Source organism: Loxodonta africana, chromosome 24, assembly GCF_030014295.1.
Source record: "Loxodonta africana isolate mLoxAfr1 chromosome 24, mLoxAfr1.hap2, whole genome shotgun sequence".
Lineage (NCBI taxonomy): Eukaryota > Metazoa > Chordata > Mammalia > Proboscidea > Elephantidae > Loxodonta > Loxodonta africana.
Window position 1 is genome coordinate 45,152,416 of NC_087365.1, and position 64,670 is coordinate 45,217,085.

Here is a 64,670-nt window from a genome sequence, read left to right on the forward strand (position 1 = left end):
ATTTATGCCTACCCCAAAGAAAGGCAATCCAACAGAATATGGAAATTGTCGAACAATATCATTAATCTCACACTCAAGCAAAATTTTGCTGAAAATCATTCAAAAGTAGCTGCAGCAGTACATCAACAGGGAACTGCCAGAAATCCAAGCGAGATTCAGAAGAGGACATGGAACCAGAGATATCCATGCTAATTCAGATGGATCCTGGCTGAAGGCAGAGACTACCAGAAAGATGTTTACCTGTGCTTTATTGACTATGCAAAGGCATTCGTCTGTGTGGATCATAACAAATTATGGATAACATTGTGAAAAATGGGAATCCCAGAAGACTTAATTGTGCTCATTTGGAACTTGTACATAGATCAAGAGGCAGTAGGTCAAACAGAAAAAAGGAATACTGTTCAGAAAGGTTTGAGTCAGGTTGTATCCTTTTACCATACTTATTCAGTCTGTATGCTGAACAAATAACTTGAGAAGCTGGACTATGTGAAGAAGAGAGTGGTACCAGTATTGGAGGAAGACTCATTAATGACCTGTGTTATGCAGATGACACAACCTTGCTTGCCAAAAGGGAGGGGGACTTGAAACACTTACTGATGAAGATCAAAAACTACAGCCTTCAGTATGGATTACACCTCAACACAAAGAAAACAAAAATGCTCACAACTGGACCAATAAGCAACATAATGATAAATGAATGGAGGAAAGATTGCAGTTGTGAAGGATTTCATTTTACTTGGATCCATAATCAACAACCATGGAACCAACAGTCAAGAAATCAAACAACACATTGCATTGGGCAAACCTGCTGCAAAAGACCTCTTTAAAGTGTTAAAATGCAAAGATGTCACCTTGAAGACTAAGGTGCACCTGACCAAGCCATGGTGTTTTCAGTTACCTCATACACATGCAAAAGCCAAACAATGAATAAGGGAAGACTGAAGAAGAATAGATGCCTTTGAATTATGGTGTTGGCAAAGAATATTGAATATACCATGGACTGCCAAAAGAATGAACAAACTGTCTTGGAAGAAGTACAGTCAGAATGCTCCTTAGAAGCAAGGATGGCAAGACAACATCTCACATACTTTGGACTTGGTATCAGGAGGGATCAGTCCCTGGAGAAGGACATCATGCTTGGTAAAGTAGAAGGTCATCAAAAAAGAAGACCTTCAATGATATGGATTGACACAGTGGCTGCAATAATGGGCTCAAGCATAACAACTAATGTGAGGATGGCACAGGACCGGGCAGTGTTTCGTTCTCTTGTGCATAGGGTCACTATGAGTCAGAAGTGACTCAGCCGCACTTAACAAAAACAACGATAATTCCAATTATCATATTGTCATCAATGTAATGGACTAGCGTGACATTTGTGGAAGGGAAAGGTGATCAAGGTCACTGCAGACTAAATTACGACATAGAATGGAGAAGTGATATAACCCTGAGGGAGGGAAGTGAAGGTGTGCTGACCTTGTCAGCTGAAGGTGAACTGTTTATGGCAGTCCTTCAAAACAGGTATGGAGAAAAAGGCATTAGCCAGATCGATAGCTGCATACCAGGTACCAGGAGATGTATTAATTTGCTCAAGCAATGAAACCACATCAGGAATAGCAGCTGGAATTGGAGTCACCACCTGGCTAAGTTCTCAACAATTCACTGTCATTCTCCAAGATCCATCTGTTTTTTGCATAGACCAAGTAGGCGAGTTGAATGGGGATGTGGTGGGAATCACCACCCCTGCATCCTTCAAGTCCTTGATGGTGGCAGTAATTTCTGCAATCCCTCCAGGAATGTGGTACTGCTTTCAGTTTACTATTTTCCTACACAGAGGCAGTTCTAACGGCTTCCATTTCACCTTTCCTACCATAATAGCCTTTACTCCATTTGTCAGAGATCCAGTATGGGGTTTCTGCCAGTTGCTGAGTATGTCTATTCCAATTATGCATTCTGGAACTAGGGGAATCACTACTGGATAGGTTTGGGAACACACTGGATCCACTGTGAGACAGACACGAGCTAAGACTCCATTAGTAACCTGACCTCTATATGCCCTCACTCTGACTGGTGGGCAACAGTGGCATTTTGGGTCTCATGGAATTAGCGTCAGTTCAGAGCCAGTATCCAGTAATCCCCAAAAAGTCTGATTATTTCCTTTTCCCCAGCAAACAGTCCTTCTTGTAAAAGGCGGTAGATCCCTTTGGGAAAGGCTAGGAGAAAGACTAACAGTATAAATTTTGGGAAGTGTACTGGGATCCTTCCTCAAGGGGACCTGGCCTCCCTTTCATCCAAGGAGTTGTGGGTCTGTAAGCTGTCTCAAGTCTGGGAATGGATTGAGGGGCTGCGACTCTCTATTCTGGTGATTTGAGTTAGACTGCGGTTCGTTTGACCTACAATTCTTCTGCTTGTACAGATCAAGTAAATATTTAGTACGTCTTCCAACTATTTCACTCCTAGGGACACCATGACTAAGCAGCCAACACCGTAAGGCCATATGAGTCAGATTGTTCTGATTACTGCTTTGACTCCACTCGATTACGGTAACCGTGCTCACCTTGTCTTTGTCAATTGAGTGTCTCCACTTGGCCCCTACCACCACAGGGTGGAATCAGCCCCATTGTAGTTAAAAAACAAAACCAAACCCATCACTGTTAAGTCAATTCCAACTCATAGCGACCCTATAGGACAGAGTAGAACTGCCCCATAGGGTTTCCAAGGAGCGCCTGGTGGATTCGAACTGCCAACCTTCTGGTTAGCGGCTATAGCTCTTAACCACTATGCCACCAAGGTTTCCCCATTGTAGGTAGGTGTCCTAATTCAGTTAGGTCAGTTCCCACTGCCAAATCTGACTTACATAAAATAGCAATCACAGTGGTCTTCAGGGATGCTGGGGCTCCCTTCACAAATTTGTTCCTCACCATTGTGGTAAAAGGTGTGTCCTCTGGGCACTCCATGTGTGGGTCTGTGGGTCTAACCTGATAAATCTACTCTAACATGCCAGTCTTCCTGAGCCTTTGGATACCTTCTTCTACAGTATACCAAGGCAGGTCTGGTACTTCAACTTGATTTAGTGTAGACCTCTGAGTAATCCATGCTTCAGTGAATCAACCAAGTAAACTATTCAATCCTTTCCTAACCTCTCAAGCTGAAACACTGAATGAAGAATCTGTGCTTAGTGGGCCCATATCAATAAACTCAGACAGATCCAATTTTATGTTCCTGGCACCATTATTCCACACCCTTTATAGCCATTCCCACACATATTCCCCAGGTTTCTGTTTGTACATATTAGGAAAGTCAAGCAGTTCTTTTGGAGTGCAGCATACCTCCTCACATTTTATGCTTCATCTTTTGGGGCTCATTGGGGCTTAAGTCTAGTTGTAGGTCTAGAAGCAAACATGGGTGGTGGGGATGTGTTCTGAGAACATTCATCAATGTATTACAAGGTATCTACCTCAGGCAATACCCCAGGCAACACCTCAGGTGATATTTCAGACAAAGACTCTTCAGACACAGCTGGGTTAATCTCATCAGATGAGGGTGGAAGGGATAACGGTTTTACTGGGGAGGGTGGCTTAGCAGACAAAGATGCAGTGATCTCTTCATATTGGAGTAAGAGGGCTGGTTCTGTTGCCAGGAATGATTCAATGAAATTTAGGGGCCAAGTCCCCAACTTCCTGATTATCTGCCCATATGTCCCCATTCCAAGTTTCAGGATCCCTTTTCTTCCCGATCAATGCCCATACTTTAACTTCAGACACCACTCGAGGTTTGGAGATTCAATTGGCTTAATTCAGCCACTCTTATGATAAGACTTTCGGTTTGTGTTTCAGCAATACCAACTCTGTTATTACAAGAAATAAGTCTTTTTCTTTCAGGACACAAGTGGCAACTTTGAGGCCTTTTATTCAGTGCTTGAGCTGTGACTCTGAAGCCCTGAGCTCATCTCTTTCTTCTACCACTTTGTCTAGCAAAAGGAGGTCCAACCAACCACCTTCCCTATACTTCTCACTCTGACAAAATTGTAGAAAAATATCAAATGTGTGATCACCCATAGCCTCACTTTTCTTCAATACTTGATCTATTGGTGGTGATATTTTGTGCATGAATATGGCCACCTCACTCCATGGATTAGCAGTGCTCTCTTTACTACTGGGGACAGAATTATCAGCACCTTTAAAACTAATCAGACTTGAGAACCAATTTAAAAAACTCATCCTTATGATTTTGTTTCCCTAGAACGACTTTTGGAAACCCTGGTGGTGTCGTGGTTAAGAGTTTGGCTCCTAACTAAAAGGTCAGTAGTTCAAATTCACCAGGCACTCCTTGGAAACCCTATGAGGCAGTTGTATTCTGTCCTATATGGTGACTATGAGTCAGAATTGACTCAGTGGTAATGGGTTTGGCTTTTTTGGTTTAGAAACACTTTTGGTATCAAATGTCTTAGGCTGGGTTCTGGAGAGAAGCAAAACCAATAAAGCATATATGGAGAGAGAGAGATTTCTCTCAAGAAAATGGCTCACATGATTGTAGAGGCTGGCAGGTCCCAAATCTATGGGCCAGGTGTCAAGCTGGAGGCTTTTCCTGACTCATTTAGCTGCAGTGGCTGACAAACCCAAGATTGGGAGGTCAGATGGCAGGCTGCTGGCTCAACTCGCAAAAACTGGAGGTCCGATGACAACAAGTTGGTTGCAGGATCTAGAGCAAGCAAATGAGGTTTGCCAGAATATCCATACATATATTAGATACAGGCCACTCCCTCAAGGAAACTCCCCTTACAACTGATTGGCTGATCACATCAGATCACATCATGGAGGATGACTATATTATTATATAACTCCCAAACTACATTATTACATAACGGCCAAACCACTAAGAATCATGGCCCAGCCAAGTTGACATACAACTTTAACCATCACACCCCCCTCATAGCAAAGGGGACCTGAACTCCCTTCCCCATTATTTCAGCCACATGGTAATTTATGAGTGCATCTCTGTAGTAAAGCTGCCTTGAGAAGAGAAAACAGTTGAGCTACACATAGAAGGAGAAGAGAAAAGATACAGCAGAGATCCCTTAGGGCAAGGGGAGGGGTCTGAACAAACTCCATGACCAGAAGAAGGCAGAGAGATGGTAGGATGCCCAACTTGTCCCATTTGCCCAGGAATTTTCTGGTATTAAAACTGTAAGTCCTGTGTTACGGGAACACCCTCTATACCTCAGTCCAGGGGAAACCAGGACTGTTGATCACTGTAATGATATGACAGACCAAAGGTCCATGGACAAAAACTTCACCCTCGTTTGACATAGAGGGCCAGGACAGGACTGGCATAACTGTGGATCAAAGACCCTACCTTGCTGTCTGTGAAGAGAAAAAAGAGTAGCATTTCATGATGAAGAAATTTGGAAATGGATAGGCGTGATGGTTGAAACACAAGATGGATGTGATTAATGTCACTAAATTGTACATGTAAAAAAATGTTGAAATGACAACTGTTTTGTTTTATATATATATTTACTACCAAAAAAAAAGAGTAGTATTGGAGTACCTGGAGTGAGGCAGGGTGTAATTGAATGGTGGCCCCCAAAAACCTGTGGGTGTGACCTTATTTGGAAAAAGTGTTTTTGCAGATGTAATTAAATTAAGGATCTCAATATGAGATTATCCTGGACTATCCAGGTGGGCCCTAAATCTAATGACATGTGTTCTTAGAGGAGACCAGAAGAGGAGGAAACATACAGATGGTCTTAGGCTGGGTTCTCTAGAGAAGCAAAACCAGTAAACTGTATAAATGTGCATAGAAAGAGATTTACATCAAGGAAGTGGCTCACGAAACTGTAGAGGCTGGAATGTCCCAAATCTGTAAGTCAAGCTGGCGGGTTCTCCTGATTCACACAGCAGTAGGAGCTGGTGAAGCCAAGCTTGGCAGGTCAGACAGCAGGGCTCTTGCCCACAGGCTTCGAAGACCAACAAATCCCAAGATTAGCAGGCAAGACCACAGGCGAGCTGCTAGCTGAAGTCCCAAGAACCAGAGGCCAGATGAACAGGAGCCAGCTGCAGGATCCAGAGCCAGCAAAAGCCCACAAGCCTTGCCAGAGAATTCACTTATATTTGATGCAAGCCACATCCCAAGGAACTCCTTTCAACTGATTGGCTACTCAAGAGCAGATCCCATCATGGAAGTGATCACATTATATCAAATCTCATCATGGAAGTGATCACATCATCATATGACTGCCAAACCACTGACACACAACCTAAACAATCACAGAAGGCTATGCGAAGACGGAGGCAGAGATTTAAGTAATACTAGCCAAGGAATGCCCCTAGAGCTACCAGAAGCTAGAAAAGGCAAGGAAGTATTCTCCCCTAGAGTCTTCAGAGGGAGTATGGCCCTGCAGACCCTTGGATTTCAGACTTCTACCCTCCAGAACTGTGAAAGAATAAACTTCTGTTATTGTAGGCCACCAAATTTGTGGTAACTTATTATAGCAGCTGTAGGAAAGTAATACACAGAGAAACAAAGAAGCAACTCAACTGTACACCTGAGAAGTACAGGTGAGGCAGCAGGTGAGTGCCCAGGTGAGGCTGACTTAGAGGCAAGAGAGGTAGAATCATTTCCTGCTTCAGTACCATAGGGAAGGATGCTACTCTAAGATAATCGAAACTGGCAAAGTGTGGCAAGCTTCTTCCAGGCAAGGAGGCCAGATATCGATCACTTACCTCCACAGCGCTAACACCCCTGCCCCACTTCTCCTCACTCCACACAGGTCTCTGGCACTGGACACCACAGCTCATGATGCAGGACCCACTATTCCCAACAGTCAAAGTCACTGCTGCAACCACTCAGGTATGACCTCTGAACTTGTGAGGTAGCACAAGGCATGTGCTGGAATTCTCTGGAACATGGGTGGGGGAAAGGGCTCCAGCACTGCCTTGAATCCTGGACCCAGCCTCCAGTCCCTCTCCCTCCAGGAAAGGCAACAGGGCTCTCTGGAAGGGGATGATTTCCCCGAAGGCTCCCTCAACACACCTAACGTTCCCACCATTAAAGTTACTTCTCTGGGTTGGACGACAGCGGAAGGTGGAATTCCCACTATACAAATACACACCATTTTCTCATGGACAGAAGAGAAGGTGCTGGACAGGGAAGGGAGCAGCCATAATGGGAAGGGCTCCCAGGAGGACAGGTCTGAGAGGCCAAACCCCAGATGGTAAGGAAAGGGGTCAACATCCCATTTGTCTAATTGTCTGGAGCCAGGTTGCTCTGGCTCAACGTTTTGCTCCCAGTATGGGCCTGGGCATCAATAGAGAGGGGAGCGGAGGAGGAGGAGTCCTCAGCAACTGCAGGTTGCTGGTAGACCCAGCCACAGTCTTGGCAGCAGCATTTCTGAGCTCCACAGCAGTGTTCATCCCTAAGACAGTGCACCAAACACCAGGGAAACACATTCTGCAAAGTGTGCCAGGCACACGCCCTGCTTGGCTCTGAGATGAAAGAAGGGGATGAACAGGGAAGGACAGGCCCCACCAGCCCAAGCCCCAAACAGGTCCAGGCCTAGGCTCCCCATCATGACCAAGCCATATGTGGTTGAGACTGTAATGTAGTTTGGAGAGGATACTAACCCTTTGCCATTTAACTGATTTTGACTCATTGAGACCCTACAGGACAGAGTAGAACTGCCCCATAGGGTTTCTAAGGAGGAGCTGGTGGATTCAAACTGCTGACTTTTGGTTAGCAGCCAAGGTCTTTACCACTGTTTCACCAGGGCTCTGGGTAGATACTAGATAATCATAAACCCTTCCTCCCAGGCATCTCCCCCACCCCCGCTCCAGCCTTCTCCTGTCACACACTTAGAAACCAGAAAAAACTTCAAGAAAAATCTTTTAAGAAAGACAGTTATTCCAGCCTCTAGCTGACATGGATGGAACCCCTGGGCCAGGATCTGCCATGCTTAGCTGAGTCAGATGAACTGACCCTGTTACTGCTGGTTCCTGCTGAGTTGGTTTTCAACTCATAGCAAACCCATGTGAATGAGCAGAACTGCCCCGTAGGGTTCTCTAGGCTTTAATCTTTACAGAAGCAGATCACCAGGTTTTCCTCCAACAGAGCCACTGGGTAGGTTCAAACCTCTAGCCTTTGGGTTAGCGGCCAAGCACTTAAATATTGTGCCACCATGGCTCCTTGAACTAACACTGCTGCTTGGCATAAAGTCACCTTGTGGGAAGTAGGAGACTAGACCTTACCTTTAGACCTACACTGTTCAATATGGTAGCCACTGGGCATACATCGATATTGAGCATTTGAAATGTGGCTACACCAAATTGAGATATGCTGTAAATGTAAAATATATCCTGGATTCCAAAGACTTAGCGTGAATAAAAGAACAAAGTACCTTATTAATAATGTTTACATTGATTACCTCTTGAAATCATAATGTTTTGAAAATATTGGTGTCTTCTAGTGCTGCCATAACAGATATACCACAAGTGGATGGCTTTAACAAAGAGAAATTCATTTTCTCACAGTCTAGTAGGTTACAAGTCCAAATTCAGGGCGTGGGCTCCAGGGGAAGCCTTCCTCTCTCTGTTGGCTCTGGACAAAGATTTCCTTGTCCTCAAACTTCCCCTGGTCAAGGAGCTTCTCAGGCACAGGGACTTTGTGTCCAAAGGACTCGCTCTGCTCCTGGTGCTGCTTTCTTGGTGGTATGAGGTCCCCCATTCTCTGCTTGCTTCCCTTTCCTTTTATCTCTTGAGAGATAAAAGGTGGTGCAGGCCACACCCCTTTACCTTGGATCAGGGTGGTGGCCTGAGTAAGGGTGGTGTTACAATCCCACCCTAATCCTTTCAACATAAAATTATAGTCACAAAATGGAGGACAACCACACATGGCCTAACCAAGTTCATACACACATTTTTTGGGGGGGTGGGGTAGGGACAATTCAACCCATGACAATGGGGTTAAATAAAATTATTTAATTTAACCTACTTTTCACTTTTTTTCACGTGGCTACTAGAAAATTTGAAATTAAATATGTGGCTCACATTACATTTGTATTGGAGAGCACTGCTCTAGCTGTTTCCTTCTGCCCAAGAATTCTACTCGGACTAACTTCTCATTTATGTACACCTCACTTTCTTCCAAAAAAGATTTGAGGAACTTAATATATTAAACAGGTTACCTGAAACTGAAAATCATTAAACCAAGAGTGAGACGGAGCAGAGACGACTAATATGAATGAGATGGTGGCAAGAGGACATTAATCGTGGCAGAGACACTGAATAACAATTGCTCACATTTATGAAGCACATATTTTGTGCTAGGCTCTGTGCTACTTCCTTTACATGTTGAATCTTCATGGAGATCCTTGAGATGGGTAATGTATTATCCCCGTTCTGCACACAGCTAATAAAGCAGCAAGAGTCTGGATTCAAACCCAGCCCTGACTCCAAAACCTAAGCTTCTAATCCCCAAAATATTCTGTTTACCAGAATCGAGGACAAAACTCAGCTCTTGGCTTCCTGGTAGCCAAGGCAAAGATAAAACCATAAGCTCTAGAAAGCACCTACCACAAGGGCTGGTGACACAGGAGTGCCCCAGAAGTGATTTTCCTGCCCATTCTCACATTAGCTTGTTGTAAGAGAGAATGTTTTTCCTGGCCTGGAGTTCCACAAGGAATCTGGACCTATTTACAAGAAACACTGATACAAAATGATGAACAATGTCCCCCAGACACATTTTACCAAAAATGCGGAAGCATTCCACATCATATGGAAAGGGAGGGCACAATGTTAGGTCTGAATTTATTAAGTACAGTCCTGTAGGGATCCAGAGTATCGACCTAGCTACAGAAATTCTTCTCAAAGTGGACAGAAAACGCTAAGAGAATCTCAGATAATACTGTAGATAGCAAACTTTTCCCTAAATGTTCCAGTTGGCGACCCTGTGTGTGTCAGAGTAAGAACTATGTTCCATATGGTTTTCAATGGCTGATTTTTTTTTCCCCGGGGCCTTTCTTCCAAGGCACCTCTGAATAGACACAAACCTCTAAACTTCTGGTTAGCAGCCGAGCACATTAACTGTTTCCATCACCACCTAAAGACTCCTTTCCCTAAACTGTTGTTGCTGTTGAGTCCATTCCTACTCATGGCGACCCCACGTGTGCAGTGTAGAACTGCTCCCTAAGGTTTTCAAGGCTACGAAACTAGGCTTCTGGAATGTTTCCCTTGCCTGAAAATGGCCTGTGATTTAGACCTCTGCTGCCCTCTGGTGGCACTAAGAATAAACCAAAAACCCCGACTCAGAGCAGCACCAGGCAAAGAATTTGTTCCACTCACAACTTCCTGCCTGTTGTGGTTCCCACACTCACCTCCAAAGCACAGCAAAGAATAGGATCCAAGTGGGGGACAGAATCTGAGCCCCCCACCACTCCCATTAGGTCTGGAGCCTCACTGAACATTCTCATCCCATCTCACAAACCCCATTTCACTTCCTGTCCTTGTAGGAACTGGCCTCCCGGCATAGGCTAGAGCCGGGGCGCAGGTTACTGAGAGAAGAAAACAATTCAAGGCTGTTAGCTGATGGTCAGTATGTAAGAACAGGGGGCAGAGTGACCAGGGTGTGGACGAGAAATATGAAAGGGAGAGTATAAATTGGTCAGAAAGGTTAAGGGTCAGGCTCCATATCACACCTGGGACTTACTCTACAAGAGAGAATCTTCATGCTGAAAGGGACCTTAAATCTCACAGAGATCAATGTTCTCATTTTTTTAAATGAGACGCAGCAGCCTAGAGGGGGGAAATGACTTGTCCCAGATCATACAGCCCATCTAGACCAAAACTCAGAGTTACCCCTGCCTGTCCCCCTTTTCTTTACTTTACAAACTGTTACAGTTCCTCCTAAACTACTGGCCTAATTTATAGTGACAGGAAGTAGAACATCAAAATTAGAAGAATTGTGTAGTCAAACAGACTCCAAGTTTCAGTCTCTACCCCTGTGACTTACTCTGGGACCCTGTGGGACAAGTTCTTTAAGCTTTCTGACTCTCAGTTTCCTCATCTGAAAAACATAGGGAATTCACAGGGCTTCTATGAGCATTAAATGAGACTGTACATGTAAAGTTCTTAGCTCAGTGCTGGTACTTACCTAGTGATCAATAAAGGTTAGTTGTTAAGCTAGCAAGCTGCCATCTAAGATGCATCAATTGGCCTCAACCCACCTGGAGCAAAGGAAAATGAAGAAAACCAAAGACACAAGGTAATTATGAGCCCAAGAGACAGAAAGGGCCACATAAACCAGAGACTACATCAGCCTGAGACCAGAAGAACTAGATGGTGCCTGGCTACACTTGATGACTGCCCTGACAGGGAACACAACAGAGAATCCCTGATGGAGCAGAAGAGCAGTGGGATGCAGACCTCAAATTCTTGTAAGAAGACCAGACTTAATGGTCTGACTGAGACTAGAAGGGCCCCAGAAGTCATGGTCCCCAGACCTTCTATTAGCCCAAGACAGGAACCGTTCCCAAAGCCAACTCTTCAGACAGGGATTGCACTGGACTATGGGATAGAAAATGATTCTGGTGAGGAGTGAGCTTCTTGGATCAAGTAGACACATGAGACTATGTGGGCAGCTCCTGTCTGGAGGGGAGATGAGAAGGCAGAGGGGATCAGAAGCTGGCCGGATGGACATGGAAATAGAGAGTGGAGAGAAGGAGTGTGCTGTCTCATTAGGGGGTGAGCAACCAGGAGTATATAACAAGGTATATATAAATTTTTGTATGAGAGATTGACTGATTTGTAAACTTTCACTTAAAGCACAATAAAAATTTAAAAAAGAAAAAAAATCAATTCGACGGCATCCAACAACAATAAGTACTTGCATATTGGGTTTGACATCTTAGAACACTCCCTCTTAAAACCAGCCACCATGCTGTAAAGAAGCTTGGGCTAGGCTATGGAGTGATAAGAGGCTCCCCGGAGAGAGAACCTGAAGGATGTTCCAGTGGCAGCTGAGCTCCCCCGCACGAGGGACCTCACTCTACCATGTGGATATAAGAACTGCCCAGCTGAGCCCAGTCAAGCCACACAATCTGTGGTTTTAAGCCACTACACATTGGGATGATTTGTTATGCAGCAATAGATAACTGAAACCCTTATTGATGGAGCCCCAGGTTTGTTCTGAGAGGTAATAAGTCCAGCTAAGATTATTCACTTCCCGATAGTCCCTTGAAACTAAGGGTGACCATAATCTAAGACATAAACCGGGGAAACTTTTGCATCTCTGATACAGGGAACACCCCTTTCAAACTGCCCCCTCACTTCTTTCTTCTTCAGGTCTGAAAGGTAGACATAACACTAGGGGGGTAGGGTAGTCTTCTTTCAACCAATAGGCAACTAGTATGAGGACAAGAGTCAAGGACTGCAAAGGAGAAAGAGAGGAAAAGCCTCATCCTTGTAAGCATCATGGTATCACCACACCAGCCTTGGTGCCTGGCTCGGGACTTCTTGTCATAAGAGAAAAACAAATCCTATTTTGGTTAATTTTCTGTTGTGTACAGCCAAACACATTCCTGATGTGCACTTTCATCAACCCTATGAAGATAATGAAACTCCGAGAAGAGAAGGGGCTTGCCCAGAACTACAGAATGAGTCAGTGCCAAAGCATGACAAAACTTGGCCTCTTGGTTGGCAATGAAGTACTCTTTCTACTACACCATGCTTAAAACACGCAGGCAACTGGCCAGATCCTCGGGAATAGACGCACTGAAAGAGGCCACATCATCCAACCAAACCCACTGGCCATGACTCATTCATCTCAGTGTTTATTTCAAGTTATTATAATGGAGGAAAGGGCGACAGGCAATGAAAGCTTTTGTAGAAAGCCAAAGCAGGACTGGCCCAGTGACTTGAGTAGGAACAGACTCTGGGAAGTCTGCCCGGATGGAAAAAGCAAGTGTTGAGCTCCAAAGAGAACACACCCAACTAAACAACCGAGGTATAATGCTCCTGCCTCCTACATTTCCTGAATAGCCCCTATTTCAAATATTCTATGCCATTGTCAGACTGTGTCAAAATGACGTGTCCTGATTTTCAATTCAGAAAATATGGTTACCGTAACCACCAGATGCGCCTCCCCACACTTCCCTCACCTGCTGGACAAACAGTGAAATCCATTTAACAAAGAACAAAAGCCTTTTATCCCATAGTTGAGAAGGCTGGGCCTGGTGGAAAAAACCAGCATCGTAAACTTTTCATGCAGTTGTGTCACATACCCTAGGAAGTGGGGGTGGAGATCACCATACTCCCCAGATTTCACCATTTTGCTGAGCTTGGGCCTGAAGTGACTGGTGCCAGGAGCACTCTGCTACCACCTGCCCTGGTCCCTAAGTATAGAGACCCAACCTCTACTCTCTTCTAGGCCAGGCTTCCTTGAGCGTTTAACTCTTGTGACACCAGTGCCCCTTAACTCTTTCTACCACATCATGCTTAAAACACACAGGAAAATGGCCAGGTCCTTAGGGGCACTCAGAGATTTGCCAAATTTTAGGAGGAATGAAGGGATGCTTTGGGGATAGGCTAAGGCCCCAAGGGTCAGAGTACATCCCCTTTGATCAGTGCCCAGCATCACCACCCAGTCAGTCCAACACCCCGTCTGACGCTTGAATCCCTGCCAATGCCCTCCTCTCAGCTCGAACATCTGAAGTGAATGGGGACCTCACTACCTCCACAAGCTAGACTCTGCCATCCTTTGACAACCTTAGTATAACAAAATTTCCCCATATACTCAACTGAAATCTGGTTTTCTAGGAGTCCTAGCCGTTGGTCTTTTTCCTATCCCCAAACTAGTGGCTGTCAGGTCAATTCCAACTCACCGTAATTCGATGTGTGTCAGAGTAGAATTGTTCCGCGGGGTTTTCTTAGCTAAAATTGTTACGGGAGCAGATCTCCAGGCCTTTCTTCTGCAGCGCTGCTGGGTGAGTTCAAACCACCAACCTTTCAGATAGTAGTTGAGTGCAAACCATTTGTGCCATCCAGGGAATGCTATTTCTTTGCAGATTCTTGAGCTAAGAACATAGCAGGCACTTAATTATTGTTCTTCGAAATAAATACTAACAACAAGATGGTGTGTGCATATTTGAGAAAGAAACAAGCAGCCCCATAGACCACAGTGTGTGGGGATGGGATTTCTTTTCCAGCTTCTGTTTAAGATTGGAAATGCAGAGCTCTTGTTGCAGCCAGACACACAGCATTTCTCTACATATGGACGTGTCTCATCGGAGATGCACCTTTTAAAACAGGGTTGTTTTTAAGCAACCCTGACAATCTCTTTACCTCCCTGTAGCAAAAAGGTAGACAGATACACAGAGAGGAGATAATGGCACCTGGTGACATCCACCAGCATAGCAGAAGACAAAGTCAGAGGAAGGAAGCCCTGAGCTTCATTGAAGCCTCTCTGGCCCCTGGCACTAAAGGAAAGAGACAATAAGAATTAACAATAACCATTTACTGACATTTATTACTTACCAGGAACATCGCATTTAATTCTCAAAACAATCTTTTGAGGTAACAACAATTACCCCCATTTTAGAGATGAGGAAACTATAAGGCTTAAAAAAGGCTATTTAAGGGGCTTTCAAAGGTCTGCCTAGTTATAGGATCTACCCTCTCAATTACTCTCTTAAACAGATGTTTTTACGTAACTGAAGGAAAACTGTGTCCTAGGAATCCTGAGTCCAGGGTAAAAGACACAGATAATCAGTGGTGCATTCTTTTCTGAGAGAAGGCAAAGAACTGGGACACTGACTGATTACCCCACAAAGGGGAAGAGGTACTGTAGGTAAATTAGACTTCAAGAGCCTATCTAGGAGGCAGGAAGCTCTCTGATTCTATCTACCCCAGAGGCAGGCTCAGGGTGCACACTGGGATTTTAACCCTCCTGCCAATGTACCATTAGGAATGTCTCCACGGGAGACCCAACCGCAGCCCTGCTGCAGCACTTCTGTCCAGCCATACATGACTTATCCCCCGGCACAGGTCTCTGCACAGGTTCTCATCAGGAGGGCATTCTCCCTCTTTCACTGCAAAAGATACCATATAAGGTTGAGGTAATTGGCCAGGCCTCAAGAAATGGAGAAGGGAAGCCAAATGTACTTCAAGGACTTCCAGCCACTCCAAACATTCCTATCCAAAATACATCAGCAACACCTTCCCCTCCTCCCCCTCAACCACTAACAAGAGTCTGCCACCGCTAAAGGACCAGCCATTCTGCAGATAGAGAGAGAGAGAAAAGCTGGAGTGATCTTGTTCTTACTTTAGGGAGCTCGAGGGAAAAGTTAAGGCACTCTAGTGGCGCAATAGTTAAGTGCTTGGCTGCTAAATGAAAGGTTAGAGATTCAAACCCACTAGCGGCTTCTCCGGAGAAAGATATGACGATCTGCTTCCATAATGATTACACCCTAGGAAACCCAATGGGCGGTTCTACTCTGCCACATGAGGTCACTATGAGTTGAACTCAACTCAATAGCACGTAACAATAACAATAAGGAAAAGCTGGAACTGCTGGGAACCCCAAATGGAAGTCTTAGCTCCTTGTCCAGAGATGGTAAAGACAGCCAGAGAGGCCTATGCTGGCTGTCCTGAGAATCAATTTACCCAGCCCTGTACTAGAGATGGCCATCTCCACGAATGAGGAACATCTCTGGGAGGAGGTAGGGGATGGCCTCTCCTCCAGTCTCTGTTACTGTTAGCCAGGGGTCTCAAATGACAGCTTGTCATTCTCTCCTGCTCAGTTCTGGCCAGAAGTGTGCACACCTTACCCAGGGTGCCAGGGACCCAAGAACAAGAAGTGCCTTCATAAGGAAGCAGTAGCTCAACATCCTGATGATGCTGAGAGCTGAAGTGAGAGCTCAGCTCAGGCCAGAAGTGTGCACAGAGGGTCAACTGAGGGAGGAGCAGGACTGGGGGACTTTCTTAAACCCAGCCCCAAAGTCTTCCCTTTCACAACATGCCCCAAAGTTATCTTCTCTATGCCATACCAAAAAAAAAAAAAAGTGATTGGTTGCTGGTGTGCAGGAAAATTGCTGGCATTACCACAGGGCACGTGAGATGAAGGTGATCAAACTCTGTAATGCAATACACACAATATCCGTGGGAAGCAAAGAGGAGCCTAGTGGGAGCTAGAGAAATGGAGGGATCAAAGAGAGAAAATAGCCAAAACAAATTCAACGCATTGTCTCCTGTTCATCCTAGCAATCTGGGAGACAGAATGGAATAGACCATTTGGAAACTCCAAAAAAAACTACAGACAAGCAGTATTGTTCAGGACTAATACAAACACACCAAAAACCTACATCTTGGTCCCTCTAACCCAGTGTTACGGATTGAATTGTGTCCCCAAAAACTATGTTTTGTAAATCCTAACCCCTATCGGTGGTTATAAACCCATTTGGGCATGAGTTTTCTTTGTTATGTTAATACGACAGGATTAGTATAGGTATGTCTTATTCAATTTCTTTTGAGATGTAAAAGAGATTAAACAAGCAAGAGAGAAGCAGAGATGGGGGAGGAGTGATGCCGAGCCACATGGAGATCTCCAAGGAACCAGGAAACAAGCTGAACAGACAAGGACTTTCCCCAGGGTGGACAGAGAGAAAAAGCATTCCCCTAGAGCCGGCACCCTGAATTTGGACTTCTAGGCTTCTAAACTGTAAGAAAATTAATTTATTTGTTAAAGCCATCCACTTGTGGTATTTCTGTTAAGGCACCACTAGATAACTAAGACAGAATTTGATACCAAGAAGTGGGAGTGCTGCTCTAACAAATACCTAAACGTGGAAGTCATTTTGGAATTGGGTAATGGGTGGAGGCTGAAAGAGTTTTAATGTATCTAATAGTAAAAGCCTAGAGTGCCTTGAAGAAACTGTTGGTAGGATTACGGATGCAATTCTGGCAAGGGCTCAGAAGGAAGCGAGGAGAGCCTTAGAAAAAGTCTTTATAGTCTTAGAGAATACGTACATATAGTGCCAGCGAAAGAGTGCTGCTAGACAAGTGGGTGTTAAATGTGCTTCTGATGAGGCTTTAAAAGAAAATGACGAACGTGTGATTGGACAATGGAAGAAGAGCACTGCTTTTATGCAATGGCAAAGAACTTGTGTGAATTATGTTCAAATGTTTGGTGGAAGGTAGAACTTGTGATGAACTTGGATATATAGCAGAGAAGATTTCTAAGCAAGATCTTAAAGGGGCTGTGTAGTTTCTCCTTGCCACTTACAGTAAAATGTGAGAGGAAAGAGATGAATTTAAAAATGAACAATGCAAAACTAAAACAAAGATTTGGAAAATTCTGTTGTACAAACTAAGGACACGTGCCCTAGAACATTCACCAAAGATGTGGCTACACAATCTTTTGTTAAAGAGATCAAGCCTGCAACTGATGGATCTAACAAACTACCACAGCAGAAAACACATCAGCTTCGACTGAAGGGGACAGAAAAAGAACAAAAGGAAAGACCATTGTCTACCTCTTGGAATTCTACAGGCAGGAAACAGGGCAAAGGTGCTATATCTGTTGTCCTCCAAGAAAAGAAAAGAATTAACCCTGGAGCAGCTCAGAGATAAGCAGAAATGCTAGAAGGAGGATGGGAAGCAGGGCCTTCTCAGTTTCAAAAGGTGGGGCCATGTTCTCCTGAATCTCAGAGTGGGGCCAAAGCCTCCTAGGTTTCAAAGAGTCAGATCTTCACCAACTTGGTTCTGGAGTTTGGGGCTGCTATTAATGTGTGCCAGGGGGATGGGGCCACAGCCTGAAACTGAGGGGATGGGGCTGCCATGTTCAAGAGCCAGAAGAATGGGGCTTGCCAGGGCCAAGGGAGTAGGGTCACCAATCAGATGTACTAGGAGAATGGGGCCACCCAAAGCTGAGGAAGCAGAGTTGCCATCCCATTGGACCTGGAAGACAAAGTTGAAGCTCAGAGTTGAGGGGCCTCCACACAGAATCCAGAGGGCATGGCAAACACCCAGAGACTGGAGGGCGAGGCCGTTGCCCACATGGTCCCAAAGGACGGAGGATTATTTTCAAGCCTTGAGAGCTATTGTAAATTGTTCTGCCAGATGTTGGACTTGCTGGGTGCCCATTATTCCTTCTTTCCCTCCCATTTCTCCCACCTGTAATGGAAATGTCTAATTTGTGCCTATTCTACCATCGTACTTAGGAAACAAATAACTTGCAGTCTAGATTTCACAGGTTCAGAGATGAATAGGAATTTTGCCCCAGGATGCCTAAAGTCTCACCTATATTTGATTTAGATGATTCAGAAGATGAGATTTCGGACTTGGAGTTGATTTAAGACTTTTGGGATGATGTGATGCAGTGAATGTGCTTTGCACGTGGCCAGGACATGAGTTTGGTGGGGCCAAAGGGTGGAATGTTATGGATTGAATTGTGTCCCCCCAAAATATGTGTTGTAAATCCTAACCCTTATGCCTGTGGTTGTAATCCCATTTGAGAATGGATTGTCTTGTTATGTTAATTAGACAGGATTAGTGTAGAATGCATCTGTCATGGATTGAATTATGTCCCCAAAAAAATGTGTGTATCAACTTGGTTAGGCCATGATTCCCAGTATTGTATGGTTGTCCTCCATTTTGTGATTGTAATTTTATGTTGAGGGGATTAGGGTGGGATTGTAACACCATCCTTACTCAGGTCACCTCCCTGATCCAAGGTAAAGAGAGTTTCCCTGGGATGTGGCCTGCACCACCTTTTGTCTCTGAAGAGATGAAAGGGAAGCAAGCAGAAAGTTGGGGACCTCACACCACCAAGAAAGCAGCACCAGGTGCAGAGCGTCTTTGCTCTTTGGACAAGAGGTCCCTGCCCCTGAGAAGATCCTTGAGCAGGGGAAGATTGAGGACAAGGGCCTTCTTCCAGAGGCAACAGAGAAAGCCTTCCTCTGGAGCTGACGCCCTGAATTTGGACTTGTAACCTACTAGGTGACTAATACAGTGTCTTAAATCAATCTCTTTTGAGATATAAAAGAGATTAAAAGCAAACTAGCAAGCAGAGACAGGGAAAGAGAGATGCCAAGCCACTTGAAGATTCACCCAGGAACAGAAGCTCAAAGAGACAACTTACCTTCCTCCAGGGCGGACAGAGAGAGAAAGCCTTCACCTAGAGCTGGCACCCTGAATTTGGACTTCTAAGCTCCCAAACTATGAGAAAATAAATTTCTGTTTGTTAAAGCCACCCACTTGTGGTATTTCTGTTATAGTGGCAGTAGATAACTAAGACACTCATAAAGGCCATCCTTGGATTTTATGAAAGCTAGTTGGCAGAACAGCTGCCATTACTCACATACTCTTGACCATTTATATCCCTTTCTTTCTTCTTCCTTCATTTTTATTTTTCTATTCTGCTTATGACACAACGTTGGCCTTGATGCACAATGGTGTTCATTGGCACTGCTTAACTCTGTCAGAGTTAAAGGGCAAGGGACATTCAAAGCACAACGTAAAAACCTTTTTAATAGGGCCAAAGAGTTGGGTGCCAGAAGTTGCCTGATGTTGGAGCATAGATATAATACTTGTTGATGATGCTGTTGTTGTTGTTGGGTGCTGTCCAGTTGATTTTGACTCCTAGCAACTCCATGTGACAGAGTAGAACTGACCCATAAGGTTTTCTAGGCTGTAATCTTTACGGGAGCAGATTGCCAGGTCTTTCTCCTGTGGAGCTGTTGGGGTAAGTTAGAACTGGAACATTTTGGTTAGCAGCCAAGCGCTTAACAATTACGCCACCAGGGCTCATTAATATGTGGTTTATGCACATTATTTATCTTAATCTTCACAATAATCTTGCACAGGTAAGAAAACTAGCTCAGAGAAGCTGAAAAAAAAAACTCCCAGGGTCATAAAACTAGTAAGTAATAGCACTGGAATTTAATAATAGTAACAATAGAGTTCCTGGTAGTTTAAACAGTTAATGTGCTTGGCTACTAACCAAAAGGTCCACCCAGAGGCACGTCAAAAGAAAGCCCTGGGGATCTAATTTGGAAAACTCAGCCATTTAAAACCCTATGGAACACAGTTCTATTCTGACACACATGGGGTCACCATGAGTCAGAATAGACTGGACATCAACTGGTTTGGGGTTTAACAATAGGTAGCATTGTTAGCATTGTTTGAGGGTTTATTTCTGTCACATTCTAAACACTTACATGAATTCACTTGATCCTCACTGCAGCCCTATTGGCTAGGTACTATTATCCCCATTCTACAGCTGGTGAAACTGAGGCACAGAAGGTCACACAGCTAGTAAGTTGTAGAGCAAAGGCAGGCAGTTCAATTCCATAGCCAATCTTCTCAACCACAGTACCATTTTGGATTTGAACCCAGATCTTTCTAACCGCAAAACTCACCCACTTTCCATGGTGATTTGGCAGTTTTTAGCCAATCTGTGAAAAGGTGAAGTTTTCAATGATTTTACCCATTTTGTAATGTTAATATATATTGATCATTCTGTAATATTCCTTGGACTCAAACAGACATGGCTCTGCCAGCTTGCTTGTCTGTTTTCCCACTTTTGCCTATTCTGTAATATTCCTTGGATTCAGGCAGACATGGCTCTGGCAGCATGCTTGTCCACTTTCCATGTTTGCCTCTTAGAACATACGCTAAAAAAAATCTTTCTTTTTGGTCTAAAAAAAAGACTCACCCACTTTCTACTACCCCAAATTGGGAGCAGTAAAAGGAAATTCCTCTACCACCCATGAATCAATCCAGTTCTATTGAGGGATGTCCTAGCTCTGAGGCAGATGGAATTCACACTCGACAGCTGTTAAGCCTCTCCAACCCCAACCGAGCCAGAGGCACCAGTCTCTGGGGAGAGAAGCCCAGCTTCCTGGGGCTGGGGGAGTCAATTGGACAAGACCCAAACTTCATTCCGTCATCTTCCGAGGAGAAACGGCAGCACCTGGGGTCAAGAACCTGGAGAGACCCGGTGGATGGGTGTTTCAGTTGGAATGACCCAGGTTTCCTCTTTTGGGGTTTCCCGTTCCCTGCCTCGGAAACACTGGTGGCAAAAATAGTGGTTAAGTGCTACGGCTGCCAGCCAAATGGTTGGCAGTTTGAATCCACCAGGGGCTCCTTGGAAACTCTATGGGGCAGTTCTACTCCGTCCTATAGACTATGAGTCGGAATTGACTGACGGTAACAGGTTTTTGGTTTAGTTCCCTGCATTAGTCCCCACTCTAATTCCAGGGGCTGGAGGGGGGCATGTTAAAATCCACAGTTTTCAGAGACTGAACGGCAGACGCCGCTGTATGGAACGCCCCCTCTGTTCTCTAACCCCACCCCACGGAAATCTGCTCCCTCCTCCTACACCGCGTTTGTCCCCGTGCCTTAGCCGATCCAGAGAACGGCTCTTGGCTGAACGTCCGCTTTAAGTTCGCCAAGACCCACTGTCCACCCCCGAGGCACAGCTCGGGAGGAACACCCAGGTATCCCCCATGCCCAGGGCCTTCCCGTGGCCGGGATCAGGTTAAGAAGCGGCAGTTTGGTTCCCACGGCAACTCCGCAGCTCGCCGCATCGCGCTTCCGGGCCAGCGAACGGCGCGTCCCAGTGACGTCACGGGGCCACCTTCCGGCCGGTGGCAGTGTCGGCCTGAAGTTGTGGGGCCTTGGGGCGCCATGGGGGCCACTGGTGATGCCGAGCAACCGCGGGGGCCTGGCGGGGCAGAGCGGGGCGGCCCTGAGCGGGGGGACGCGGGCGCAGCGGGGCAGCTGGTTCTCACGGTGAGGGCGCCCCCGGGGGCCAGGGCCGGGCTGGGCTCGGGCCGGCAGGGCCTCGGGCTCCCGGGTCACTGGCCCGCGGGCTAGAGAACGCGGCGGCTGGTGCTGCCGAGGGGGTTGGCGTTTTCGCAGCCAGTCGACCTGGATTCAAATTCTGTTGCCGCCTTCCTAGCTAGGTGACGTGGGCTAGCCCTGTCAACCCCCCGAGATGATTAGTTGCCTCATAAAGTTGTGGGAGTGGGATGATAAATGCAGGTGAAGCGTTCAGCACATCATCTGCCACAGAGTAGGCCCTCGGTAAACCCCTCCCCTACCGCCACAGAAAAGCTGGCGATGGGACTTTTGAGGCAGGGAACTTTTCCTCGGTTCCTCTTCCCTGGCAGAGCCTTCCAACCGCTGCCCTACCCCCATCACAAGGAGAGGCAGTGAAGAGGTCTGAGAAGCAGGGATGTCTAGGTTTAACTTCATACTCACCCTGGCACCCTCACCCCAGTGTCACGGGCCTTATTGACATCTGCTCCCCTGGTCCCCACAGAACCCTTGGAATATCATGATAAAGCACCGACAGGTGCAGCGAAGGGGCCGCCGTTCACAGATGACGACAAGGTAAGGCTGGCCTGGGTGGAACTTCCTAAGCACTGACTTGGATGGCAGCTTTAGAGTCCCTGCTGCACAAGGCCGAGATGAGATTTACAGCCAGTAGAAGGAGTTCTGGACTTGGAAAGAGAAGAGCCAGATTCTGTAACTTTGTGTGACCTTGAGCAAGTCACTTCCCCCTCTGAACTCAGCATACAAAATGAAAGAGGTGGATTAAACAATGCCTACGATCGCTGACATTGTGGTTGTGGTCTCTAAGGAGGCAGGATAGCATAGAGATTAAGAGCACAGGCTCTGTAGTCAATGGGTTCAAATGTAGACTCTGACATTTATTAACTGGTGACCTTGGACATAGCACGTAATGTCTCTGAGCCTCTGGTTTTCTCAGCAGTAAGATGGGGCTAATAGTATCCATCTAGGGGAAGGGAGAGAGCACGAGATGGGCTTTTTTAATGTTAGTTATATTTCTTGACCTGGGTAATGATTAAGTGGGTGTTTATAGTTATGTATTAAAGTGTGTGGACTTTTCTGTATGAATATTATATTTCATAAAATAGTCGTGATGAGACTGAAATAAAGCCATGGATCTAATGTGGTTTGCACAGAACCTGGGCACATAGCTAGTTCTCAGTAAAAGCTATCTGTTATTGCTAAAGGATCCTGTATCAGTAATTAGCTGGGCAGACTGGGAAAGGGTGCGTTTCCGACATGCCTTCTGTGGAATTTACATTGACTTTACCCAAAGAATTTGGTGTTTGTCCTCGGTTCCTGAGAGATAACCCCTCAAAAAAACCTTGGAATTTCCCTAATGGTTTAAATGTCCTCGATAAGGACTCCATACCTGACAGGTTATTGTGGAGGGGACTGTGGAGTGGGGGGCTTGCTAGGCCAGAGGAATGTACCTCCCAGTGATTACCTCTTGGTGGCCAGGCCAGAGAGCCCCACCTTGTGATGCCTCATGATGATCTTGTGATATCAGCCGATCTCAGGGAAGAGGGGCTGGAGTTTGTATTATGTAATGAGACGCCCAACAGAAGTTCTGGGCATAGAAACTCCATGGGCTTCCTTGTTGGTGAAAGACGTCAGTGCACGTGGGAAGGTAGTGCATCCTTTGGCACATGGTAACTCCATACTGGGAATCCTCCCAGACCTTCTTCATTTGTATCCTTTTTTTTTTTTTTGCTGTAATAAAGCTGTAATCATAAGTACTCTAGCACTTTTTTGTGAGTTCTGTGAGTCGTTCCAGTGAATTATCGAGCCCAAAGGAGTAGTAGGAGCCAGCAGGTCAGAACTGAGGGAGCCCAAGAGGGACTCCCAAGCTTACAACTGGCATCTTAAAGAGTAGGGGGAAATCCCAAACCTGTAGCCAGCAGGTCAGAAGTGAGGGTGTCGTGAGAACTCCCAAACTTGCAGCTGGCATCTGCCTATTTGGCAGTCTGAAGGATGGTGTCCTTTTAACTTGTGAGGTCTGGCTTAGCTCCAGGTGGCTAGGGTCAGAGAAGGAAGTGCTACATAGGCAGCTGGTGTCAGAAGTGAACAAAGAAGTGAAAAGTGGAGATTTGGTTTATGTCGATTATTATCTAATACCCCCCGACTGTGTCTCCCTCCTAATGCAGTTTCACAGATCCTGCCATCTCCATGGACCTCCTCCGTGCTGTCCTGCAACCTAGTATCAACGAGGAGATCCAGACTGTCTTCAACAAGTACATGAAGGTGAGAGGAACCCAGGACAAAAGATTAAGAGGGAGAAAGACTTACGGGCAGCCCAGTCCTTCCCTGTGTCAGCACCCTCTCTGGATCTCTACTAAACACGGATAGAGCTGATCCTCGTTATTCGCAGATTCCATATTTTTTAATTCGCCTGCCCACTGAAACGTACTTGTAACCCCAGAATCAACGCTCACAGGGCTTTCGCTGTCATTTCACAGACACGTGCAGAGCAGTGAAAAACTTGAGTCTCCCATTGCACACGTTCCCAGCTAAGGTTGAACTAGGCAATGCTCTGCCTTGTTTCAGCTCTCATACAGCAAACAAATGTCCATTTGCTGGTACTTAGTGTCACGTTTTTCTCATTTTGTGTTTTTTATTGGTGATTGCACTGTTTAAAATGACCACTAAGTATAATGCTGCAGTGCTATCTAGTGTTCTAAGCACAAGAGGCTATGATACGTGTTACAGAGAAAATACCTGCTAGATAAACTTCATTCAGGCACGAGTTATAGTGCTGTTAGCCCTGAGTTCAATGTATAATGGATCAACACTAAATATGTTGTCTTTAAGTAGAAGCACATATAAAACAAACAACATATTGCATTGGGCAAATCTGCTGCAAAAGACCTCTTTAAAGTGTTAAAAAGCAAAGATGTCACCTTGAGGGCTAAGGTGCACCTGACCCAAGCCATGTATTTTCATTTGCTTCATATGCATGCAAAAACTGGACTATGAATCAGGAAGACCAAAGAAGAATTGATGCCCTTCAATATGGTGTTGGTGAAGAATATTGAACACACCATGGACTGCCAGAAGAATGAACAAATCTGCCTTGGAAGAAGTACAGCCAGAATGCTGCTCAGAAGCGAAGATGGCAAGACTTCGTCTCACATACTTTGGACATGTTTTCAGGAAGGACTAATCCCTGGAGAAGGATAGCATGCTTATAGAGGGTCAGTGAAAAAGAGGAGGCCCCTCAACAAGATGGTTTGACACGGTGGCAGCAGTGATGGGCTCAAACATAGCAGTGGTTGTGAGGATGGCACACAAATGGGCAATGTTTCATCCTGTCGTACATAGGGTCGCTATGAGTCGGAATCGACTCATCAGCACCTAACAACAACAGGGTATGTATTGATCGGTTGACAAAAATGTTATGATCAGGGACTTGCAGGAACCTAACCTCGTATTTCCACTAGAGGAATAGTTCAGTGTTCACTAGTTCAGTGTTCACAGTGACTTTGTAAAACATCGTGGTGGTTTTGTGTGCTGTCAAGTTAATTCTGACTCATAGTGACCCAGTGGGACAGAGTAGAACTGCCCCATAGATTTCCTAGTCTACAGTCTTTACAGGAGCAGATCACCGGGTCTTTTCTCCCACAGAGCAGCTGGTGGGTTCCAACTGCCAGCCTTCAGTTAGCAGTCAAGTGCTTAACCATTGTGCCACCAGGGCTCCTCTTACAAAACATAACTACTACAAATTATGAGAGTTGACTCCATCTAAAGTTTCCTAATTCTGATAATCCAAGCACTTTTTTCCCCTCGCTGGAGGTAGTTTGAATACCTCTTTCACCAAGGTGTTATGAGGATGAAAAGAGGTATAATGTGCTTAACCCTGTGCCTGGAACATAGTAAGTGTCCAGCAAATGTTGCTGTTATTTTTTTTTTTTTAATAATATCACCGGTATTGTTATATAAATTCTTTTCTAGGCCCATATATAAACCTCTACATGACTCTACCTGAATGTCCCATGGATGCTTCAAACTGAGCATGTTCAGAACTGAACTCTTAGTTTTTCTTCCTAAACCTTTTCCTTTCGTATTTATTAGTTCATCCAACAAGTATTTTTTGAATGCCTGCCATAATACTAGGCATTATTCTAGGCACTGGGGATATGGCAGTGATCAAAACAGGCAAAGCCCTTGCTCTCTGTTATGTAGGATTTAATGTTAGAAGTTAATACAGATACGCCCAGGTTTGACATGCATAAACTCGTTTAGTCTGTTGCAACATAGTCATGGCAAGGCAGGCAAGTAAGACCTCACAACATTCATTTAGAACCAGAGAATCAGAATTAGCAATTACAATATAAGTTCACCGGTTAAAGTCTAAATTTATTTGATTTCAGGTATTTACCTTTAACAGAAGGTCTTGGGAGGAAGGCTTGATGTGGCTTGAACTTGGCAGAGGTCCCTCAGAGCTAGGGCCTGAGGTCAGCAGTAGCAGGCAGAGTCTCAGCAGGCTCTCGGTGTTCAGGGAGAGCAAGGGACTAGAGAAAGATCACTGCCTCTGCCTTCTGTCAGTGAGTGTGCAGAAATTCAGGGTTTACATGTGAAATTCTCACCTTGGCCTCACACAATAAGGGCCACTGTGACATGAAAGACTAGTATGTTATATCTCCTGTCCAGGGTTAGAGATTAGCTAAATTTCACCTCTTCCCTTCAAGATTAGAGATTGGAGAGGTTGTTTAGCCTTATGTCTTAAGGTTAGTTTACAAAGATTACCTAGGTTCTGTTTTCTTGGTCACAGCATGCCAGCTCAAAGTGAACTTAAAGGTCGTTTACGTTCTTCACATACTTCACATGCTTCTATGTCTAAGTTGAGAAATTTTCTAAATAACTTTCTAGTGACAGGTTTATAATAACTTAGTAATAGCGTTGCTGTGAGTTGGAGTCGGCTCCATGGCAACGGATGGTAACGTTAGAGAGCCTCACAGAGGTAGACGTATTTCTGAGTTCACATTATGAGTCCTTATATATCTCTACTTTGAAAGCATAATAGTGACTTACACCTTATGTGATTTGGGATCAATATAAAACGTAGAGTACTCTCTTTAAACAAATACGTGCTATGTTAGAGAATGACAGAGGAGGTCGGGAAAAAAGTAAGCAGTAGGAAACAGGGATGCTATTTTATGTATTGTGGCTAGAACCCCTTTCCTGAGCAGAGACCTTAGTGAAGTGAGAAAACAGCAAGCCACGCAAATACCTGGGGAAAAGTAGTCCAGGCAGACGGAGCAAGGGCACGGGCCCTGTGGCAGGAGTGTGCTTGGCATTGTCAAAGCAACAAATCGGCCAGTGGGGCTGGAGCAGACTGAGCAATAGGAGAGGTGGTCCAAGAGGTAACCGTGGCTTGGGTATTAGCAGTAAAGACATTGGGAAAGAATCAGATTCTATATGTATTTTAAAGGTAGCTACAGGATACGCTAGGATTCAGATGTGTCGGATGAAAGAAAAGAAATAAACAACTCCCAGATTAATTGTCCTGAGCAACTGCAAAAATGGAATTGCCATTTACTTGATATGAGGAAGACAGGAACAAGCAGGGGAAAGCAGGAGCTCGGTTCTGGACACGCTAAGTTTGAACAGTACCACCATTCACATAGAAACCAGGAACCCTGTCTTCTCTTTCATCTTCCATATCCGGTTGAGTCCTGTGCATTCTACTTCAGTCTGTCAAATACACCCTATTCTCGCTTGCGTCTGCCTTGATTCAGGCCTATGTTATGCCTCACCCGGACTTCTGCTATAATCCCTAAATGCCTCTATTTTATCAATACTGCCAGAGTAGTCTCTAAAATGTAAATCTGAGGGTGTCACTCCCCTACTTAAAATCCCTCAGCGACTTCCCATTGTCTTCTGGGCAAAATCCGAAGTCCTTAACGTGGCACATATGGCCTACTATGGTTGACCCCCAGCCACCACCCCCAGTGTACCCTGGCTATTGTTTGTTGTTGTTGTTATGTGCCATTGAGTCAGTTCCGACTCATAGCGACCCTATAGGACAGAATAGAAGTGTCCCATAGTTTCCAAGGAGTGACTGGTGGATTTGAACTGCTGACCTTTTGGTTAGCAGCAGAACCCTTAACCACTGCACCACTAGGTCTCCTCCTGGTTATCACTGTCCCTAATTTAATTTTTGCACCATGCTTTATCACACCTCACACCTGTCCATATGCAGAAATAAAGAGGTTAAGCCACTGTGAAGAGACCAGGACAAGACTTAGTCCAGGACCATCTGCCTTCAAACCCTTTTCCTTGTTGCTTCCCAGTAGCAGATACCATGATTCAGGGACTTTCCTCCTGGACAAAAGCTGCAATAAGCACAGTTTGTAGCTCTGAGCTCCCTGCTTTTCCAGTCTGTGAAGATCCCTCCTTATCGCATTTGTTTTCAGAAAAGGTACAGATAGCTTAATTGTAGCTTACAGCGTTAGGCATTATAGCTTCAGAGAAATTCACAGCTTACACGTTTACAGATTGACCTTATCTGATCTTTTGACAATGTTCCCAAATCTCAGCTACCCATTTCCTTGAAATGTTTTAGGGTAAGTAAGTTTTAGATACGACTGAGCTTAGCTAAGACCAAGTTAATCTTTATTGATTGTTTTTCTGGTTACTAAATGCATATCCCTGTTTTTAAAAAAAAAATTAATCATATGGATAATAGAGAAATGGGTAAATGGATGCAAATATGATGAAACAGATACAGCCAGATCTTACATTTAGGTTCTGGGTGTGTGTATTTGGGTGTTCATTGAGTAATTCCTGCAACTTTTCTGTATGTTTGAAAATTTTCATAAGAAAATGTTGGAAAAATAATATAGATATTAAAAAAAATGAAAACTGAAGGTCACTAAAACTCACCTCCCTGAGATACCAACTGTTAATAGTGGCTACATGGTTTCCCAGGTTTATTTGTGCCTATGTATGTTTAAAAAAAATTAGAATCATTTTACATACACTGTTCTACAACCAGAAACCCTTGTTGGTGTAGTGGTTAAGAGCTACGGCAGCTAACCAAAAGGTCAGCAGTTTGAATCACCACGCGCTCCTTGTAAACTCTGTGGGGCCATTCTACTCTGTCCTGTAGGGTTGATATGAGTCAGTGTTGACTCCACGGCAGCGGGTTTGGTTTGATTTGGTTTTTTTGATTCTACAACGTGTTTTCACTTCACAGTATATTTTGGGCATGTTTCAGTTAGTGGTCAGTACATATAGCTCATCCTGATTCACTTGTAACAGTTGCAGAATGGTCTGTTGTATGGGTGCAGCGTAATTAGCCAGCGCCTCGAACGTTTCGCTTGTTTCCAGTTTTTCTCTGTTGCAAACAGTATTACAGTGAACACCTTGAATGTACCTCTTTCTTCACTTGGGAGAGGATTTCTGGGGGATAGATTCCTAGAGATGAAGTTGGTGGGTAAAAGAGAAAACACATCTTTCCTTCCAGAAAGGTTCTGCCATCTTAAATTTCTACCAAGAGTGTTTGAGAACACCTCGTTCGTAAGCTAATTTCATTCTCATGTCCAGAGGTAGCGCACAATCACCCAGTATTCATTGCACTGCCCACCTCATAGACTGACTGTAAAGTGTCCAGATTACTTTAGCTGGCTTTACTTAGCCAGTAATCAATATTTAGCACCAGAATTAAACTCCAGTTTTTTGTTTTAAGATCAAACTCATCTGATCACTCCATTTCATTTGGTCTGAAGTATTTCCCTCCTAAACTCTTGAGGTCTCTAGCCCAGTCTTTTCACACTCCTCTCCTTGGTTTGATGTTAACAACACAGGCAGTTGACCTTGCTGAATATAAAGTAGCATATATCCCCATAGTTGTCTCTCATGTTAGGGGCATTGGTGATAGGGTCTAGAATTTTACTACGCTCTGACAGAACTGACACTGTCATCTAGAGATGTGACTTGGGTTCTGTGACTGTTTTCCCAAGTGCTTTGGTTTGGGGCCTCATGTCACCTTGTCTGCTGGTGTTTTCAGGCTGAAGCTGTCCCACGTATCCAGCCATGAAAGCTTCGGCTTTCCCCAGCAAGTTGGGGCAGCTGGCATCCTGGTGTCCTTGCCAGTTCACATTTCCCCCATTCCACGGATGTTTCTTTCAGATTGAGGAAAGTCAAAATTCAATTAGGACTTTCTGTGATCTGGATCTTCTCTGGCCTCCCCCTGGCCTGTTCATTTCAGGCACTGACATTCTTTTTTTCTTGCTACAGAAGTAATACATGTACATTATAAAAATTAAGAGAATATAGATAAACAAGAAGAAAATAATAATCCATAATCTCACCACTGTTCCTTTAATATATATCTTTATAGTCCTTTTGTCTATGTGTGTTTATTTTTTGCTGTATTACATAAACAGGTTCATACTATATGAGCCAAATTCTTATAACTTGCTTCCTTCAACTAAAGCCAAAACAAATCCGTTGCCACCAAGTCAGCTTCAACTCACAGCAATCCTATTGCACAGAGAAGAACTGCCCCATAGTTTCCAAGGCTGTAATCTTTATGGAAGCAGACTGCCACATCATTCTTCGGTGGAGCAGCTGGTGGGTTTGAAGCACCAACCTTACAGTCAGCAGCCAAGCTCAGAGCCACTGCGCTACCAGGACTCCTTTTGTTTCCTTCACTTGGCTATGTATCATGAATACCATTTTGTACCATTTTTCTCCTATACCATCATCAGGTCCCTAGGTGGCGCAAACGGTTTGTACTCTACTGCTAACCTAAAGGTTGTCACTTCGAACCCGAACCCATCTAGTGGTACTGCAGAAGATGGGCTTCTGTTAAGATTACAGCCAAGAAAACCCTATGGAGCAGCTCTACTCTGTAACACATGGTGATGAGTCCGAATCGACGCAGTGGCAGCTAACAGCAAAACAGGCTGCTGTCATTTTTAATGATTTACTGTCGTTTTGAACAGTTGCATAGTATTTCTTTGTGTGGATATGCCACAGTTTATTTAATCTGTAGGTAGACTGGACATTAAGGTCAAGCTTTGATTTTGCACATTAGTGCTGTGGTGACCATCCTTGGGGCACCTCCATGATTACATCTTTAAGAGAGGGAGTACAGTGGAAAGCAGTAGACCCTGGGATATGAATCTCAATCTGTCTGGTCCCAAAGCCATGCTCATAATTGCTTTCCCCTTCTGTTTGAGAGTTAGGGTGAAAGCTTTTTTTTTTAATATCCTTTTTCCTTCAGATTGATGCAAACGTGGCAGGACCTCTGAACCTGTCTTCTGTTGTGCTTCTCTCTAGTTCTTCCAGAAGGCAGCAATGAATGTACGAGACAACATTGGGGAAGGAGTGAATGCAGAGCAGCTGATCCAGGAGGCCTGTCGCAGCTGCTTGGAGCAGGTGAGACCTAGGAGATGAGATGTAGCCACAAGGCTTCGCCCTCAGGGATCTGCTAAGAAATATGTTTTCATCATTTGTGGTTCCTTTGGGAATACTCAACAAGCCATTTACATCCAGATAGGGCTTGGAGCTGTTGCTAACAAGAAGGAAAGGGAAAGGGAAGCTAACATTTATCTAGTAAAGTTATATGCCAGGTACTGTGTTCGATGATTCATTACTTCATTTGCATCTCAGAAGAAACCCTATACAGAAGGCACATGTTGGTCCCTATTTTACAGAGGAAGAAATTGTGGCTTGGAACAAGCAAGAGGTAGAATAGCTGAAGTCTGTCTCACTTCTGCAAGTGCTTGGTCAGTCACCCTCCAGGAGTCCTGGCTCCTTTTGGCATTGTGGGGACTATCACTCTTTCTGCCTCCCTGCCTCTCAAAGTGTGGGCAGGAGGCATGACCTCAGGCCTATAAATGCCTATGTTCCCAAGATAGTAATGAACCTGTTTACATGTGTCAACTGCTGTTATTAATAGGAATTGTCAGCATCACCCAGATTCTCTGCTTGATTGTGAAACCATTAGCCATCAAAGATGGAAATTTCTTCATCATCAGAGCCAGGAGGACTAGCTTGAGTTCAGCCTTTGAGGGTAGTAAGACGAGACAGTTGTCTTCTGGGAGGTTGGCTGGCTGTCTACTCAGGCACAGCCTTTGAAAGGAGTAACCAGGGCCTGGACCTCAGCTTCGAAAGGATAGAACTCTTATCTCACTGGTGCAGATCGACAGAAAGCCAGTCTGGTTCTGGTAGAGTATTAAATTCACCCGCTCATCTGGGACTGCAGTATGTCATGATCATTATAACATTTGCTGATGATAAAGTACAGACGTTTGCTAGTATTTTTTATTATTTAAGAATAGTTATAATAATATTTATCATTTATAAGTTTGAGCTGAATCAAGATTAAATTTATAAAACCCTCCATTCTCATTTACATCCCAAAATGCTTTCTTAAATTTATTTATTTGTTCAACCAATCTTGACTGAGTACCTTCTATATGCCAGGTACTATGCCAGATTCCAACAGTGGTGTGCAGGATAGACATAGTCCTTGCCCTCAGAGCCACTGGCATCACTCAGATAACCATACACTGTATCTATAATTACAAACTGTTATAAGTCCTGTAACTAGCTAAGGCAATGAGACAGGATGCCATAGGGGGCAGAGCCCAGGGGAGCATAATATGTCCAAAGAACAGAAGGAAGCCAGTACTGCTGGCTCTCAGACAATGAAGAGAAGAATGTCTGTTGATCAGGCTGGCCAAGGCCAAATCAAGCAGAGCGCTACAAGCCAAATTAAATATGTGGATATTTACTGAGACTTTATGTTTGCTTTCTTATTTTGATGAGTAGGTTTGTTAACTTTCTTTCTGATTACCTTGAAATTTACTCCTATCTTCTTAAGTTTAAACCAGTCTTCTATTACTTGATAACACCTTGACTTGCTATCAGTTTGAAAGTTCTATACCCACACTGTTTGTTCCCTGTTTTATTGTTCTGACATTGTTGTCACTTACAGATTGACTCTTCTGGTCCTCTGCTGTGAATTTTTTAGTTTTGTTTTCTCCCTGAGAGTTCGTTATCTGGGTGGGTGTCTGGCTGGTGCTGTCTTACGTGCTAGATTTAGATGGTTGTCTGATGTTGTTGGTTCTCTAATTGAAGCACTCGCTTAAATAATTCTTGTAAGTTTGGTTTGGTTTTTATATATTCCCTTAATTTGTGTTTATCCGGAAATGTCCTAATTTCGCCATCATATTTGACCAAGAGTTTTGCAAGATACATTATTCTTGGTTGGCAGTTTTTTTCTTTTAAGATTTTGTATATGTCATCCCATTGCCTTCTTGCCTGCATGGTTTCTGCCAAGTAATCAAAGTCTAGTCTTACTGTTCCCCCTTTGTATGTGACTTTTCATTTTTCTCAAGCTGCTCCCAGAATTCTTTCTTTGTCTTTGGTTTTAGCGAGTGTGATTATATGTCTTGGTGTTTTTCTTCTGGGGTCTGTTCTATATGGGGTTTGTTGAGCTTCATCGATGGTCAGCTTTTCATCTTTCATGATATACGGGGAGTTTTCTGTCAGCAAATCTTCGGTGACCCCCTCCGTGTTTTCCGTTTTCTCCCCGTCTGGTGTGCTGATCGAACACAGATTTTTGCTTTTGATTGTTTCTGTGTTCTTAGAGTTTCATCATTTTCTTCCTCTGATTTTTGCTCAAACAAAGTGGTATCCAAGGATTTGTCTTCAATTTTGCTGATCCTGTCTTGCATTGTTTCACATTTGCTCCTAAAACCTTTATTGCACTAACCATTTATAAAATCTTGTTTATCTTTTAGATTTCTAATGCTGTTTTTGTATGCTTTCTAGTTATTTATTTTGATATTTTGTTCCTGTATTATTTTCCTGATTTCTTCCATTGTTTTGTCTGTCTTTTCCATGATTTTGTCTATTTTTTCTTATTTTTGTCTGCATTTTCATTCCTCTGTTGGAGAACCCTGAATATTAGAGTTTTTAATTCACTATCAGGTAGTTCTAGTGCCTTTTCTTCTAGCAGAAGGTCATCTGGTATTTTATTTTGGTCGTTTTCTAGAGCCATCTTCTCCTGTTTTTTATATGTTTTGATATTGTTTCCTGTCTTTGGGACATTCAGGAATTGTTTTTTTTTTTTTTTTTTTTTTCATTTATTGATTGTAGATTTGATTGTTTCATCCTCCTTTTTTATTTGGTTACATCTGGGCAGGCAAGCCGGGTGTGTTTTGTTGCTTGCTCGCTTGTGGGTACGATACTTCTCACTACCTCGTCCAGGTGGGCAGGCCCGGTCACTGCGCTATGGTGCACAGGGCCGGTCCAGCGAGGGTAGAGGGGCAGGAATGGGTAGTTTGCAGCACAAACTTGGGGGTGACAGGGCGGGGCTGGAGGGCAGTTCAGGGCAGAGTCCAGGGAACCACGTCATACCGCTTGGGGGAATGGCACTCGGCACACAGTGTAGCTAGCCAGAAGGGAAGAGAGAGGATGTGATAGACAGAGCTAAGTGGGTGGGTGAAAGAAGAGGAAGAAGAGAGAGAAACAAAAGTAAAAAAGAAGTAAAAAGCAAAAAATGAAGGAAAAAAATGAATATTTATTAAAAAAAAAAAAAAGTAAAAGGTCAACGCTGTAGGATTCGGTGGATGGGAGCGGGGCAGACCCAACAAGGCTATGTGCTGCTGGCTCTCTAGCCAAGCCATGTTGCTTAGCCTGTTGAGAAGTGGCATGGGTGGCATGCGGGCCTAGGTGGGTGGGAGAAAGGAGAGGAAGAGGGAGAAGAGAGAGAAGAAACCAACAATCAACCAATCAAATAAAAATATGGTGGTGGGGGAGCTGACCATTGGGGGCAGGGCGGCATTGGAGTGGCTGCGAGCTGATGTCTATCTCGCCGGGTGGCATGGCACAGCCTGTCAGGAAGGGACAGGGGCAGTGCAGGGCCTAGGTGGGAGGTAGAAGGGAAAAGATAAATTAAAGATTACGGTGCTGAGGAAGCCAGCCTGTGGAGGTGGTGCAGATCCCAGGAGGCCATATGCCAGCTGCTCTCCAGCTGAGTGGTACAGCGCAGCCCGCCAAGAAATTGGGGGTAGCCCATGAGGCTGTGTGGATGGGGGAAAAGAGAGAGAGAGAGAACCAACAAAAAAAAGCCCAAAAAACAAACAAAAATACAAACCAAAAAAAAAAAAAAACAAGCAAGCAAAAAATGGCACTGAAAGGACTGCCCGATGAGGGCAGGGCAGACATTGGTGGCAGTGAGCTGGTATCACTACAACCAAGCAACCATGGCCCGTTACCAAACAGCAGAGGCTTCGTACAGAGAAGAAGGGTGGGGGATGGGAAGGCGTGTATCCCTGGTTACCAGCTGCCCTGTCTCCCGTGGGAACTCCATGAAGTTGCCTTCCCGTACTCCTTGTCTGAGTTCTTTGGTGGCTGTAGTCCAAGATGGCAAATCCAGCCACATTAGCTGGTAGGGGACCTCCACTCTGTGGCTGTCCTTGTTCTCTGTCAGTTTCTCATTCCATTCGGTGCTTGGTTGAGTTCTTTATTCCTTCATTTGGTATTTAGGGTTCCAGGATTGACATTTGTATTTGTTTATTTCGTTTTTCGGGTCTTTCCTGCAGAGAGACAGCATGGTGCTTCTGTCTGTAGTGCCATGTTGGCTCTGCCCAGCAAAAAATGTGGACTTTTAAACAGAAGAATGGAAAAGATTGCAGTGAGGAGATCGGTTTGGAAAGGAATTTAGGAAAGATGAAGGTGAAGGTGAAATTTAAGTGAATTGGGCATAACTGTACTCCGTGAATGGCTGTACGTTTCCAACCTCCTGAATCCCCTTGTCCACCCTCTAGGGTTCCCCCTTTCCAGTACTGATGTAACTGGAAAGCCAGAGTGTAGAACAGAAGGTTGTTTGGTCGTTATCAGGTCGGAGCCCAAAGAGCTATTTCATCCTCATGCAACGTGAAACAAGATAAATCAAGAAACTTGAAACTAGTCTGTTAACCATTCTGAGCCTCAATTTCCTCATCTCTAAAGTTGGGGTTAAGACCACTTCCCCACCTGTGATTTGCCATGAGGGTTAAATGAGATAGTATACATAAACTATTAGCAACACAGTGCACGTACGTACAGCACAAAACATACTACATATTAAATACACGGTATTTACATTCATAATTTTGCCTCACAACAGAGTCAAGCTTTCAGGGGCCAGAATACCTTGAATCTCCTTGGGGTCCTCCTTTTTAAACTATATGCAGAACATCTTGTTGTATTAACAGATTCTTCAGAACGAACATAAGGCAGTTAGATTTTTTTCTTAGTTTTGCTTGATTTGCTTTTTTTACTCGATTTGCTTTCTTTTGACTCTATTTGCTTGTTTTCACTTCTGAGACCACATCTTGACCATCTCAGTAGTATTCCCTGATCTCCTCAGCTACTCATTTAGGGTATACCCACTTAAAGCATGTAGATCGATAACTAAAGACTCAGTGTTACCTGCTGCTATTACACTAAAACTAGAAAATACAAATTTTAAGGAAGAAAATTAAAAACAATAATTTCTTTTGACATTTTGATGTGTTTCCTTCCAAAACCAAAGCCAGCTGCTGTCAAGCCAACTCCGAATCTTGTCTACCCACGTGTGTCACGGTAGAACTACACTCCATAATCTCCGAATCATGTCTGCCCCACGTGTGTCACGGTAGAACTACACTCCATACACTCCGAATCATCTCTGCCCCACATGTGTCATGGTAGAACTACACTCCATAAACTCCGAATCATCTCTGCCCCATGTGTGTCACGGTAGAACTACACTCCATACACTCCGAATCATCTCTGCCCCACGTGTGTCACGGTAGAACTACACTCCATAAACTCCGAATCAGGTCTACCCCATGTGTGTCACGGTAGAACTCCTCTCCATAAACTCCGAATCAGGTCTACCCCATATGTGTCACAGCAGACCTACACTCCATAAACTTTGAATCAGGTCTGCCCCACGTGTGTCACAGTAGAACTACACTCCATAAACTCTGAATCAGGTCTACCCCACGTGTGTCACGGTAGAACTACACTCCATAAACTCCAAATCAGGTCTACCCCACGTGTGTCACGGTAGAACTACACTCCATAAACTCCGAATCAGGTCTACCCCATGTGTGTCACAGCAGACCTACACTCCATAAACTCCGAATCAGGTCTGCCCCACGTGTGTCACAGTAGAACTACACTCCATAAACTCCGAATCAGGTGTGCCCCACGTGTGTCACGGTAGAACTACACTCCGTAAACTCTGAATCAGGTCTACCCCACGTGGGTCACAGCAGACCTACACTCCATAAGGTTTTCAATGACTTATGTTTCAGAAGCAGATCACCAGGCTCTTCTTTGGAGGCATCTCTGGGTGGGCTTGAACCTCCAACCTTTTGGTTAGTGGCCAAACATGTTAACCATTTGTACCACCTAGGGACTCACACATGTTTTTATACATATGTGTTCATTCATTGAGGCACTGGGAATACAACAATGAGCAAAAACAGACCACCCTTGACCCCAGAATCCTCTCCAGCTCCCACACTATTTTTCTGTTCCCTTTTACAGCCAGACATCAGGAAAGGTTGCCAAGAATCACTGGCTCCACTTTCTTACCTCCTATTCAGTATGTTTTGGCTTCAGCCCCAACCAATTTGCTGGAGCCCCTTTTATCAGGGTCACCAGAAACCTACAAGTTGTCAAACACTGTGGACCCTTACTGTCTTTGACTTACTCAGCTTCTTGGTGGCATCTGTCGCCATGGATCGTTTCATCTTTCTTGGAACATTTTCCTGTCTCACCTCCTGGCCTTTACTGAGCTTTCTCAAGTTCATCTTCTTTACCTGACCTAACTGTTGGCACATTCCCAAGTTAAGACCTCAGACCCCTTGTCTTCTGTGGCTCACTCTCTTTCTAGGTGATTTCATCTAGTCCAGTGGTTTTGAAGCCCATTTAACTGCTCTTGATTCCCAATGTGTATCTCAGCTCTGTGCTGCGTCCACTGTTGCCCACCTCCAGTCCATCTTCTCACACAGCAGCCAGACTGACCTCTTTAAAGTGAAGCCAGTTGTGTTACCACTTCCTTCCTTAAAACCCTTTAAGGACTTGCCATGGCCAGCCAGATACAATGCAAACACCTTCCCCTGAACCACAGAGCCTGTCTGAACCAGCTCCTGCCTCTTTCTCTAACTGCATCCCACCCCATCTCCCCCTTACTCACTATGTTCCTGCCACGCTGAACTCCCGTCCATTCCTCCAGCACACCAAGCTCGGGCCTTTGCACTTGCTATTCTCAGTGCCTGGAATATTCTGCCCCTAACTCTGTACATAGCTGGCTCCTTCTTTTTTGTTGTTCAGGTCTTTGCTTAAATATCACCTTCTTGGAGAGGCCTTTCCTGACTACTCTACCCAAAATAGGCCCCCCACCTCCCGTTACTGTCTATAACTTCATTTGTCTGTTTCCCTCACTTCATTTATTTCAATCTAAAATTCTTTTTTTTTTGTTTATTTTCTCTCTGCTTCCCACTCCCATCTCTGCTAAAATCTGAGCTTTACAAGAGCTGAGGCCTGATCTTGTTTATTGCTGTGAATATGGCCCTTAATATGTGTACATTAAGTGATTATTGAAAGATTGAGCAAGTGAATGAATGAATGAACAAATGACAAATGTACAGACATGGTACCTGCTCTCATAAAACTTACAGCCTAGTTAGGCAGACAGACATTAATTATATTACCACACAAATGTCTGCGTAAGTACACTCTTTACTAGAAAGAGACGGTTTGGAGGAGATTATGAGTTCAGTTTTGGACTTAGCAAATTTGAGACATCCAAGCAGAGACATGGAACAGGCTGTTCATAGTTGCCAAGTGAAGCTGTGCACATAGATGAGAGTAGATAGAATGTCTAATGAGAGAGGATAGAAGGAAAAGACCCAGACAGAAGAGGATAAGCCAGCAAAGAAGACTAAGGATGAGCGGCCAGAGAAGTAGGAGGGAAGCTGGGAAAGGATGGCCCCAGGAGCTGGTAGAAAAGTGCTTCAAGAAGGGTTTGCTCAGCATTGTCCAGTGCCGCTCCAAGAGGTCCTGGAAACCAAGCTCTTCACATGGCCTCCACGGCCCCCCTTCCCCACCTCACCACACTCCTCACATACCACCCTTCCCTTTGCCCGCTACTTGCCAGGCCTTCTTTTTCTCCCTCAAATCAGCCTGTTCCCACCTGAGGGTTTGTGCTCTCTTCCTTGCTGAAACAGACTTCTCCTCAGCTCTCTTGATAGCTGGCTCCTTCTCCTTCACAGCTCACCTCAGAGGCTACCTTCTCAGCAAGGCCTGCCCTGACCACTCTGAAGTAGCCCTGCCCTCAGCTGATTCTCTGTCACAGCTGCCTGGGTTTTTTGTTTTGTTTTGTTTCCTTGAGAGCATTTATTGTGATCCAAAATTACCTTCTTTGTGTGTTTGCTGGTTATGCAGATCACCCACAGAATGTAAGCTCCACCAGAGCACCGGCCTTGCTTGGCCTGCTTACTGCTCTGGGCCCAGCACTTCTGTACTGGGTACTCAGTCATTTCTTAAATGAAAAAAAGCACGTTACTGAGGAATATGTTTATGTTAATGCATTTAGTTTAAAAGATATAGCACATATTTACATGGATAAAAGTCAGGAAGAATTTACATGAAAATGTTAAAAGTTTTCTGTGTGTAATGAGATTTTGGGCTTGTTTTTTTTGTTTGTTTTGTTTTTGTTTAGATTTTCTAATTTTTCAACAATGGTCATTAATTATTTGATTTTTTTAAGAAACAGATACATTCATATCTAGGGGTGACTTTATACTGACTATGAAAGTGTTTTCACCCCATTTGGAGTTATGTCTATAAAAATGGAGGCGGGGAGTGCTTTCCCACCAAAACGGTGACCATTAACACTTGATCTTTTCACTTCAGGCTAAGCTGTTGTTTTCAGATGGAGAAAAAGTCATACCCCGGCTGACCCATGAGCTTCCAGGGATAAAGGTCAGAGTCACTGCATCCTGGGGCAGAAAGGGGGAAACTAATGAGGTTGGGGGGCCTTGGGAAATTTTGTACTACCCATTTGTAAGACTCAGACCAAATGGTATCGTGGCAGGAGGGTGTCTGAGGCCTGAACAGGGTGGGGCCACATGGGGCTGGAGTCCAGGAGCTCTCTTCTGTAACAATCTCTTCCACTGACTTCCTTCCTTCTTCCTGCAGCGTGGCCGCCAGACAGAAGAGGAATGTGCCCATCGAGGAAGCCCCATCCCCAAAAAGGTAAAGCATTTCCCCATTTTCTGCTGGGAAAGGGCCCTTCAGCTCTAGCAGAAGGTGCTCTGCTCCCTGAATGCATCTTTGGGCCTTTCTAGGCATGAGAGGCAGGGACCCTAGAAACAGTCACTCCTCACTTTATGCTCAAGCATCCTTTGTTGTCTTTGGAAAACCATCTCCCCCAGGTGACCCTAGTGGGGTGGTGGGGACTTCCACAGGGCCAGGCCTCTGACATCTGTTCTTTGTGGCAGAGGAAGGGACGGCCTCCTGGACACATCCTGTCAAGTGACCGGGCAGCCGCCGGCATGGTGTGAGTAGAGGCCAACAGTGTGGTGAGGGTCAAAGTGGGGAGAGGAAGCGGGTGAGCCTGGAGGAGAGGAAGCCAGAGCTCTGTGCCTGGCAAAATCAGATCCATCTGTGTAACTCACCCTGAGGGAGGGTAGCCCTGGTTTGAGGGAGGGGCCAGAAGGCAGTAAGGAGGAGGCTGTTTTATCCTGTTTTTGCCCCAGAACCGTTCAGCCCACTTTGACTAAACACCAGAGTTTTTTAATTGTCCTTAGCATGTATTGGGTCCTTATAATGTGTCAGTAACTGGTCTAAGCACCCTACATTCTTTACCATTTAATCTGTACAGCTACCCTCAAAAGAAGTTATAATTAATTTTGCCAGTAAGGAAACTGAGACTCAGATGACTTCCCCAAGGTCATAGAGCTAATAAGGGGCAAAACTGTACTGCGCTGGCTCCAGAATGGTAGTTTTCAAACATTTTTGAAGCAGCAGAATCTTTTTCTTCAAAGAAAACCTTACATAGAAGCCCAGTATATATAAAGAGATAAAGCCAAGCTGGGCTGGCTGAAGGAGGATGGGGGATAGTTTAAAACTACTGGCCTACGAGATGAAATAGTATTAATAGTCACACCTTAGATTGGTCTCCTCCCCAAAGAAAGTGTGAGTACATGAGGGACTCCTACCACCACCAGCAAGCTTTCTCCCGGTCCTAGGTCTCACCTTGGAGAAGTCACCCTTCTTCTTTCCTTCCAATCAGATGGAAACCAAAATCCTGTGAACCAATACGCCGTGAAGGCCCCAAGGTATGGTGATCTCAATGTGGCAGTAACCACTGCCCCAGGGAGACTCAACCAAGGCTCTGGGGCCCACCATGAGGGAAAGGGGCTGAGGTGGTGAAAGGTGTATGCACTCCATTCCAGAGTTGTCTTTCCCCAGTCACACTGGCCTCCACAGAAGATCCCATATAGGGATTAGAATTAGGACAAAACAAAGAGAGGGCTTCAGTCTTTATTGAAGAAGCTTTCTCCCTATAAAAGCTAATGATCACTAATATTTATCCAGTATTTAATAGATGACAGGCACTATTCTAAGCCTTTTGTATGGATTATCTCATTTAATCCTTACAACAATCTTATGAGATAGATTCTGTTAGCATCCTACAATTAAGGAGCTTCCTTTCCTGCCAGCTCCCCGTGGATAGGAAATTATTTTATCTAATAATTTTATATCATTAATACTGAGGCTTAGAGACTTGTCCAGACTCACATAGCTAGTATGCTATAGAGCCTGGTCTCAAACCCAAGGTCTGCTGACACCAGAGTCTCTACTGTTAACCTTTAGCTTCTGGTTGTCTCCAGAACAGTTGTTTGTGAGCCCTTTTAGCAGTAAAATCCTTTCTTCAACTACAGTCATATATGAAAGCCCACTAAGGTAGATAAGAACACCGCTGCCCGGGCTCAGGCTTGTCCAGTAGACATTGTCCACTATTTGTCTTGCTGGCTGTCTGTGCTCCACACTGGTGATCACTCTTCTCTTCTAAAACTCTTACTGCCTTAGAGCTGGTAGCCCTGCATTCTCCTGGATCTTTCTGTTCCTCTCCAAAAGTGCCTTTTCTCTGTTTTGTGTGAACAGTAACCCATATATTGAGTATTCCCCCAGAATTCTCTCCTTGACCCACTTCTGCACCTGTCTTAGTTATCTAGTGCTGCTAGAACAGAAATACCACAAGTGGATGGCTTTAACAAACAGAAGTTTTTTTCTCTCGCAGTCTAGGAGGCTAGAAGTCTGAATTCAGGGTGCCAGCTCCAGGGGAAGGTTTTCTCTGTCTGTCGGCTCTGGGGGAAGGTCCTTGTCATCAATCTTCCCGTGGTCTACCAGCTTCTCGGCTCAGGGACCCTAGGTCCAAAGGATCCACTCCACTCTTGGCACACTTTTCTTGGTGGCATGATGTCCCTCTCTTCTCTGCTCCCTTCTTTCTTTTACATCTCAAAAGAGACTCAAGATACAACCTAATCTTGTAGATTGAGTCCTGCCTCATTAACATAACTGCCTCCAGTCTTGCCTCATTAACATCATAAAAAAACATTAACATCATAGAGGTTAGGATTTACAACACACAGGGTAATCACATCAGATAACAAAATGGTGGGCAACACAATACTGGGAATCATGGCCTAGCCACGTTGACTCACGTTTTTGAGGGACATAACTCAATCCATGATAGCACCTAAAGTTTCTCTCCAGATGATGTAAGTCATCCATGCTTATGGTTTCAGGGGCCACCATGTGCTAAACTCCCACACCTCTTTGTCCATCTCAGGCTTCTCTTTCTAGTTTAAGGCTTACAGATCCCACTGCCTGTTGGACCTCTCTGCCTAGGAGTTCCATAGGCATTCCAAACTCAGCATATCTAAAGGTGAGCTCAGAATCTTTCCTCACAGACCATCTTTTACATTCTCTACCTTAGTGGTCTTCGCCTCTTCCTTTACTTCACCTCCCTGCATCCCCTCAGGTCCTGGATGATGCCACCTCTTAAATATATTGCAGTTCCTGTTCCCTCCTCTTCATCCCACTACTGTCCTAGTTCAGGCCCTCATCTTCCTTCAAAATGCTTTATTACAGCAACCTCTCAACTAGTGTCCCTACCCTGCCCCTCAAATCCATTATCCACACTGCTGGGAGAGTGAGCCGGCTTTAAAGCAGATCTGTCTGTCCCTCTCTGTTTACAGCCCTTCAGTGACTCCCCATTGCCTAGAATAAATAAAACGTGAACACCTAGAACATGGCATACTAGGGCCCTAGCCCCTGCCTGCTTCTGTCTCTAGCTTCATTAATTGCTTCTCCCTAACTTGTATACTCTCTCCTTTAGCAGCACAGAATTGCTTGTAGTTTTTCCAGTCCTGTGCCTGGATTGTCCTTTGTCCTTCCCTCCACCCCGCCTAACGCATGCTCATCCTTTCAGAGTGAACTTGGGAATTATCTCTTCAAGGAAGCATTCCTGACTACACCCTCCTCTTCAGTACCCCTCGTAAAACGCCCTGCACCCGTCTGTATTGTAGTCCCATGATTACCTGTACATATGTCTGTGGTCTCCTGAAGAACAGAGTGTATCTTATTCATTTCTTTATCCCCAGTATCTAGCACAGGGCCTAGCATATTAAAAGTACGCAGTCTTTTTTTGTGTGTGTTGTTGTGGTTGTTGAGAATATACACAGCAAAACACACATCAATTCAACAGTTTCTACATGTATAGTTCAGCAGCATTGATTACATCCTTCTAGTTGTACACCCACTTTCACCCTCCTTTTCTGAGTAGTTCCTCTCATTAACATAAACTCACTGATCACTAAATTCCTATCTAGTTTTTCTAGTACTTACTTTCTTAAACTATCTATCATCTGCCTTGAGTATTATGGTCTTTTAAGAACTATCTATATAGGATCAAAGTGACAACAGCAACTCGAAAGAGTAGATGCCACTGCCAATGCCACTGCCGTTGAGTCCATTCTGACTCATAGCGATCCTATAGGACAGGGTAGAACCACCCCATAGAATTTCCAAGGAGCGCCTGGTGGATTTGAACTGCCAACCTCTTGGTTAGCAGCTGTAGCACTTAACCACTACGCCCCCAGGGTTTCCGAAAGATTAGATAGGAAGGTGAAAATGATTGCACAACTGGAAGACTGTAATCAATGTCACTGAACTGTACATATAGAAACTGTTGGATCAGTGTATGTTTTTATGTATATATTCTCAACAACAACAAAACAAAATAAAAATAAACCATCTGTTGAATAGAGGACAAGGGTGGTGGGTGGGAGAGGGCAGGGGGAGGAGTGTTGCAGTCCCACCCACCAGATTCAACTTCCCCCTCACCAGCCTCTCCATTTTTTGCATAGTGGGACCCAGCTCGGCTGAATGAATCCACCACCTTTGTGTTGGGGTCTCGAGCCAACAAGTAAGTCTGAGAGTTTTGGCACTGAGGGAAGGGGGAGCTCGGGGGTCCACCACGAGAACTGCAGCCGCTGGAATCCTTACCCTCATCTGTTACTTTTTAGGGCCCTGGGCATGGGGGGCACCAGAGGGAGGATCTACATCAAGCACCCACACCTCTTTAAGGTAGGTGGGTGGTAGCCGTGAGCCAGGCCCTTGCACAGGGAGTAGATGGCACAGAGAAGCTTGGAACAAACTTGGGTCTTGAAATCAGGAAGTCTGGGATGCAGCTGATCCTGTGCGATTAACGTTTGCCTTTTGTAATTTGCTTACCACCTCTGTGCCTTAATGACCGCAGCTACTTTTCCTTGCATGTTTATTGTGCTCCAGACACTCTTTTAAGCTACACTTACATCATGTCCTAGAACTGTTTTTAAGATTAGTATTCTTGTTTTACAAACGAAAAAAAAAAAATGGAGGTTCAGAAAGGCTAAGTGACTTGCCCAGGATTACTTAGCTAGTCAGTGATGAGTTAGAGTAGAACCGTCCCATATTGTTTCCAAGGCTGTAATCTTTGCAGAAGCAGACTGCCACATCTTTCTTCTGCACAATGGCTGGTGGGTTCAAACTGCCAACCTTTTGCTTAGCAGTTGAGTGCTTAACCACTTTGCCACCAGGGCTCTAAAATAGATTAAACGAAGGCACTGGTTCTAACCGTTTTCAGAAAGGAGGCTTCACTTCTGAGAACAGCTGTGCTTCAGTCTCCACTGGGGAGGCTGGGTGATGAATTCACTCTCCCTCTTACGTTAATTTGCATTTTCTCAGTCACAAGAGCATCCAAATATATTGGGAAAATAGTCCAAGTGTGTTGAAAACACGGGTTTTTTTTTTGCACCTATACATAAGGTTTCGTGCCCCGTGCCAGAACTGCACAGCCCCTTTGATGTCCCAGAGTCATAGGCTCTGTGTACCACTTCTGTACAAGTTTGCAAATTCTCTGAAGTCTGACCTGCTTTCTCTGCTTTCGCAGCCTTATGTCCTAGGATTCCCAACACCCAGACAATTTAACCTGCTTGCTGTGTCTTCATTTTCCTTTCTTAGTGTCTTCACGCCTGCTGTTCCCTTCACCTGGGTGATCTCCCTCCCCCACCCCATCTCTGCCTATCTGTTCTATGAGATCTACCTCCTCCAGGAACCTGGCTTGCATCATCCCCCAAGTGGATATGTTCTTGGAGCTTCTTGGAATTCCTGGTGCACAATGGTTAAGAGTGTGGTTTCACTACAGGTTCTATTACTTACTAGCTGTGTGACTTGGCAAGAGGCTCCACATTTTGAGCCTGTTCCATCGTCAGTAAAGTGGGAACATGATAGACTGATCTCTTAGGGTTCAAAGAACTAAGAGAGAGTACAGTAAAGCACGAGCATAATGCCTGGCACGGAGTAAGGGCTCAGTAAGTGGTAGTCGCTACTAGCAGCAAGGTTCCCAATTCTAAAACCCACTGTTTATAATAAATCCCAACCCACACCCTCATCATCAGTGGATATTATCTCTCATTTTAATCTTTCCAGTCTAATAAGTGGAAGGAAAACCTTTCTGTTGTTCTGCTTTGCAGTTCCATGTTAGTGATGATGAGCATCTTTCTGTTCATTTAAAATCTATTTGTATTTCTTCTGTAAACTGGTTATTATAGCGTTTGCCCATTTTCCTGTCCTTCAAAGGGCATTATTCTTATTTTTCTTTTCCTTTTTTAAACTATCTTATGTATAGAAATAACATAAACCCATTCTTACTGTAAAAAGAAAAGATTTAAAGAATATATCAGAGCTTACAAGGAGCAAAGCAAAAAGTAGCCCTTCCTCTGTGACTGTCTCTCCTTCCTGGAGGCGACCACCAACAGCAGTGGCATGCAGCCTTCAGTCTGTGCACACACACACACACGTGTGTGTGTGTGTGTGTGTGTGTGTCACTTAATGGCTTTCTACTTACATGGAGATCATACCATCTTGTTCTCTAATTTTATTTTTTTACCCAAAAATTCATTCATCCATTCACTGAACAAATGTGTATTGAGTGCCTACAATATGCTGGGTGCTTTCAAAGTGCTGGAGATACCAACCCACTGCCCTTGAGTTGATTCTGACCCATGGAAACCGTAGAAGACAGTGTAGAACTACCCCCTAGTGTTTCCAAGGAGCGGCTGTTGGATTCGAACTGCCAGCCTTTTGCTTACCAGTCAAGCTCTTCAGCTCTTCAGCACTGCACCACCAGGGCTCAAGCAGTGAACAAAACCAAGCTTGCCCTCATGAGCCTACATTCAAGTACAGGGCAAACTGTGACCTGTAGGCCCAATTCAGCTTGTAGCCAGCTTTTGTCCAACTCAGGGATTTTTACATTTTTAAAGGGTGGTTTTAAGAAAAAACAACAAAAAATATGAAAGCCTAAATTATTTACTGTCTGGCCCTTGATCACTCCCCTCTGTCTAAGTTGGTTTTTTCTCCGTGTTTTGCTGTCACAAACAGTGCTGCACCAAACTTGCTGGCACCAGGGTCTTTGTGTGCCTGTGTAGGTGGTGCTGAAGGCTGAGTGCCTGGAAGTGGAAGTGCTGGGTCAGAGAGTGCACGCTTGTGAAATTTTGATTAATACTTATATTACTTGGGAAGTGAAATATTTATTTAAACCCAAAGGATGGTGACCACGCAGCCCAAATTTTCCAGCTTTGTCTCAAATATTTTTCCTATTTTATAAACCATATATGTGTCAGATACTATGTTTAACACTTTTTATACACATCTCATGTATTCTTAACAACAACCCAATAAGTATTAATACTCTGCATTTTACATACGAGGAAACTGAGACTCAAGGAAATTAAGGCTCAGGTTTACAACTCTAATAAATGAAAGAAGCAGAACTTAAACCTTGTTTGTCTACCTCCACAACCATGTTCTTAACCATGATTCTGTTCTCCCTCCCCTAGTGCATGAGGTGTCCTGATTTTTTATTTACAGATATGGTCGCGATAATAACCATAGGTGTTGTAAGCCACCTCAGACCATTTTTTTTTAAAGAGGAGGTTCTAAATAAATTAGTCACCAGTCCCACCGGTCACCAGAGATGCTGTTTAGAGAAACAAAGGGCGTGAGAATTAGAAGTGTCCTAAATCTCTGGGAATTGGGTCCCTTACCCTGGCCTCCTGGGAATTAGCGCAACCAGCTTTGAAGAGGCTGGGGAGCCCTCTACATCCACCATTCTGGAACAAGATCTTGTAGGTAAGAACCGCTCAAGCTCTGGGACTAAATGAGGAAAGGCACCCTCGCACCAGACTAAAGTCTCCCTCTGTGACTTTATCTCTCTCAGTATGCAGCTGACCCCCAGGACAAGCACTGGCTGGCAGAGCAGCATCACATGCGGGCAACAGGGGGAAAGATGGTAAGCACTGTTCACACATGCCACTGCCACAAACCCACCCAGGGTTCTCGCTATCAGTGGCAGTTTTTGGAGACTTCGATGAATGTGAGAAAGGAGACTTGCAAGGGTAGAAGGGCCCATTCCTTCATGAAGAGCAGGCTGTAGTCCCAGGATTCCCTTCCCCCTTCCCTGTCCCCAAGTCTGCCTCCCACATCCTCCCCCCCAAGACCACATATCTGGATCATACTGGCTATGCATAGAATGGTGGGTACAAGATACTGTTCCCTCATGAGCCCATTGACAAGATTTCACACATTGATCACAGCACTTTTCTGGCTTTGGAGTCTTTTCTCAACACAGTACTCCAGGCAGCACTCACCTGTCAATGGAGTTAGCCTGTGAAATAAAGCTTGTTCACCACACTGGCGCAGTCCCTTTCCGAATCACCTTCACTTAGAGAACTCTTCTTAGCTCATATCAGGCACCCACCTTAGGAAAATTATTGTTGAATGTGTTCTAAAACTATCGTGAAAGGCTTTGTCCATCACATGCTCCCAAAAGGGCTCCGTCCCAGAGCAGGCCTTGGCATTGTGCCACAGTATCTCTACCCCCTAGTGCAGTACAGCAAGGTACTGGACAGCAGGGCAGATTACCATGTTTCCCCTTTGCCATGAAGCTCAAAACCAAATTGTCTTAGTCCCCAGAGTTATCAGATAGCTTAGGGCTTTGTGATTGAAATGTAAGGGCTCCCTTGCAGATGGACGTGCCATCTTCTTTCTGTAATGAAAGCTGTCTTATTTTACTGCTCTATTTATGCCTCGACGGCAGTGGGTTTATTTATACCCACACTTTATTTCAAAAAAGATTTCTGGGAGCTTACTAGGGATACATAAAGTACAGTATAACATAAATAAGAAATAGATGGAAAAGAAAAGAAAAGGAAAGACAGGACTTAAAATTAAGCCAAGAGCAAGACGAGTTAAAAAAACATTTTTTTTTTTAATTGCCGACCTCGGTGACCTGAGAGCACTGGTAGGAGTGTTCACAAACTCAGCTCAGGGCCCCTCTCAGGGACACCTGATCTGTTACATAGTTCACAGGGCCTACAAGATAAAAACAATCAGCATCTCAGGGGACACACAGTTACCCAAGACCCTAAGGCTAGAAAGAAATATCTCCCATGGAAGACTCGAATGTGGTGTTCAACATCCCCTATGTGGGAGGCTTCCAAGAGGGCTCCCTCCCGGAGCTGGCCTTGGCATTGTGCCACAGCAGTTCTACCCCAGGACAGTACAGCCCACTGCTAGACAGCAGCGCTGTTTATCCTGGTGGCCATGAAGCTCAAAACCAAATTGTCTTTGTCCCCAGAGTTCGCATATAGCTTCCTCCTCCTGGCTTCCCGTTACCAGGTATATTGTTCTCTCTCCCACCATTTTGTTGTAAGCTAACTTGGATCCTTTTTTAAAAGAGGGGGAGGCATAGATAAATAGTCACCAATTTCTACTACTCCATCCATAAAGTTTCTATTTGAGTAAAAGATTATCTCAAGGAACCATCCTCTAGACATCTCCTTACTTTTCTTCCCTACAAAACTGTAAACTCCCCCTTTCAAGCCCAGCAACAGACCTTACATTAAGCAGATGTTTTAATAAAGAGCTATTGAGTTAGAGTAAATCAGGCCTTAACCACTGTCTTTTGCTGCCGCCCCAGGCGTACCTCCTCATCGAGGAGGACATCCGGGACCTCGCTGCCAGCGATGACTACAGGTAAACCCACTAGGTCTCCTTTCCCTTACCCTGCCCCCTTCCTTCAAAGTAGCCCTGGGGATGAGGCTGGGCCCACATCCTTCCTTGCTTCAGCTTCGCTCTTCAATTTTCTCTTCCAGGGGCTGCCTAGACCTGAAGTTGGAGGAGCTGAAGTCCTTCGTCCTACCCTCCTGGATGATTGAGAAGATGCGAAAGTATATGGAGACGCTACGGACAGAGAATGATCATCACGCTGAAGCGTCTTCACAGACTTGAGGCTGGCTCCCTGGCTACACGTGGATGCCCCCCTCCAAGGCCCTCTCTTCCGTGGCTGAGGCCACCACTGGGCCTGCTCCTAGTGGGATCTCAGCAGCATTACGCTGGGCCTGGGCTAGTTTGTAGTGACCTAATGCAGAGCACCCCTAGACTGGCATGTGGTCCTGTATTTGTAAAGTTATTGGGATAAGAAGCAATTAAATAGTTTGTAGTAAACACAGATGGTGAGCCTGCTGTGCAGTGCGCCCTTTGGGGGCTGGGAAACATCAACGGCACTAGGAGTGGGTGTAGGAAAAAAGAACCAGCTCCCCTCCCCCTTCCCAGATTAGACCTGGGAGGGGTACACTGTCCCATGCGTATCTGCTTTATGAGACCAACTTCCCTGTCCCTCTGTTGTTTACCTCTTCACTCACCTAAGGAATGGATGTGACAGAATGTGATGGTTGGCCCCATGGCAGTGGATGAGGGACCATATGAAAAATGCAGAGTGGCATTTATTATCCCCATTAACTGACAGGCCCAAGATGACGCAGCGAAGCAGTTGGAGAAGCAGGATATGAACCCGTGTTTCCTGATACGCAGTCTTCTGCTTTAGCCCTGGCTTCTAGTCTTTCCCTCTCAGTGCAATTTTTAGATACCTGGGGCCCCAGCAAAGGTGTCCAGGGCATTATAATGGGAAGGAGCAGGAGTTTCTGTTTTGGGGAAAAGGTACTGGTTCCCCAAGATTGCACACACTCCCTCCCCCAGGGAAAACTTAAGGATCATGGTTGGGCGTGCCGGGCGGACCCGAGAGTAGCTAGGCGTTTGACTTTCAAGAGGCTCATCCCATGTGGACTTTTTCTTGGCCCTTTAATGGTCGGCGTTTTCTAAAGGCCGCCAATCCATTACGGATTCGTTAGTTAATGGCAGCCTCGCCTACCAATCCGTCCTCAGAAGGAAGATTCCGCCGCCCAATAGAGGCGCGCTGGTGGGTGGGCCTATCAGTTGTGCGGTGACGGAGTGCTCCGGGGCATCTCGTTGGCTGGATCAAACCCAAGCGGGCCGCTGATTGGCCGGCACTGCCGGAGGGTTACAATTCAAACGCGGGCGGACGGCGCCGCTGCCCTGCAGTTGCCGTCGTGTCTGCCGAGTTTCTGTCGCCCTGCCAGCGCCGCCCGGATGGCTTCCCAGAACCGCGACCCAGCCGCAGCCAGCGTCGTCGCCGCCCGGAAAGGGACTGAGCCCAGCGGAGGCGCCGCCCGGGGCTCCGTGGGCAAGAGGTGAGCGGGGCAGAGGTGAAACACCCGTCGGAGCCGGGCATGCCCGGGTATTGGAGCCGAGAGCGGGACTTCCGGGACCCCCACCTCATATTGGACAGGGGAGGTCCGGAGGGCAGCGGCGGGGACACGCTCGGACCTCGGGCTGCTCTTTGAGACCCTTCCGAAGGAGGACGGGAGGGTAGGAACGCTGCCGGTGTTCTCCCGCCGCGGAGCCGAGATGAGGATACGTCCGGGACCCTGTAGCTGGTGTGGACGGAAAGGGGAGGACTCGAGATTGAGAACTTGCCGGAAACTTCCTGCAGGAGCCTGGAATTAGGGAGGGTGAGGGCTCACTAGGATCTTCCTGTGGAGATGGGGTGAAGTGGAAGCCTCCCAGACTGCTCCTCCAGACCTGCAGGTGACCCCCATGCTCTCTTTGCAGGCTACAGCAGGAGTTGATGACCCTCATGGTGAGTGACTGAGCCGCCCAGATCTCCAACCAGGTGGTCCACCTCCCACCCAGTTATCACTAGCCTTTTCTCTCCTACATCAGGCCCTTGGCTGGACGATGTGGGGCTAAAAAGATGAGTGTGGTCTGCCTACTTCCTTGAAGAAGTTCACACACTCCTACACCTTTTCTTCCAGCAGTCTTTTCTCCCAAACCATCCCCTCACAGTTATCTCTCTGAAGCCTTCCTCTGTCCAGCCTGGCTCTCCTTCCCTGCCTTAAGCTTTACCCTGTCCGATTCCCCACTTTTCTTAGCATTTCTAGTTCTGTCACAACTTTGGAGGGCTCTCTTCCTAGTTGTCCTTTTCTACATCAGCCATGAATATTCAGCTCAAATCCTCCAACTCCCACACTGCATATCTCCCTAGACTGTGAAGCCTTTCCTACAACCAGTCCTAGGCTTTATATGAAACCAGCACTCGATTGCAGGTGGAATGAATTACCAGCAACCAACATGATCCTGGGTACAGAGCTGCCTTCTGCTTCCCTGCATAACCCCTCCCTCCTCAGCCTGCCCACCATCCTCTGTAATCCCAATCTAATCCCATCCCCAGAAAGACCCTGTCATCTTGGGCTGGTTGCTTTATTTTGGATCAAAATGTGATCAAGTTGAGGGGAAGGGACTCACCCACTGACCTCCATTGCTGTGCCCAAAAAGTGTACTCAGAAGTGCAGTAAGTCTTGTTTCCTCCCCAGATGTCTGGTGACAAAGGAATTTCTGCCTTCCCTGAATCAGACAACCTTTTCAAGTGGGTGGGGACCATCCACGGAGCAGCTGGCACAGTAAGTGTAGGGTTGGGTTGCGTGAGTGTGACTCTGTGAAGTCTGGGGTGTGGGAGGACAAATGCAATTGCCGGTCTGCTTCAGCCGCGCGAAACACTCCGCCAGGTTGTTCACTGCTCTGAGCCTCGTGGCTTTGTTCTTTCCATGTCTACAATAAGATGGTGGGTTTAAAGCAAGACTCGCCATCTTAGGGCCAAATAGCAAAGTAAATGAATGAAGTACATGTGAGCTTTTTTTTTTTTTTTTTTTTAATGGGAGGGGGATAGGTGCCCTGAATCTCAAAGGGGCTGCTTCCCATTGTTGCAGATTATTTGAGATGAACTGAAACTCAGACTTGTGTGCAGAATCTCATAGTTTTTACTTTTTAGAGTTAATGAAAATCCTAATTAGTTTACAACCCTGGACCAAAGGATCGCTGCTGTTTCCTCTAACTCCTATTGATTCTCCACTGATGCTTCATCGGGGCATATTCATCTCCTACAGGGCACCTAACAGCTCTAACCACAGCCACCAGATAGGAGAGAAAGCACCAGAGCCGACCTGGAGTTTTATTTGTCTTCAATTTCCAGACAGAAACCCCACTGTCCTACCAAGCCCCCTGGTCTGAGGCTCGGATTGGGATATGAGGCTGAGATTAGGGACGCTCACTCTCACCTCTTTTTCCAAATGGCAGGTATATGAAGACCTGAGGTATAAGCTGTCTCTTGAGTTCCCCAGTGGCTACCCTTACAATGCACCCACGGTGAAGTTCCTCACACCCTGCTACCACCCCAACGTGGACACTCAGGGTAACATCTGCCTAGACATCCTGAAGGACAAGTGGTCTGCCCTGTATGATGTCAGGACCATCCTCCTCTCTATCCAGAGCCTGCTGGGAGGTAACTACTGAGACCAAGGCCCTCCCTCTGCCCACAGGGAACCTGCCCAGGACTCCCCTGGGCCAGCCTTTTTCTGCCCCCTTGACAGTTCCTTTTTTCTCCACCCACAGAACCCAACATCGATAGCCCTTTAAACACACATGCTGCCGAGCTCTGGAAAAACCCCACAGGTGGGTCCTTTGTCCTCAGGCATAGGGTACTCCCTGCCCAGCCCTCAAACTAAAGGATCCCAGTGACTTGGGACAGTGTCATAAGTCAGCTCTGCCCCTCCCTGGTGCTCCTGGTTTGCCTGTTTGCAATAAAATCAGGAAATTCACTCCTACCCCCTCCACTTTGAAGGAGCCCTGGTGGCGCAGTGATTAAGCACTTGTGCTAACTGCAAGGCTGGAGGTTCGAACCCACCAGCCGCTCCGTGGGAGGAAGATGTGGCAGTCTGCTTTTGTAAAGATTACTGCACTGGAAACCCTATGGGGCAGTTCCACTCTGTCCTCTAGGGTCAGCATGAGTCAGAATTGACTTGATGCCGATGGGTTTGGTTTGATTTTTTTGGACCCGGTCTGCACTGATGTAGGTTGCAGGGCTTTTTAATAGAAGGCAAATGACTGCCCTCTCCAGTCTCACTGGAAACAAAGGCCATCCAGGAGGGAAGCTAGCCTCTCCCCAACCTCTCGAACCTTTGTTTCCCTGGTCAAGCTGCCCTCTTGCCCATCTTCATTCCTCCTGTCCCCATCACTCACCAAGACCTACCTGTTCTCTTCCAGCCTTTAAGAAGTACCTGCAGGAAACCTACTCAAAGCAAGTCTCCAGCCAAGAGCCCTGACTCCGTCTGTCTAGCCTCTCTCCTTGTGTTATCTTTATTTTTTTCCTTAGCTGGTCTGTCCTCTCCTTGATTTCTGTATAGGTCTCTATCTTAAGCTGTGACGTCATTTTTTGTTTGTTTGTTTTTTAAATTATGTCTCCATTTGAGCCCTTTATGGATATATTGAATAAATACATTTTGGGTTTTGTTTTGTTTTTCTTTTGCAAGGGGCTCCCTTACAGTTATTCTAGAGTTGGAGGTCCAGCCATGTCCATGGAGGTCAAGCTTAGGATCTACCTGGGCTCTTGCCCTTTTCCCCAAAGAGGAGAAGCAAATGCTAAGCTGTGGGGCCCAGCAGTGGTGTGACTAGGATTTGTTCCCTTGTGACCTTATTTTACAACTGTGTATCTCTTTTCCTCATTTGTATGATAGGCATCACAGTGATGCCTGTTTCTGTGAAGTTGTGAGGTGTACAAGGAGTGTTAGTGGACTTTGTCCCAGTGTGCTGCATATAAGCCTGAGCCAGACCTTAGACTGAAACAAAAAGTGGGTGCGTGTTGAGGCGAGGTGAGAGACCAGCTACCCACCTTCTGGCACTAGAAGGTGTTCTGGCCCTGAAAATAAGAAGGCTCAGGCCACCCTACAGCAGGCCCAGGGTCTGAGGACGCAGTGAGAGGGAGCCCCTTCCCTGTCAGAATCCTCAGGACTGAGCGAGCTCTGGGCTTATTTCCAGTCCCAGGTCCCCCATGGATGGCTCCATGCACCAAGGGAGTACATTCACCTCCTGCTCCATCTCTGCCAGCAGCTCCTCCAGCCACTACCCACTGGCACAGGCTCCTAGCCCCTCGAGTCACCTTCCCACTGGCCCACTGCAGTCTTTGGGCCCCTGGGAGGAGACACCAGTACTGACCAGCTGGGTCCACACCGGGCCAGGGGCAGGCAAGGTGAAGAGCAGGCAGAGGTGATCAGCCCAGCCCAGGTCCTGTAGGAATACCTCCAAGGTGGACAAGCACAGCACCCAGGTGTGCTCCAAGACAGCCCAGGTCTTAGGCTCAGCACCCAAACCGGTCAGCTACCCCAGCAGCTGGTCCTGCAGGCCTGTGAGTGGCTGGAGCAGAAGGAGACAGCAGGGGCACCTGTCAGGAGGGTTCCTACCTGCCCCTTTCTCTTCCAACTGCTAGCCCAGGCCCCTGTCCTCTGCCCTATCTCCACATCAGGCAACCACATGTGAAAAAAAACTTGAGTTGTCAGAGCTGGAATTGAAATGCAGTAGTCTTCTGCTGAGTTTCCTCATTGTGCTCTTAGCCCTCTCCTGAGGCTCAGGGCGGTGCTTCACAGTCTAAAGTGAGGATCTGGGTAAAATGCAAATTTTGATTAGGTAGACCTGGGGCGAGGGATGACGGAAAGGCCTGAGAGTCCTTCCTCATCAGTTCCCAGGTGATGTCATTGCTGCTGGTCTAGTTAAAGGTTTAGAGGGATTGTTCACATGTGGTCCTTCCAGCTGCTCAGGCATCAGCTGGGAGCTTGTTGGAACTGTAAATTATCAGCCCCCATCTGTTAGGCTCTCCAGGTGATTCTGATACTTGCTCCAGTTTGAAAATCACTGGCTCAGAGGATGTCTGACAGGAGCAGAGCTCAGTACCTGACACTAAATTGGTCCTTCATAGGTGGTGGCCGAGGGGACCAGAGTTTTGTCTGTCTTTGGGAAAAATCTCTCTGTGTGATCATCAGTTATGGTGTTTGGTCCCCCAGATTGTCACATGACCTACTTTATGTCAATCTACTCTGTCGTTCAGAACCAATCAGAGACTTCCTTGGAATTAATCACTGGTAGAGAAAATCTTTTACTAATTGGGTTACTAAAAGGGGGACGGGGGGGCAGTAAGTCTGGGCTGCTGATGGAGACAGCTGCAGATGGAAGCAGCCAAGCAGAGGCCAATAGCTGAGACAGAGGTGACACAGGAGACTCTAGCCTCCAGTCCATGCTGTGACTTCTCAGTTTCATAAGCATTGGCTTAAATCAATTTGACCTTTAACTTTCTGTCACTTGAAACGAAGAAGGTACTAGAATAAGTGTTGTTGTTGGGTGCTTTTGACTCATGGAGGCCCCATGTGACAGAGTAGAGCTGCCCATAGGGCTTTCTAGGCTGTAATCTTACAGAAGCAGATCACAGGTCTTTCTCCCATGGAGCCGCTGGGTGGGGTCGAACTGCCAACCTTTCGGTTAGCAGCCAAGCGCCTAACCATTGTGCCACCAGAATTCCTTAGGGTAAGTATTAGAAAGTATTATTACTCCCATTCCATTCAATGCAATCATCAAAAGCCTACAAGGTAAAGGTCCTGTGTTTGCGGCTGGTGATAAATCAGAGAAAAAGACAGTCTTGTCTTCAAAGAGGCTGAAGTTTAGGGGGTGGATAGACACATCAATTACACGGTAGAATAAGTAAGTGCTCTACAGAGTGGTGGTTAAGAGCTCAGACCACGCAGCTTAAACGACTATTAGAATCCTGGGTCCACCACATGCAGCTTATAAACACATTTATACTTAACCTCTCTGTAAAAAAGCCCTTTTGTTTTTGGTGCTGTGGTTAAGTGCTCAGCCGCTAACCAAGAGGTCGACAGTTAGAGCCGGGTTCATTCTGGTCTGAACCCCTGTTGAAATTTTGCATTTCCACCCTAGATATACTGAATCAGAATCAACATTTCAAAACATCCCCAGGTGATTCTTATGTGTAATAAATTTTGAGAACCACTGCTTTATTAACAGTTCTCAGAATTGGTCCCTAACCAGCAGCATTAGCATTGCCTGGGAACTTGTTAGAAATGCAACTTCTCAGCAAGGGTTTGAACCAGAAGGAACCTGTTTGAAGCCCTGGTTCAAACCCACCAGCCGCTCTTCCGAAGAAAGATGTGGCAGTCTGCTTCCATAAAGATTACAGCCTTGGAAACCCTATGGAGCAGTTCTACCGTCTTCCAGGGTTGCTAGGAATTTTTTAGGAGTCAGAATTGACTCTGTGGCAACAATTTCTGTTAAAATGAAAATACGAGTACCTGCCTCATAGGATAGTCATAATGATCTTAGGACAGCGCCTGGCACATAGTAAGTCATCAATAAATGTGTATGGGACTCACAAGTTGCTATGAAAGCACAGAGGTCAGGCACCTAAGGCAGAATAAGAGGGTCAGGGAAGCCTTTCCAGAGGCGATTGAGCCCCCGAGGTAGATAAGAACATGGGGAGAAAAGGAGGAAGACAGGCTGGCGGAGTAGCACAGGTGTCCAACCACAAAGGGCCTTGCCTCTAAGGTTGTTGTGTGGGTGAAATGAGACAACGCATTCAATGCATAGCACATAGTAGGCATTCAATAAATGCGGTCATTATTAAACTCCAGCACTGATCCTGGCTGGAAATACAAACTGGAGACTTACGAATCCGATAGAAAGGGGAGAAGAGAACATGAAAGGGCTGCAGCAATGAGTAAGGAGAGTTCAGTGTTTCAAGAATAACGAAGGTCTGAGACTAGAAGGACCCCGGTGGTCATGGCCCCCAGACCTTCTGTTGGCCCAGGACAGGAACCATTCCCAAAGCCAACTCTTCAGACAGGGACTGGAGTGGACAATGGGATGGAGAGGGATGCTGGTGAGGAGTGAGCTTCTTGGATCAGGTGGACACTTGAGACTATGTTGGCATCTCCTGTCTGGAGGGGAGATGAGAGGGTAGAGGGGGTTAGAAGCTGACAAAATGGACACGAAAAGAGAGAGTGGAGGGTGGGAGTGGGCTGTTTCATTAGGGGGAGAGCAACTGGGAGTATGTAGCAAGGTATATATGAGTTTTTGTGTGAGAAACTGACTTGATTTGTAAACTTTCACTTAAAGCACAATAAAGTAAATAAAAATGAAAAAAGAATGATGAAGGTGACAACAGCAACTCAAAAGATAGGAACCTTAGGAGGCAGTAAGTTTATCTTAATGAAGGAGGAACAATTCAGAAAAGGAGTGTGAGAATGGTCACACAACTCGAAAAATGTAATCAGTGTCACTAAATTGCACATGTTGAAACTGTTGGTGTTATGTTTTGCTGTGTATATTCCCAACAACAAAATAAATAAAATTTAGAACAAAAAGAATGATGATGGTGATAATGATAATAATTAACAGCATGTATTAAAAGCACTCCCTGGGTGGCACACATAGTTAAGTGCTTGACTATAAACCAAAGGTCGTTGGTCCAAACCCATCCAGGGGTACCTTAGAAGAAAGGCCTGGCTGGTGATCTGCTTGCAAAAGGTCACAGCCATTGAAAACCTTATGGAGCACAGTTCTACCCTGAAACACATGGGGGTCACCATGAGTCAGAATTGACCCCACGGCATATGGTTAGTATTTATTAAGGTGGTTACTAGGTGCTAGGCACTGTACCACGCACTTTGCACACAACCCTGTGAGGTAAGTCCTACTGTCATTATCTCCATTTCACAGATGAGGAAAATGAGGCACAGAGTAGTTTAACACGAGATTCAAACTCAGCCAGCCTACTCTAAAGCTAAACTATCACTACACTTACAGCCCGATGCCTGCTATAATTGTGTTTTGGACAAAGAGCTCCAGGAGCCAGAGTCGGCAGCCAGAGGGATCAAGGAAGGAGAAGATGGTATGAGAATGGGATCTTGTGAGTTGAAGAATTTGTCAGGAGGAAAGGCGTTTCACGCAAGAACACGTGCAAAGGCCCAAAGCCTTGAAAGTGCATGCCTGTTCCTATCAAGAATGGTTGGTTTCCCAGTGTGGCTGGAAATCCGCAAGGGGGCATGGGGGGAGGGGAGCAGAGGGAGGAATTTGGATTTAGATTCTAGAAGCAATGAGGAGCCTCGGAGGGCTTCCAACAGGAAGTGGCCCGATAAGAGTTCTCTCTAGCCTGATCATGATGGTGGCCCTCTGTTGAGCGCATCGGAGGGGGCATAGGGCAGGGAGACTTGACGAGGCAGGCAGGGATCCAGGGTCGAGATGACAGGTCACCACCCCTTCATGGCTGTGTTGCCATCCTCACGCCTACCTACCATCGACGGTACCTCGCATCCAGTTAGCCCGTGGAAGAACAGACAGGCAGAAACCATGCTGGGGTGGGTAAGCACACAACACACTCCCAGCTCCCCAGACCGGTGGCCTGCGTAAGGTGTGGCGAGTACGGTACCCAATACCCAAAGGCTCCAGAAAGGCAGGTGGAGAGGTGAGGGGACTGCAGGGCTCTGCCGCCCGGGTCCCAACCTCCTGCTGCGCCCTCAGCCTATACCCTCCCACCCCAACCCGAGCTCCCTCCGCAGGCTCACCCGACTCAGCTCGAAACCCCTGCGGCCTCCCTCCTCCAGCACCAGCCGCAGCCGATGCACGTCCGCGGAGCTACACAAGCCCAGCTCCAGCTGCGGGTAGCCGGCCACTAACCCGCCGACCTCAACTAGCGCAGCCCAGCACAGGGCGACCGCCGCCTCCGCTCCCGCACCCCGACGCCCTTCCGCGTCCCTCAGCTCCCAGCCCACCGCCCACCCCCCTGGAGCGCCATCCAGGCGGCCCTGAAATCCGATATCCCGGCCCTCCGGTCACTGAAGCCACGCGCTTTCCAAGGCTTGATTTTATTCGTTCCAGACACAGAGCCAGAAGGATCCGCGCCTTTCTCCCGGGCGGAGGTGGAACCGGGCGGGGACAGGGCGGAGCCGCCCGCGCCCGGGGGAGGTGCGTTCTAGGCGCAGGCCCGACTCCTTACTGCACGCCCTCCATCATCTTCAGGAACTCTGCGGGGAAGGAGACAACAAGCGCCAAGGATGCTGGCTACGGCCACGGCGAGGGGCGCCATGTCATCAATTGATAAATAGCACCAAGGTGCCCCAGCGCAATACCGGCTCGCAGGAGTGGGGGACCCGGTCCCGGTCAAGCTAGGCCCAGCCCTGCCCTCAAGGCCAAGGACACCCAGGTGGGTGCCAACCGCACGCACGTGCTCCCTGGACGCTCCCGCGTGGCCCCCTTCTCCGCCCCCGCAGCCCTCACCATCGAAGTCGATGCGGCCATCGTTGTTCTTGTCTCCGTCTTTCATTAGGGACTCAATCTCCTCGTCTGTCACGTGCTCCCCGGAAGCTCTGAAAATCTCAGCCAGCTCCTCCGGGTCGATGTAGCCATCTGCGTTCCTTCAGGGCAGAGGGGCAAGACCAGGCTCAGGGACTGGACCAGCTAGCTGCCCTGGCCATGCGGGACAGTTCTCCCACATCCTCACCCCAGAGAACCTTGGCTCCCTGCCTGCCGACCAAGCTCCCAGGCCCCCAGTGCACCTGTCGAAAATGCGGAAACATTCGGCCAGCTCCTCCTCGGTCTTGCCCTTTGCGTCCTCTTTCATCTGGCGCACCATCATGACCAAGAACTCCTCGAAGTCGATGGTGCCGCTGCCTGAGGGGAGAGGGTGGCCAAGTGGGCCTGAGCCCCAGGTGCCTGCTTCTCCTCGCCATCACCACACCTGCCACGAAGGGCCACCCACTCACCATCCTCATCCACCTCCTCGATGATGGCATCCAACTCCTCTTTGGTGGGTGTCTGGCCAAGCATCCTCATCACGGTGCCCAACTCCTTGACACTGATGTCACCGCCACCATCAGCGTCGAACATATCAAAGGCAGCCTTGAACTCTGCCAGGGGGGATGAGGGCCCAGGGCTGAGTGGAACCTGGGTTTGCTGTCACCTCCAGAGCCCCCATCATAGATACACTTGCCCTTCCACCCTGCTCTACACCAGACACCCCCCCCCCACACACACGCAGCTCCAAACACCCAGCCGGCCAACCTCACTCACCAGCAATCATCTCCTCGCTGAGGTAGGACCGAGCCTCAGCCTGCTGGTCCGTCTGCAGAAGACACAGAGAGTCAGAGAGCAGAAAGGGCAGCCATAGCACAGATCCTTGCCATAGCTCCGTTCTCCCCAACCCCCATTTCTGTAAGCACCCCCACCCCCACTTCCTCCAGAAGACCAGGTCCAAATTTGTCACACCTCCTTCATGGCCTCCCAGCACCCAGCCACATTTAGAAGAACTAAGAAGAAGACGTAGATTATGTCTAAGGCCTCCTTACTGGTCAATCTTAGGCCAAATTAGGAACACCGTGCCCCTGTGACGATGAGCAAATCACTCAGAACTGTGATTGAAATTCATCATAGAGACGAAATCATGTTTGCGTTAGAGTTTTGTAAAGCACCAGCACCTTTCCAGCATGATTTTCCAGTTTTTCCTAGCTCCTAATGGTGCCAAATGCTTTAGTAGGTACTCAGTAAATGTTTGTAAATAATAATGCAACACAAAGTTCTTGAGCACCTACTATGTGTCAGGCCACAAGCAAGTATTGGAACCACCAAGAAGAGTGGGACCCGTTATTCTGAGAACTTGAAGAGATGCAGCTCCAAATGTTGAGATTCCTTCTTATGAGTCAATCATTAAAGACTCTCATGCTGGGCAGAATGGGATGCAGCCCTTCAGGGGGTGAAAATAAGACTGCTGCGAGGGTTTCCAGTCACATCCAGGCCAGACCATCTGGGTAGGTTGCATGGAGGAGGGGCCGTTGCAAGGAGGCTGGCAGCAAGGAAGGGCTGAGATGTCCAAGGAGTTCTTCGGCCTCTGGCCCTGCTCCTTTCTCCCCTCCCCCTCCCTTTCCCTATGCCAGGAGGGCAGGCTATTTTTAGTCAGGTGTGGGCAACAGCAGCTGGTCCTTGGGGTCTGGTTACTCCTTGAAGTGGGGAGGGGAGTCTCAGAGGAAAATGACAACCCCAAACCAGGACCAGTCTCTGAGAATCTGTGTCTCTAATTCTAGTCTGTTATCTTCTATCCTTTCCCATCAGCCTCAGGGCTCTTGGGGCCCTGCCCCTGAGCTGTTCCCAGGTGTTGCAGGCCTCTTTACTTCCAAGGGAGCCTTTTCCTGTCACTGACAGTAGTAGGTTTGGCCAGGCTTCTAGCCCACTCTTGCCACTGGCTCACTGGCTGACCTTTGTCAACTCACTCTGGCTCTCAGGGTCCCCATCTGTACCATGAGAGAGCCAAGCTAAGAACCCCTCACAGCTCTATGACTGACATTGCTGGAAGTCCCAGAAGGTCTAGAAGAATCAGCAAGCCTTGAGGATCAATCCCTGGAATATCCCGGCCCTTCCCCTTCCAAGAGAAGTTGAGGGACTTCTTCCCAGGCTTTCTTCAAGAAACTTGGGTTCCAAGGAAACTTCACACTCATCTGCAAACATCCAAGTTACTGCCCCCCAGAGCACCCAGATCCGTCCTCAGAGAAGCCCAGAGGCACCCCAGCGAGTGAGGGAAAAGAGTCCCTCCTTATCCTTACCATGGTTGCAAGTCACTCGGACACCTCTGCCACAGGTCACCTCCTCTGAAATGCACCACCCAAAGATGTCCTGGCCCACTCCAGCCCCCGAGATTTGTAGGGGCACCCCCTCCTCCCACCCCCCCAGCTCCCCAGGACTGGATACCCTGGCCAATCAGATCCTGGGGTCAGCAAGCCCCACCCCTCCCAGAGCCCTAGCCCATTACCTAATTTAGCCAAGGGCCCTTGCAGAGAAATTTAAGCCTCTGAGCAGGTGGCAGGACTTGATGTCCTAGTCCTAGATTCTTATGAGGAGTACCCACCCTGCTCCGCCATCTCGGAGAGCGCCCCCCCTCCGCTCAGGAAGCATACTTGCTCCAAGATGGGAAAGGATCATCAGAACAGAAAAGTGAGGCAACACGGTAGAGTGGGAAGAGCACAGCCTTGTGGTGTGAAACGCAAGATCCAAGTAATGCCTCTACAAGCTGTGTGACCTCGGGCAAGTGGCCATGCCTCTGTAAGCCTCAGTCTCCTCAGCTGCAAAATGGGGATAATTAAAACCTCCCTCACAGAGAGACCGTGATAAATGGGAACCCAGGTATAAGTCACCTAACTTGGGCCAGGTACATGGGGTTGGAGCTTGGCAAGTGGAATTTCCTGTCCTTAAACCATAGTAAGGGGTAGGGGACAGGATGAGGGGGAAGTGGTAGGTACGGCTGCCATTTATTGAACCTCTATGGTGTGTCACACACTGCGCTAGGCATTTGAACCACATGATCTGACCAAGTATTCATCCTGTGAGGTAGCAACTATTATTATCCCCCCTTTTACTGAAGTGCCTTATAAATCCTGAAGGTCTGTATTTATGTTGGTGATCCTTACTATTGATCCTGACTGGAGAGAAACTGAGGCAGTCTTTGGGCGGCAGCAGGTGTCCAGAACAAGTGTGTGGAGGGTTCCGGGAGAGAGTGCAGATTTAGAGAGGAAAGAAAATAAGCATTGGAAGCAAAGACTCTTCTCTGAAACTTACCTTCTCTAGGAAAAGGATGTATGGGATTGGGATTCTTTTTTTTTTTTTTTTTTTTTTGCGGGGGAGGAGCGGGCAGTCAGGGGAAAGTTCTCTAAGTACGTGAAGCGGCAGCTGGCCCCTTCCTAGAGCTCCATGAAGAAGTTTGGAGGAGCTCACCTGGCCATCTGGAGGGTGAAGGGGTGGGCAAGTCAAGTCTGAAGGGAGTCCACCCGTGAGGGTCTAGGCTGGGCGTTGCCAAATATGCAAGGCTCCTGGACAGTGGCTAAGTCAACAGTATGAGCACTGAGGCCACTCAGTGCAGTTCCTAGAGCCAGGGAAGGGGGGCTGGACAGCAGGAAAGGCAGATGGACAGTGGCAACTGGGCTGCCCCCTTCCCCCTATATATAGACATTCCAAGGAAAGCTGTAGGGAGCCAGGCCAGACTAAATCAGGCCTCCCCCAGCCAGGCAGAGGGCCAGGGGCGACACCTAGGGAATTTCAATTTGGACACCAGTCCCTTTGGAAAAGAGGTCCTGGAACCCTCAGAGATCATTTGTTCATTGATTTGTTCTTTTGTTTATTCAGGGAAATAGGTAAGGTCCCACCCACCAGTCCAATCTCACTCCCCCGGCTCTCTGCACCTTGCCTGTTGCTGTACTCTGGTCGGTCTTAAATACTTAAGTCCTCCACCCCTTATAGCCTCCAGGCCTATGCACATGCTCTTTGTTTGTTTGGAGTTTTTTTTTGTTTTTGTTTTTGTTTCCTGCCAGGATCCCTCCTCCTCTAAGGCCAGGCCAGGGGAGTCCAGGGTGGCCTCCAGTAGTTTCCTCAGTCATAAGTCCTGAGCCTGTTCGGCATTCCATAGACCACAGAAGGTTTCCTGTATCCCATCTCATCCCCCAGGACCCAGCGTGTGGCACTTAACTGTGCCGTGGAGTTGATTCTGGCTCATAGCGACCCTATAGGACAGAGTAGAATTGCTCCATAGGGTTTCCAAGTCTGTAATCTTTACTGAAGTCGACTGCCACATCTTTCTCCTGCAGAGTGGCTGGCGGGTTTGAACCACCGACCTTTCAATTCGCAGCCAAGTGCTTAACCACTTCACCACCAGGGCTCCTTACTTGGCACCTTACTTGGGTGTTCAATAAATATGGTGTTCTACATAAGATTAACTGAACTGAATGAATCTGGTTCAATATAAGGAGGAACTTCCCTATAGTCACAGATTAACAATAATGGGAATGGAGAGCCTCAGGAGGTACTGAGCTCCCTGTCACTGGATGTATGTAAGCAGGAGCTAGGTGACCATCTCTCACGGAGGCTGTAGGGAGATATCTGAACAGTCTAAGACTAGTGGAGAACACAAGACAGGACATCAGGAGA

General features: G+C 46.4%; 3 protein-coding genes across 7 annotated transcripts; 2 read left to right on the forward strand and 1 right to left on the reverse strand.

Annotated features, from left to right (window-relative positions):
* Positions 1 to 21,389: 21,389 nt before the first annotated feature.
* DNTTIP1 (deoxynucleotidyltransferase terminal interacting protein 1) lies at positions 21,390 to 49,963 on the forward strand. 4 transcript variants are annotated; one of them, XM_064276132.1, is made up of 13 exons: positions 21,390 to 21,484; positions 22,312 to 22,382; positions 23,990 to 24,086; positions 31,131 to 31,229; positions 39,759 to 39,827; positions 40,044 to 40,100; positions 40,346 to 40,402; positions 41,096 to 41,185; positions 44,282 to 44,340; positions 44,441 to 44,501; positions 47,674 to 47,745; positions 49,435 to 49,490; positions 49,610 to 49,963. In XM_064276132.1, the coding sequence occupies exons 2-13, from the start codon at positions 22,327 to 22,329 to the stop codon at positions 49,743 to 49,745; spliced, it is 909 nt and encodes a 302-aa protein (XP_064132202.1). In that variant the 5' UTR covers positions 21,390 to 21,484; positions 22,312 to 22,326; the 3' UTR covers positions 49,746 to 49,963. The 4 variants fall into 4 exon arrangements, 3 of the variants coding, with proteins under 3 accessions (XP_064132202.1, XP_064132201.1, XP_064132200.1); XR_010319294.1 differs by lacking the exons at positions 21,390 to 21,484; positions 49,610 to 49,963 and adding exons at positions 21,660 to 21,779; positions 45,417 to 47,585 and having other exon boundaries at positions 49,435 to 49,475; XM_064276131.1 differs by lacking the exon at positions 21,390 to 21,484 and adding an exon at positions 21,660 to 21,779 and having other exon boundaries at positions 40,346 to 40,404; positions 41,140 to 41,185.
* A 789-nt stretch (positions 49,964 to 50,752) lies between these two features.
* Positions 50,753 to 54,146, forward strand: UBE2C (ubiquitin conjugating enzyme E2 C). Of its 2 annotated transcripts, none has more exons than XM_003411741.4 (6): positions 50,753 to 51,004; positions 51,426 to 51,453; positions 52,187 to 52,273; positions 52,947 to 53,151; positions 53,262 to 53,321; positions 53,913 to 54,146. In XM_003411741.4, exons 1-6 carry the CDS (start codon positions 50,904 to 50,906, stop codon positions 53,969 to 53,971), a joined length of 540 nt encoding a protein of 179 aa, XP_003411789.1. In that variant the 5' UTR covers positions 50,753 to 50,903; the 3' UTR covers positions 53,972 to 54,146. The 2 variants fall into 2 exon arrangements, with proteins under 2 accessions (XP_003411789.1, XP_023406058.1); XM_023550290.2 differs by lacking the exon at positions 50,753 to 51,004 and adding an exon at positions 51,016 to 51,325.
* Positions 54,147 to 55,022: 876 nt separating this feature from the next.
* On the reverse strand, positions 55,023 to 60,732 carry TNNC2 (troponin C2, fast skeletal type). The gene is made up of 5 exons (XM_023549871.2): positions 60,470 to 60,732; positions 60,263 to 60,377; positions 59,932 to 60,121; positions 59,273 to 59,512; positions 55,023 to 55,058 (listed from the first exon to the last, which is right to left on the reverse strand). The coding sequence occupies exons 1-5, from the start codon at positions 60,591 to 60,593 to the stop codon at positions 55,023 to 55,025; spliced, it is 705 nt and encodes a 234-aa protein (XP_023405639.1). The 5' UTR covers positions 60,594 to 60,732.
* Between the last annotated feature and the right edge of the window lie 3,938 nt (positions 60,733 to 64,670).

Bases quoted from the DNA above. Each gene is read 5' to 3' on its own strand.
- DNTTIP1 (XM_064276130.1), top strand. From the start codon at position 21,675: ATGGGGGCCACTGGTGATGCCGAGCAACCGCGGGGGCCTGGCGGGGCA. The intron at 24,087-31,130 runs GTGAGAGGAACC...GCTTCTCTCTAG, and splicing joins TCTTCAACAAGTACATGAAG to TTCTTCCAGAAGGCAGCAAT. The intron at 49,491-49,609 runs GTAAACCCACTA...TTTCTCTTCCAG, and splicing joins GCTGCCAGCGATGACTACAG to GGGCTGCCTAGACCTGAAGT.
- TNNC2 (XM_023549871.2), bottom strand. From the start codon at position 60,593: ATGTTCGACGCTGATGGTGGCGGTGACATCAGTGTCAAGGAGTTGGGC. The intron at 60,378-60,469 runs GTGAGTGGGTGG...CTCTCCCCTCAG, and splicing joins CGAGGAGGTGGATGAGGATG to GCAGCGGCACCATCGACTTC. The intron at 60,122-60,262 runs GTGCACTGGGGG...TCTGCCCTGAAG, and splicing joins TGTTTCCGCATTTTCGACAG to GAACGCAGATGGCTACATCG.
- UBE2C (XM_003411741.4), top strand. From the start codon at position 50,904: ATGGCTTCCCAGAACCGCGACCCAGCCGCAGCCAGCGTCGTCGCCGCC. The intron at 51,005-51,425 runs GTGAGCGGGGCA...CTCTCTTTGCAG, and splicing joins CGGGGCTCCGTGGGCAAGAG to GCTACAGCAGGAGTTGATGA. The intron at 51,454-52,186 runs GTGAGTGACTGA...TTTCCTCCCCAG, and splicing joins AGGAGTTGATGACCCTCATG to ATGTCTGGTGACAAAGGAAT.